Source organism: Diabrotica undecimpunctata, chromosome 11 (assembly GCF_040954645.1).
Source record: "Diabrotica undecimpunctata isolate CICGRU chromosome 11, icDiaUnde3, whole genome shotgun sequence".
In the NCBI taxonomy this organism is placed as follows: domain Eukaryota; kingdom Metazoa; phylum Arthropoda; class Insecta; order Coleoptera; family Chrysomelidae; genus Diabrotica; species Diabrotica undecimpunctata.
The window spans coordinates 13614974-13687062 of NC_092813.1; the positions used below are offsets into that span (position 1 = coordinate 13614974).

The window sequence follows — 72089 nt, forward strand, 5'->3', positions numbered from 1 at the left end:
AAGATAAACTCAAAATTCAAAAAAATTTAAACAATTTGAGAAGGTATATGTGATGACTAGAAGTATTTGGACAACTTTTAAGCAAACTGAAGCGATGGTAGTATCATTGTTTAAATAGGACTAGTTAGCCAACGCAATGTATAAATTTGTTTGATTCTAATTGAGACAGTCACTAGATGTCACCACTCTTTCTGTCTCAATAGATTTTAATATACCATTGTTTGTTTGATATACATTATACTAGATGGTGCTATGTGAAAAAGTTAAGGACTAAACTAAACGTCCATTTTTGATCCACTGAATTAAATTCACCAGCGTTGCAATATTTCACTGACATAGTAACAGGTTTACTTACAAATAAAAATGTTAGGTACAAAAAACAGACCTTGAATCACTTAAGATATTCATTTAAAATAGAGTTATTACTATCAACTAGTAAATATCGTGTCAAATAAAATTGTACATAAACGTACTGTGGCTTCTAAATCTTCCTATATCTAAATAAGTTTAAAGAATTTAAATATTTTATTTTATTTGGAAGTATATTACAAAAATTTGGTCCGAGGTAAGTAAAACATTTTAATTATATGTGTTTAAAACATAAAAAAACATTGTATGAGAAATGAACAAATTAGGTATTTAGAAATAAATTTTACCGGATAATACATACATTCGATAATATTTGAAAAAAGTGATTTTAAATTAAAATAATGTTACTTCCATAATAAATAAATGGTTTTTTACAGATGGCCGGAAATATTTGTTGTTATTACAAATGTGGTTTATCACCATACAATATTCATGGATTAAGAATGTTCAGATTTCCGACATAAATCCTTCGGCTTGCCAAAGATGGATATTACACTCTGGTAAGTAAATAGAAACTTTTTTTATATTCTTTTATTTTACACCGTTTCCGTTATGCAATTAACTTGAAAAAAATGTTTATTTTTTTTTCATTCATCATTTTTTATTATCGCCAGGGTGCACGCGTCATATTCGAGATGCATTAATTTGAATTTTACGTTTTCGTTGGTATTATAATTATGATATAATAAACTTCGAAAAAACAAATTAGTGAATAAATATCAAGTTAATAAACATAAACAAAGTATTAGATATTTAAATATGTATGTATTTCTTTAGCTATTTTTAGTTATTGTATTGAAAAGTAGAAATAAGTTCATCTTTATCGGAGAACCAATTTATACAAAGGTCCATCTGGGAAAAAATTATGGGTTTCACGTAAAAATTTTATACAGATATTTGAAGGTTCTAAAAGATATATGAGGGTTGGTTAATAATAAATCTGTGAAGACGTACAGGTGATTTTGGCTATAAACGTTTTTTATCCAGTTAGAGAAAAATAGTTAAGATAAAAATTGTAGATTCAAAAAGTTCTTCCATTTGTGAGTTTCTAAATTAAAATATATAAAGAATTCACCAAAATAGTTGCAAAAAACCCTTGATTTTGTAGAAATTTATAAATTTTAATAACTTTGTTTTTGCATAATGGTATGTAATGTAACTAATAAAAATAGTGAGGATTTGTTTATCGTAGAAAGCGATTATGTAAACAACTTTTTGTTGACCTATCCCAGTTTAAAAAAAAAATATGTTTTACGTGCCACAGAAGCCAAGATATTGCAAATTTTGCAATCGCGCTTCATTTTAAAAAAGTTCAAATCTAAAAAAAAAAAGAGCTCAAATGGTTCTCCATTCTACTTTTCCGAAGCGGTATTTTACGAATACCATCATTTTAACGGGTTATAAATTTTTACTTCTTTACCGCATATGCCATATGTAAGTTGGAACGCACAATTCAGATCTTCATTTAGGGTCCCTTCAATTTTCAGCTCTTACTGTTAATAGACAATGGAAGTATGATTTTAAGAATAAAATGCTTTGGTTTTAAATATAAAATGCTCTCTTGCCTAGTAATGGTCATAGAAGATTCTGTTTTTTTTAGAAAGTGTATTTTTCACCAGTTTTTCATAAGCCTCTAAGTTTGTGGCATAAACGATATCAACGTTATTAAAAATGTTTATAAACAGATTAAATAACCTATAAACTATTTGCTATGATTGATATTTAGCGCACTTTAATAACTTATTAATTTCCATAATTTCAAGGAGCTATGTTACATGTCTTTGCGCAAAAAAGAGTTATTATAATTTATAAATAACTGCAAAAATAAGGTTTTTTTTTGCAACTATTTCTGTTAATAGTTTCATGTATTTTAATTTGGATACTCTCAAAAATTACATAACTTTTTATAATCTACAACTCTAAAAAAGCTGAAAAAATCTTAAACAGGTATTTAAAGTCTCTAAAAGGTATATGAGGGGTAGCTGATGACAATTATGTGAAGACTTCAGCTAATTTTGCTTTGCTTCTTTTTTATTAAACAATCTTAAAAAGTGAAAAAAGTTTATGCGCATAAAACGTTTCTTATTTATGTTAGAGATATATGGTTAAAATAAAAGTTATAGATCATAAAATGTTCTCTAATATTGAGATTTTTATAATTAAAATACATAAAGAATTGACCGAGATAATTTAAAAACCCTTATTTTTAAAGTAAAATTTATAAATGTTAATATAAATATAAATAATATAAATATAAATAACTTTCTTTTTTGCATAACGATATGTAATAACTATTTAAAATTATGGCAGTTAATGAGTTTTTAAAGTGTGCTAAATATCATACAGAACGACCATACAGTTTATGAGTTATTCAATTTGTTTATCCAGGAGACCGATTATTTAAACAACTGTACTTGTCCAAACAGTCACTCTAGGGTTATTTTGTAAATAGATATCGATTTTTATGGGTTTGTTTTAAATTATTAAAAAAAACATCAAGATTATATTAAATTTGTTTTTAAAAATCAGTTTGAAGAATAACAAATTTTTAGCATATAAAAATTTCTAATAACTTTGACTTTTTTATGTCATACACTTGTATGTAGGCTCAATATAAAGCTAATAAAAAAAACATTTAAAACAAAAACCAAAACCTTCTACGGCCCAGAGGAAATCAAATAGCATTTTTTTTTATTTAAGAAATTGCCAATATTTTCATTGTTTATTAACATTAAGAGCTGAAAATTGAACACATTGTAAAAGAATATCTAAATTTTATAATTCGATTTATAAATGGCATACACAGTAAAGAAGTAAATTAGTTTTGAAACATTAAAATAATGGTACTCGTAAAATATCGCCACAGAAAAATGCAAGGGAGATCTGTCCGCTGCAATATCTCAGCTTGTTTCTTGTTATTGGTTATGGAAATTTCTGTTTTTTTTTAATTGTGCTTTTACACCAGCTTTTCATTGAGCCTACGTACAGCCGTATGACATGAAAAATATCAAAAGTAGTATAAATGTTTAGAAGCTAAAAAGCACTTTTTTAAACTGTTTTTTTAATAAAATGTAAAATTTCAAGTTTATAAATAAAGTTTCAAATAATCGATTCAAAAAACGTCAAATAACTGTCAAAGGTTAAACACCCTTTTTAAAGTTCCTCACGGATTTTAAAGATTTAAACAGTGTTAAACAGATAAAGTAATTCATCGACGAGTTAACAATACGAAGCGAAGTTCTTTAATCACAATGTGATAAGAAAAGGAGTATCAAATTTGGTTTTATATTTCAATAGTCGAATTTAATTGCAGCTATATAGGTGTAATTAAAGAAAACCAGTGAAAATCCCAAGAAATAGGTGAGATCCTTTTTTTCTTTCTTTCCAGTTCTGGACCATCTTCCAATTAGGTACTCACATTTAGGTATTGTGTTACGGTCTGGGTAACCAGGACTACACATCATGAACAGCAATTAAATATTTACATTTACACAAAACAACTTCAATTCCAACCCAAAATCATATGTCGTTGACGCAGTCTCTAGACCTCCTTCCCGTTCGTTTTCTAAAAGGGAACAAGTTATTGTCATGCACTCTATTTTGAATACTGTTTTATTTAAATATATTAAAGAAATTGGTGAAATAGTTTATCCAAAAGTATTACTTTTACATCTCGCATTTCGAATAATCGAATCTGCATTTTCCTCACTTCTACCAACATCGTTGATCAACTAATACACCAAACGTCATAATTAATTCCACCGTCATCTTCATCTGCAAGCTTCTTTCTGCGACCAAAAGAATCCTTATTTCAAATGTATCTCCTTCCATCCCGCATTCACTAATCGAGCAGTCCCTAAAAAATACGGAACATCAGATAATCAATAGGCATATATCATGAGTTTTCCTAGGGTAACATTTGTAATAGCTCACAAGGTGAACTTTGAAGTGCAATCTGCTCTGTTAGTTAACCATGAAAATACATCCTTTAAAATATTTTTATTCTCTGACAGAATATAGTGTTTTCTTTGTAAGCTTACGGGTCGTACCGTAAAGTCTGATTGCAACGTCTCCAGTTGACCAGATCACACACTCATTGCAGCTAATGCTCCTCCCTCTTCTTCATTTTCAGCTGACTCTAAGGAGTCCTTAATCCTGAATCCTTAACTTCATCAAAAGAATTTCTATCTTCGGAAATTGAGTCCATCTCCGTTAACTGAATACCCATCCTGGCTGCCATTATGGATTTATCCATCTCTCGTCGTACTAATTCAAAGCCCATGTTGGCAGTAGGACAAAAACGGGGACACTTCAATGACAGTCCTCCTGATACTCCTACCATTCTATCTTCATCCGGTATTCTTGCTCTATTAAGTTCTTTTCCTCCTTCGAAATTTTCAATGCCACCCAAACCAGCGAAAAAATGTCCAAATCTAATCTTTGATTGGATTACTCGATGAAACCTTATTATATTTCCGCTATAGAAATGATTTACAAAGATAATCCGACTAATTTTACACTCAATTCCACGCAACTTATTACATTTCTTGAGAACTCTTTTGTATGTATCACCCCACTACAAGAAGCTTAAAAATCCTCCAACATAGATGGTATTCAAAAGGACTTATTGCAGCTCTACATAGGTACAAGAAAAAGATCACTAAAAGACCGTATCACTAGAATCTTAAAAAAGTTAAAAGAACAGCCTATCTCCGACTTACAAGAGTATATATAAGTGCATCCTCTGATAAATCTTCTGATGTCAAATCTAATCACAGCATACATGATGAATAGAATTTCTCTCTTTCTCTCCATTTATTAATTTTTTCTGCTCTCTGTATATTTTTACTTCATCTTTTGCCAAATTTAGACACGATATTTAATTAAGTAAGAAAACTTTATGTACATCAAATACTAGCCCAAGTCCAGTGTGGAAAAAAAATTGTTAATAAAAAATAACCTTAAAATATCCAATCTCTTTTTTAATCAAAAGGTTATCCTTCACAATTAAGAGACAGCTAAGATTCTGGCAGAAAATTAAAAATAAAAGTTTTGCAACAAATCTGAACCTAACCATATATACTCTTTTCTTCCTTCGCCCTTTCATTACTCATCCTCAGTTTCACAACAAGATACCAATTATCCGAACTCTCGTATAAACTATTTCGAACTAAAAGCTGCACTCAAATCCTATAAAAACACAAAAATTAGGGTTTTCTAAAATTATCTTGAAAAATTTCTCGAAAATTCCTTAGGCACCAACGACCCTCTAAATGAAGCCAGTAAATTTACCACTGACATACCGCTGACAATCGTTAATGAAAGATCTTGCCCTAATCTATACTAAGATAAAAGAAAGATCATTACAAAAAAAAATTTGTTAAAATAAAAGGTACATAAATTAAAAAAACCCAAACGGGCTATGTCATGAAGACAAATTGTTTTCGGAATCCATATTCCATCATGAGTGTCTAGGTGTACATTTTTTGAGCCACTAAATATTTGGGTAAAAACCCGATAAAAGTTATATGTTACAATTTAGTTTACAATATTTAGTCTAATGTCAAAAAACTGTCAAAGTGTTTAGACGCATTTCAAAGTTTCTCTTAAAAATTTAAATATTTAAACTATTATTTCTTTAGTTCTGAACGTGTAATTAGTGAATAATATTAAAATCAAAATCCTGTTCAAAGTTAAATGTGACAGTGTACTGAAAATCGTAGAATTCTGTGAGTACAAAACTGCATTATTAATAACCTTAAAATCAGAAGTTTAAAAAGCAAAATATTTTATCGATTTCAATTCAACTTATCGATTATTGACAACAACTTTTTGCTGGTTCTTGCTACTAACAAGTAATTAGGCTAGGCTGCTGTTTAATTTTATTAAGTGGCCAAGTCCGGCTTTAGATCCTCTGTGCCAATGTACGTAAATTCTCAGCGGGAAGATGGATGAACCGGAATCAGCTACTACCTCACGAAATATACCCACTACGTCACATATATCTTACTCCAATGCATTAAATAGTTTCAAATATCCTTCAAAAGACCAAGGTATTATACTTTCAACCATACAAGGAATAAAAGTTTTCGAATATATAAAAGCTGTTGGATCAATAGTACAGCCCAAAAATGTTGTTTGGGCATCCAAAATATCAAACAACCGCATCTGCATCTACCTCTCCTCTAAATATGTAGTTGATCAATTTCTTAGCTCCCACAAATATATAAATATTGATGGTAACCAGATTGAAGTAAGAAGACTTATAACCCCCGCCCAGAGACTCATCATATCTAATGTATGTCCTACTATACCTAATAGCTTAATTGAAGAGCACTTAAAAACTATGGGTATAAAATCCGCCTCCAACATGACGTTTCTACGAGTAGGCATGCAAGACTCAGAATACAGCCACGTACTCAGCTTTAGGAGGCAAATGTTCATAAGTCCTTTAGAAAATGCATCAATTCCTGACTCATTTCTAATCTCATTCGACAATACATCATATCGACTATACATTTCCATAGATGGTTTAAACTGCTCCAGATGCAAGATTGTCGGACATCAAGACTCTGACTGTCCTTCTTTATCATCATCAAGCAACTCAATTAATCAAATGGAAACTGACCACCACGTGAATATACATAACTCCACCAATGAAAAATATAATCAGCTACAAGATCAACCACGAAACCAATACCAAGAAGATACCGAAACATTAATGGAACCAGAACCCAATACCATACAAAATCACGCATCAGCTACAAAAGACCAAACCACTTCCTCACAAACAAACAATGAATTACAAATCTTGAATCAACCAAAAATATTCCAAGATAATTCCTTAGTAATTGAAAGCGATAGAAAAAGCACTAAAATTACTCCTGCAACTAAAAGACAAATATCCTCTCCTGAAATTCTTGAAAATGACCTACCTCCTCCCGATACTCAAAAACCTAAGAAAAAGCCTAAAACCCAAGAAGATATATCAATTATTCTAAATCAAATTAAAGAAAAAATTGAAAATAGAAACCCTTCCTTTACACTTACTTTTCATGAAATATGTGATTTTCTGGCAAATTCCCTTCACTCAAAACATCCTGAAGTCATTGTTAAAAATTATTCAAATGAAAGCCAAGAAATAAAAGAAATTTTAAACTTTATATATTCCCAAATACAAAATAAAACTTTAAAAAACAATATCACCAGATTGAAGAAGAAACTGCTTTTCAACAGTCCTTCTTCTACTGACGAAACTGACCAAGAATCAAGTTCTCAACAATAAATAGTTAACACATAAAGAGTTAATGGCCAACACATTCATATTACAGTGGAACCCCAACGGTTATTTTACACATATAGAATCCATTAAGCTTCTTATACACGAATATCTTCCTTTAGTCATATGCCTAGAAGAGACCCATTTCAAGCACCAAAGTGTGACATTAAAAAATTATGTTCCTTTTCTAAGAAACCGAGTTGCAGATCACTCAAGCGGCGGAACAGCAATTTTTGTAAGGGATGACATAGAGTCAACTGAAATACAACTACAAACAAATCTCGAAATAGTTGCAGTGTCAGTCACCCACAAAATGAAAATCAATATTTGCAATGTATACTTACCTCATCCTACTGATTTAGACATAACTGAACTAAGCAATGTTTTAAACCAAATTCCACACCCAAAAATAATATTAGGCGATTTTAACTGTCACAACAGTACTTGGGGAAGTAACAAAACCGACAAATGTGGCAATCTCCTAAATAATCTCATTGATAATTTAAATTTAGTCTTACTAAACACTGGCAAATCTACTAGGTTCAATTCATACAATGGTACATTTTCTGCCATAGATCTCTCTTTATGCAGTCCGTCGCTAGCTCCTTTATTATATTGGGACACATTGGGGTATTTATATGATAGTGATCACTTCCCTATCACGATAACCATAAACACTAATGATAAATCAACTTTTCCAATTCACCAGACATGGAAAATAAAGTCAACTGACTGGAATTTATATCGAACACTGATAGAAGAACAAACAAACAAATATAATTTAACCAATAACGCAAACCAAAACCTGGAAATATTTAATAACATTATTATTTCTGCAGCAACAATCGCAGTGGGAAAAACAAAATCGAGTCAAAGGCAGCCAGTTCCTTGGTGGAATAACGAAATTGCACAAGCAGTCACTTTGTCTAAACACGCTTTTAACGTTTACAAGAAACATAAAACTATCGAAAACCTTTTAAGGTTTAAAAATCTCAGAGCTCAAAGCAGACAATTAATCAAAAAAGCAAAACGAGAAAGTTGGAAAAAGTACGTTTCTTCAATAAATCCTTCCACTCCCTTAGGCAGCATATGGAACAAAGTCCGTAGAATAAAAGGTACAAAATACTTTCGAGGTATAGATACTCTATCATATCATAACCAAATGCATTCAAACAAAGAAGATATTCCAGAAATACTAGCAGATATATACGAACGTAATTCTAGTGATTCTAATTACAGCCTATCCTTTCTAGAGCACAAAAAACTAACGGAGTCTTCAAATATACAAATCACAGAGAGTGGCAATCCAATAAACAAACCAGTAAGTCTTCAAGAATTAGAATTTTGTTTAAGTGCTAAAAATTCGAGTCCAGGACCTGATGATATCCACCCTCTTTTCTTACGAAATCTTCCTCTGAATGCAAAGCTAATATTAGTTGATATTTTTAATAATATTTTTATTCATCATGACTTTCCTGATCTATGGTCGCAAGCAACTATAATTCCAATCCTAAAATATAATAAACCAAAAGACGATCCAAATTCCTATCGTCCAATATCACTTACGTGTTGTACCTGCAAACTTTTAGAAAAAATCCTTAATTATCGTCTTAAATGGTACCTCGAAAACAATAACCTAATAAGTATCAGACAAAGTGGATTTCGTACGGGTAGATCCACAACAGACAATCTAATAACACTTGAATCAAGTATACATGAATCCTTTCTGCACAACCAAAAACTTATTGCCGTGTTTTTTGACATAAGAAAAGCGTTTGACACAACATGGAGACATCTTATACTAAAAACACTTCAAGAATGGGATGTTCAAGGGCACATGTTGTCCTTTATTAAGAATTTTCTAGAAACACGAACTTTTCGAGTCAGAACCAATGGATTTACATCCTCCAGACGAGTACTTCAAAACGGCACTCCACAAGGATCTACTCTAAGTCCTACTCTTTTTCTAGTTGCAATAAATAGTATTATACATCAAATAAAACTACCTGTATTTACTAGCCTATATGCAGATGACTTAGTCATTTATCTAAGAACAAACAATGTAACTCTGGGAACACATATACTGCAAACTACCTTACACACAATTGAAAGCTGGTCGCAAAACACGGGTTTTATATTCTCTAGTGAAAAGACACGTTATTTAATTTTTAGCAAAAGAAAAAATTATCCTAATGTTCAATTAACACTAAATGGAGTTGTTTTGAAACAAGCAGAAGAAATAAATTTCTTAGGACTTTCTTTTGAACGTAAATTAAACTGGGAAACCCACATCACCAATCTGCAACGTTCTTGCCAATCCAGAATTAATCTACTAAAGATGCTGTCAAATACCTCTTGGGGGGCAGATACAACAACCTTACTTACTCTATATAGATCACTAATACGAAGTAAACTAGACTACGGCTGTTTATGCTACGATACTGCTAACAAAACATCTTTAAAAAAACTTGACTACATTCAAAATATGTGCTTGAGATTAGTTTTAGGTGCCACAAGAACTAGTCCAGTAAGTAGCTTACAAGTTTTGGCTAATGAACTGTCCTTAAGCCAACGAAGGCAACTCCTATCACTAAATTACGTTGCCAGAATTTCAGCAAACAACAGCAACGTAACCTACTCAACAATACTTTGCAGAACAAATATAACGTCCGATCTTTACAGAAACATTGCAATAAAAAAACTACCATTTCCCGAACGAATAAAACGTATTGGTCTTAATTTAGAACAGTTCAGTCTTACTATGCCTATTCATGTAAATGTTCCTCCTTGGATGATTAAACATCCAAAAATAGACACGTCTTTAAAAGAACTCCCGAAACATTCCACACATCCTTTCCTTATACAGCAAGCTTATAAAAATGTAATATCCAAATACCCAACAACCCATCAAATCTTCACTGATGCTTCCAAATGTCATGAAGGACATGCTGCAGCCTACATCTACGAAAACGTCAAGTCTACCATACGAATCCCAACAAATTGTTGTATATATACCGGAGAACTTACGGCAATTCATCAGGCCGTGAAAAAATGTTGTTCTATCAATGAAAGCAAATTTGTTATCATCACCGATTCAATGAGCGCATTACTTGGAATAAAACAGCTATATACAACTCACGCCATACTTCTCAAGATCAAAGAAGAGTTATCTTATCTACAGACTCAACAAAAAGATATTTCCTTTATCTGGGTACCTTCCCATATGGGAATAAGTGGTAATGAGGAAGTGGACTCTCTGGCAAGCAATGCAACCACCGACCAAAGTATTGCTATCATAAATCAAATGCCTTGGACTGATCACAAAGTAAATATCAAAGCCCACGTATACAGAGCGTGGCAAACTACTTGGGATCACACTGCTAATAAACTCAAAGAATGTCTAAGTCAAGTAGGAACCAAACTCATCTTACCAAATAATAGAAAAGACCAAGTCATCATTAACCGACTCCGAATAGGACATACTTTCCTTACACACAAGCATATCTTCAACCAGGAGGCTGCTCCGTTGTGTACCAAGTGCAATACTCAGTTGTCAGTGAAACATATAATTGTTGAGTGTCCAGTGTACCAGAACGAAAGAATCGCGTGTGCCCTTAGTGATAATTTAAAAAGTATACTAACGTCAAATTTACAGTCTTTATTAAGTTATCTTAAAATGACTAAACTATATACCAGATTGTAAAAAATATTTTTTTTTATGCAACAATATGTATCTTACTGTTTGTGTATGTCCCCCCGCTAATAACCCTTAGTGGTTGATGCGGGTATATTTGTTTAAATAAAAAAAAAAAAATATTTAGTCTTATATATTAGGATGTTAAAGTTACCAGTGGATATGATAACTCCACTCTCATTTATAAAAAAACTGTTTCACAAATCCAAGGCAATAAAACTAACCTTCATCCTATGAATTTAGTTATCCTTTATTCCTATATCCTAACTATTTCTCCTATCATCTTCAACAACACAGTTATCTTTGACAGTCAATTCATTTCCGACACACTCGCTAATGGGGTTGAAGACAGATTCAATAAAAGTAATATGGCTTTTACTCCCAGTTCTTTACGCGCTCAATCTTTCTCCACCATCTCGTCAACTCCACACGATGTCAAGTTTTTAAACGCCTTGTTGGCCCTAAATCTGCTAAAATCTGCTGATGATCCCGATGATATCCCTTATATATTTTTAAAAAATCTCTCTAATACATCTCTCTCCAAACTTCTCGAAATTTATAACCTTATCTAGAACACACAAAAATTGATCAGCCCTCTATAACTCCAATATCTTTCGTCTGATTTCTCTTACTTGTATTACCTGCAAACTTCTTGAAACAATGATCAATGAAATACTCACGTGGTTCGTTAAACAGTATAATATTATTCCCGACGCTCAATCCGGCTTCCGACGTAATCGGTCTACTATTGATAACTTTTTTATTTTTCAAACACACATTTCTTAAGCAATCTATAATGAACAAGATGTAGCAACTATATTTAACGTTGAAGGGGCATTTTATTCAATCTCCAGAAAAGCAATCATTGACAAAATCTCCCACTATAATTTAAATGGTAATATTTTCTCATTTGTAAAAAAATATCTAATTGAAAGGATCTTTAAAGTCCTTGCCAAGGGTAAACTTTTTCGATCTCTTTCTCAAAATTAAGGTGTTACTTTAGAATCTGCATTAAGTTTAACTTTATTCATTCTTGCCATCAACGAAATTTGCCTCCCATCTAATATGTTCAATATGCTGATGACCTAATCATTTACTGCCCTCTTAAATCTGTTCCATACTGATATAAACTTATACAAAGTGTAGTAAATCTACTTCAAGATAGATTTAACGAACTAGGATTATCACTCTCTGAGAGCAAAACCAAATTAATAAAATTTTCCATAGGGATTTCCACTCCCTTACCCCAAATTTTATTTAACAATTCTCTACTTTCTGGTGTTAATTATTGTAAAATTCTCGGTTTTATGTTTGACTCCAGATTAAATTGAAAAAATCAAATCTCTGAACTTAAAATCAATTGTTTTAAAAGGTTGAACATTTTAAAACCCTCAGTCATCTTCAATGGGGTGCCAATAAAACTACTTCTAGGTCTGAGCGCTTTTCGCTTTAGTCCTATTGAGAGTGTATACCGTGAATCTAATGAACTTTCTCCTACCCTAAGACAATAATCACTTCTACTTTCGTATGCTGCATCAACATCTGCAAATCCATTTAATCCCGTTCATTCCCTAATTGCCACAATGCCGTCTTCTTCCACTAACAATAATCAACACCTTATCTAAAACCTATACCTCAATTAATTTGTCCACTACTTAAAAATATTGACCTTTTTCTGACTAGTTCATTTCCTCTACCTTTACTTCCCCTCTGGGCTAAAGATCTCCCTTCAATATATACCTCACTCACTATTTTTAACAAACTTGAATCTTCTAACCTTCTTATAAAAAAAGCATTTTTAGAATTTAATTCTCTATACAGATGCTTCTAAAACTACCACTGGTATTGGTTGTGCAGTAACCACTAAACATGAACTTGTAAGATCATCTCGGTTACCCTTAATATGCAACGTTTGCACAAGTGAACTATATAGTATTGTGTTGGCTTTTAAATGCATCTCACATCAAAACAGACATATTGCCATTTGTTCAGATATCTTTCATATATCCATTTAGTCAATACAATTTTCACTGAGCACCTATTAGTTCAAAACATTCATGACTTATACCAAAATCTCTCTGCTTACGATGTAACAGTCTCTCTCATATGGCTGCCTTCTCACACCGGAATTACTGGTAATAAAACAGCAGATAATTTTGCCAAAGAAGCTGGCGACCATGGAATGACTGAAGTCACTCCAATTCAACTAGCTAACAAATCTCGAAATTCGTTTTTAAAAAGTCGGTAGAGGATACTTGACAAAACTTAAAGCAAAAGAGCAAAACAACTTTTCATAAACTTCAATCTTTTATTGGTCATCTCTCCCTAGACTTCATAACTAGAAGAGAAGCATCGACTATTACAAGACTACGAATCAACCATACCAAACTAACCAACTGCAAACAATTCACCAACCTGTATAAAGCACTGGACTTGAAACCTACTCTAAGAAACTAGAGAATTGTCTACCTCTTCCTCAACTGTAAATTGTATATGTTGATTAGGATACTTGAAAATGTTGACTATTTCAATAATTTTGTGTTTAGGAAGTGCCAAAATTAAATCATCTACATATCTTTAAAAAAAAGGATTGAAAAAAGTGCAATTGTTGATACAATCACTGATAACATCATTCATGATATAGCTACTTAGAATGGGTGAAAGACTAGATCCCATAGGACTACCAAAAACGACTAAAGACTACTAAAAAATTTCTTTTTTCTTACTCTTATACATATATATATATATATATATATATATATATATATATATATATATATATATATATATATATATATATAAATATATATGTATATATATATATATATATATATATATATATATATATAAATATATATGTATATATATATATATATATATATATATATATATATATATATATATATAATGAACCAAAAGTATTTGCTGACAACGTAAGGAAGTAAACGTTAAATAGTGGGTTTGCAGCAATAAAAAATGAAACGTGTACTCTTTTAAATTTTTATTCCAAGCTTTCGGACATTGGTTATGTCCTTTATCAAGGAGCTACAAATGTGATTAATAAATTGTTGGTGTTGGTATAATTAATTAAAAATTGTTTCTACTTACAAACTTAACGAGGTTGTATCAACGAAGATGTGTTAATGTTGATAAAATTTATCATAGTCTCTCATCTTTTTTAATATATAAAAACTATTTTTATGTTTAAAAATTTTTAAAAAAATTACTGTAAATACAAAAACACTTAATTATTCTAAATAAATACGTGACATTATTTTGACAAAATTCTTTTAAATGTCAATTGATAAATTATTGTTTGTGTTATTATTGCATTTATCTAGTAGTAACAAATAGAACATTTCATTTAGATTATTCATTTATTTATTATTTAGATCATTATAATAACATCAAAGTAGTAGAGCAGGAAAGTAACATCACCAAAAGACTTTTTCTTGAAATGGCCTACATTTGCAAAAATAATAATACAATGAATCATAGAACGGATATTGGCCATCTAAATGAAATGTTCTCCTATTTGTTACTACTAGATAAATGCAATAATAACACAAACAATAATTTATCAATTGACATTTAAAAGAATTTTGTCAAAATAATGTCACGTATTTATTTAGAATAATTAAGTGTTTTTGTATTTACAGTAATTTTTTTAAAAACTTTTAAACATAAAAATAGTTTTTATATATTAAAAAAGATGAGAGACTATGATGAATTTTATCAACATTAACACATCTTCGTTGATACAACGTCGTTAAGTTTGTAAGTAGAAACAATTTTTAATTAATTATACCAACACCAACAATTTATTAATCACATTTGTAGCTCCCTGATGAAGGACATAACCAATGTCCGAAAGCTTGGAATAAAAATTTAAAAGAGTACACGTTTCATTTTTTATTGCTGCAAACCCACTATTTAACGTTTACTTATATATATATATATATATATATATATATATATATATATATATATATATATATATATATATATATATATATATATATATATATACATCTAGCGGTTAATGTAAGCTCCGTTCTAAAACGGTATTATACTAACTCCAGTAGAATATACACCGTGTATATTATTATCTGCGTAGCGCTTTATGTAGACTCCGAGCAACACGTAGGATTAAGTGAACTCTGTAATAGGTTAAAACACTTTTGGGATCCGTATGTATACCTTCGCGTACACAACTAAACTCTTGCGATGTTGCCAATAATTTGATTAGTCGTAGACTTTCAAATTTTACAGCAGGTACATTTTGGAACTTCTAATTTATTTAAATATCAATCAATTTAGTCATCGAGAAATTTCACAAATACTTGGTTAATGCAGTTAAATATTTTAGAGTGGTAATTTATATTACTTGCTTTAATTATTTTTAAACTTAAGTAGTGCCTATTATAAACTTGGAAAAGGCAAGAGTTCATTTTTATTTATTAGTATTTTTTTTAAATGCGTTGGCACTGAAATATTTATTGCTGATGTTTCGATTGCTACAGTTTATGACGTATAAAATATTTGTTTCATGGAGTAGTAAAATTTAAATTATAACAATTTATAAATCATTCTTAAAATTCCAACTTTTTACCGTCTAATTTCAATATTTCGATTTTTAAATGTAGGGAATTCAATATCCTATATACTATATTTTAGATACACATAAACACATGGATACACTTATGGCAGATAATAAAAGAAGAAATATTTGGGTTCCTTAGGGTATCTTGATTCTCGGCAACATATCTATTGCAATTACATATAATATGTTCGGTCTTGTTGTTTTAAATGCTTTGTTGCTTGTACACGCTATTATTATTTTCAACTTTATATAATTGTGTTTTTGTATCTTTCGTTGTCAGGCATATCAAAATTTAATTTTTAATTTAGAAGTAAATGTATATATAATATTCTTTTTTCTGTCACTTAGTTTAAATATAGATCACTTATATTCTTTTTGCCTATTTATTTTTATAAATAAGCAAAAAGAATAATAATACTTATTAACGTACGTAATAACGTACCCGTTTTTGCAAAAAGCAACAACGAGTACGAAAGATATCGGGTATCAGGGGTGGTATTTGTCAATCTAAATGCCACTTACGACATATTAATTAAGAGAACATTTCTCCAAAGCTGCATGACATCACCTTGGATAAAAACATTACTTGTTTTATCCGCGTATATCTACAGAATAGAAGATTTTTCGTATCATTCAATGGTAAGATGAAGAACGCAGATGAATGGTCTCGCTTGGGGTAGCGTAATGGCACCTACACTGTAGTACATTTACACAAATGATTAACCGATAACAGTAGATACTAGGACTTTCATGTAGACGATACATTACACAACCAAAACTTTTGTTGCTGAAGTGAAAAAAAATCTAAATGATTGCCTTAAATATAATAAAATAAACTACGAATTAATTTTAAGCCAAACCCCGAAAAATCTTAGGAGCGCTCCTTCAATTTATCTAAGACAGGCGCTTTCACAAAATTGAAAATCTAATCTAATATAAATCTAATATAATCTATAGTCTAATATAAATACCTTTTTTTTAAACGCATCTACCACGCAGAGGCATTAGCGTATTTAGATTAATGTTACAGTTAATACAAATAGTGTATATACATTAGTTCACAATTAATAATCATAATATGTATGTGTATTACAATGTATGTTTTAAATCTTATGAAGAAGTTGACAGTCTTTAAGATAAGAAATTATTCTTTTTGTATCTGTATTTTCTTCTAGGGCAGTTGGGTATGCTATATTTCGTTCACTGTTATATTTAGGACACTGTATTAAAAAATGTTTTAACGTTAGAACACAGTTGCACACTTCACAAACTGGTTTATTTTTGCGCTGTAGTAAATAGCCATGAGTAAGTCGTGTATGGCCGATACGGAGACGGGTAAATATCACATGCTCTCTTCTGTCTTTTATTTTTGGTTTCCAAAAATGTGGATGTTTGTTGACTTCATATAGCCTTGATGGAGTGTTGTTCCAAGTTTGTTGCCATTTTTGAATTATTTTTTGTAGTATAAGTTTATAGTTTAAATCGTTTTGTACCAATATGTTACTTTCTTCGGACATTAGGTTAGTTGGTGCGTTTTTAGCTAGTTTATCTACAACTTCGTTACCTTCAATTCTGACATGAGAAGGTACCCATAAAAAATGAACTTGGATTTTCTTATTTGAAATGTTTTTATGTTCTTTTTTACTAAGAAGTAGAAGGGGGTTGTCACAGTATAATTGAGTCAGTGAGGAAAATGAATTTAGAGAATCTGTGATTATTATACATATTTCTTGGTTTTTGTTTTGTATTAACGATAGTGCTTTTAGAATTGCAAATAATTCAGCCGAAAAGATGGTTGTAATTGATGACAATTGGAAACTAACTGAGAGGTCTTCCGAATAAATTGCTGCTCCAACTCTGTCTTCATTTTTTGATGCATCGGTGTATACGCTGTAGGTATTGCCATATCTGTTTAATAGTGTACGAAACTTTTGTTTAATGACGGTTGACGATATCTCTGATTTCTTAGGTTTGTTTGATGTCGATAGCCTGAACAGATATTGTCCATGGCGCAGGGTTGTGGATTGAGGAGGTATCATAAGTTTTTGAAAATTGAAAATTAATTTGGATAAGTATGATCGTATACGAAAGTAAAAAGGATGATCAATTTGATGTGTTTGTTAAAATTTATTTGTAAATCGATCAGCAAAAACGTTATGCACAACTAGATTATTTCGGTTTGATGACACTGCTGCTGCTTATGTTAGGCTTAGTGAAAAATATGAATTTTACTATAACGAAATTTAAACAAACCATGAAAATTTGATGATTTGAAGAAAGAAAATGTCAAATTAGGCTAGAGCAATAACTGAAATAAAAGAATCAATTGGGAATAATGTCAGTCATCATATATTTACTCTAAAAATAACTAACAAAAGATAGACATTAAATGAGAAGTAAAAATTAAAAGAATAATATGTCACTAAAAGACTTGATTTGTAACGATTATCAAAATTTAATAAAAGTCACAAATGTCATCCAATGAATAACAACATTAAATCGTCTGTCAATAAAAAGTGTGAAGAACAATTGGACAACACATAGTTTGGATTTAGAAGTGGATTGGGAACAAAAGAGGAATTGTGCGCAATGGAGGTACTATTACAAAAATGCAGAGATTATAATGAAAACGTATTCATATCTAATATAGATTTTCAAAAGTATTTGACATAGTTCAACGTGGTAAGCCCATACATGCATCAAATTACTTACACCTAGATACCAAGATATTAATTTACTAAACAATCTACTAAACTCAAACAGCGGTCATGCGAGTGAAAGATAGAGAGACAAATCAAGCAGAAATTCAAAAAGGAGTCAGCCAGAGATGTGTGTTGTCAACTAATATTTTAGGAGACACTATGGGAAAGAAGTACGGAATGGAGTGAGCATCATTAATAACATAAAATTTGCAGACTAAACCTCAATTATGACAGAAAATATAGAGGATTTACAAATTCTTATAGAAATCATTAACAGATAAAGCAAAAAGATAGGACTAAACTAAACAGATAAAGCAAGAAGATAGGACTAAACTAAACAGATAAAAGTCAATGTTTACAAATAAGAAATTGAGTGTGGTTATTAGATTGAGATCGTCGAATGTTATGTATGGTCGCAACTGCTATATGGGGTAGAAGCTTGGACCCTGACAGCCAAATCTGTAAAAAAATTAAAGGCATTCGAAATGTGGCTATATAGGCGTATTCTTAAAATTCCTTGAACTGTAAAAGTCTTAAACGAAGAAGCGTTAAGACGAATTGTCTATCTGGACATCGTATCTGGGCTACAGTTCGAAACGATAAATACTCTCTTCTACGCGTCATCATGCAAGGAAGAGTAGAGGGAAGAAAAGTCTTGGGAAGAAAGACAAAATCTTGCAGAGAAATATCAGAGATTGGACTAACTTCAGTGTTGAAGAAATAATATATCTAAAAAATCTAAAAGAATATCTAATATATCTATACCGGATCCTGTAAAATTTTTAATACATTAAATTAAATCTCTCGTAAATTATAAAGCCTATTCTTAGATTAAAATAACAAATTTCTTAGTATTATGATATGTAGTATTGTGATAATGTGTAGGTGTCAGTATTCTTTTAAAAGAGATTTATAGGTTGGTATATAAATTTCACGGTTATGTGTCATACGGTTTCATCTTTCATACAAACATTAAAAACCTTAAAAAGTTTCATTTTACATACAATTAGCACGTTGGCTCTGGAAATGAGCTATAAATATGCATTGTTAAAAATGGTATACATTTATATAGATTATTATATAGATTTTCCTTTGTCGTCTTCTGATTATGTATCTCAATTCGTTCCTAATTAAGCACATGTTGTCCACAAGGTACCTCTCTCATGTTTTAATCACTACTTTTTTTTACCTTTTGCCATAGTTTTCCTCATTTTCTTTATTCATATCGATTTCACTCATAACGAATATTGGGTAGTTTATTGTTTCATGAAACTTGCTCCTTATATGTCCGTATCATACAAGTTGTCTAGTTATTATAGCGTATATAATGTAGTATGTTAATTCCATTTTATTTAACAACAAAATACTAAAAACTTTGTTTTCAAAACTTACACCAAATTAATTGTATCTTATCACTACAGCTGTTTCGGCAGAGTGTCTTTCTCAAGTCTCAAGTTTCTCGAATCCGTCAATCATCTATTGTATTTCTTATCATGATTTTGAAGCAGCTGTGCTCCATTAGTCCATTTTTGTTGCTTTTTGTCACTGTTTCCCTTTTTTCTTTATTGTCGTTATTACGTAGCGCTACAACACTGGGTGAGTCTTCGCTAACTACAACTTTTTTCCAAGTTGATAGATTTTCCACGAATCTTCAATGAAATGTTAATTTTCTAAGATATGATTGGATGTTTTCTCTCTATTGTATACTGAGACACCCAAGTGGAATTCTTCTGTGCTAAGTTTCTTCCATACCAGTTTTACAAGTTTGACATCTTGGCGGCTATGCATGTGTCCGATCTACCTTAAGCGATTTATTTTCCTGAATAAGATCGTTATAAGAGCTTTCTTTATTCAGTATATGTTCTTATTCTATACGGATTTGTAGTGATATAATAATAAGGTTAAAAAATTTTAGAAGAATTATGCTCTGTATTTCTTTAGTGACATTATTATTAACCGTGATTATTGATCTAAGATATTTAAAGTATTCCATACTTTCAAAATTGTAGTTGTTGACTTTATTATTTTATCTAGATGTATTGAATTGCTCTCTTCTCTTGATTCGCTTGTATTTGGTTTTCATTTTGTTGATTTTAAGTGAAACAGTTTTTGTACTCTCTTCACTTTGTTAAAGATGTCGTTTGCGGATGGGAGAGAGTTTCTTATGAGATCAATGCCATTAGCATATGCTAGGAGTGTTTTGTACCTTGGTCCATTAATGGATTGCATTTTAAATATGCGTTATTTCTATTTTAGTAAGCTGTTCATTAATTTTTTGAATATTTAAATCGAGAATCTGTATTTATTCGACTGTTTTATAATACAGTTTCTTGGCGCCTATTTTAATCTCTGTTTTTTTGACATAGGGAGTTCGGTGGTATGTCCTTAACGTTTCCATAACCAACGTTCGAAAATTTGTCTTACTGTAAAGTGATGTGACGATTTTACTAGAAAATATAGTGCTATTTAATAATAATAAAGTTCAAGCTACAATTCCTATATGCATTAACTTGGTACTGATATCTCTGCTCCCCGATCCCAGGTAGCAGTCAAAAAAACATTAAAACTGCTACACTCATGCTTCCTATTATCCAACGATTAGCCGGTCCAGGACTATACGCCTTATTATAGTACTGATATTGCTTCTGCCCCTCATAAGTGAATTTAATAGAGGGCCAAACCTAGGATATTTGGTATTAATATGATTCCTGAAAAACACATAATAAATGTAAAAGTGCTATCTCTGGCAAATAAGTAAAGAAAAACTTAAATGAGAGAGGACAAAACCAGTCAGCTGAGGAAACCTTTCAACTATGTTGAGCTTGGATCCACTATCTACCTATATAATGAACAATATTACGGTTACTGACTGAAGATCTGAGCACAAAGCTTATAAAATTTGTACCAAAAACACAACAATTACTGATATCCAAAGTCTGCAGACAAGCAAAGCAAAGACAAAGTTGTTACCTTGCTTAAACCTGCAAAAAATCCAACGACCACAAAAGCTATCGGTCAATATATTTATTTTGTCAGCTATATAAAATACTTCTGCACATAATCCTTAATATAATTTTACCGATAAGTTTTTTGTGATTAACGTTTTAGACTTACTTCGTCAATTTTGGGCTATCCAACAATAATTGCAGAATGTCATAAGCGAAGAATATCAATTTGCTATCCGGATTTAATCCATAAATTAAATAATGGGATGCTATAAAATAATGATATTAGCGAAAAAAAAAACGGTCTAATAGTCAGCAATAAAGCATATAAATGTTCTTTAACATTCAAAAGAGATGACGTAGAGAAGGGCATAACGTAACAATAAACCCATATAATTTTAAAGGATTGAAACGTTTTAGATATCGTAGATAACTTTGTAACATAAGAAATAAAAGAGAATATTCAGGTAGCTAACTGATGTATACAAAACTCTTATAATACTTTTAAATTCAGAAGTCTAATACGACTCTCTTAAATCAGGATATATAAAACAGTGATTAAACCAGTGCTAATGTGTGGATATGTGACGAGAACGCTGACAAAACAATGTACATGAAACTCAGGTATTAATTAGATCAGGATTGCTAGAAAAGCCATCAGAAGTATTTTCCGACTTACAAAGGTCCGCGTACTAACCATTAACGAATGGAAATAATGCCAAGGTCAAACACGTATATAAAGACAGCAACGTCGTACAAGAAGCTAAATCTCAATGCTAAAGTTGCGCTGGCTATATCCAAAGGCTTTATAATAACTGCATTGCCAAGTTAAATTGGGAGGATGCCCCAAGAGAAAAAATGTCCTTAGGACTTCCACAAATGAAGGGGGAAGGTAACATGAGGTCAGATTTAGGAATCATGAGACTATCTACCGACCCATCATATTTATCAACACATGTCTGTTCAACTACCTGCTATCCTACCTATAGTCAATACTCATCTGTTGGGGACTATCAAATCAAACAAACCAGAATAAAAAAAGTTATCCCAGGAAAGGCACTTCAGAAATATTGACATACATTTTTAAAACGTTATTTACGTGGCTTAGTAAAATTTAAATTTTTAATGAAAAGTAAAAGATTAGCCATTTGTTATGGGGTTCAAAGAAGAACCTTCACGATGTTAATTTTTTGAGATATGATTGGATGTTTTCTCTTCATTGCATACTGAGACGCCCAAGTGGCATTCTTCTGTGCTAACTTCCTTCAATACCAGTTTTACAAGTTTGACATCTTGGCGTCTATGCATGTGTCCGATCTACCTTAAGCAATTTATTTTCCTAAACAATATCGTTATAAGAGCTTCCTTTATTCAGTATGTGTTCTTCTTCTATACGGTTTTGTAGCGATATGATAATGAGGTTAAAACAATTTTCCTATTACTTTCCTTTCAAATATTCGTAGTTCTTCTTTATCTGTTTTAATCATTGTCCATGATTCGCATCTATGTATTAAAATAGGTAAAAAGTTTAAATTATGATCTGTATTTCTTTAGTGGCATTATTATTAACCGTGATTATTTATCTAAAATATTTAAAGTGTTCCATATTAATGAAATTGTAGTTGTTAACTTTAATATTTTATCAAGATTTATTAAATTGGTCTCTTCTGTTGATTCTGATGCTCTCTTCACTTTATTGAAGATTTTTGCGGACGGGAGAGTTTCTTATGAGATCTATATCATTAGCACATGCTAGGAGTGCTTTGTACGTTGGCCCGTTAATAGATTACATCTTAAATAGGCCTCATTTCTATTTTAGTAAGATGTTCATTAATTTTTTGACTATTTGAATCGAGAATTTATATTTTATTCGACTGTTTTATAACTCAGTGTTTCTTGGTGCATATTTTCATCTTTGGTTTTTTGTTTCCTGTATCATGAGTATAAGGATTTTGCTGGATATCCATATAGGGAACCCGGTGGTATGTACATGATATTTCCATAACCAACAATCGAAAATTTGTCTTATTGTAAAGTCATGATGATTTTACTAGGAAATATAGTGTTATTTAATAATGTGTTTAATTAAACACATATACCAAAACGCAATAGCCAGTGTTAGAGTGGGTGATCGTCAAACCCAGAAATTCCCGATACAACGTGGAGTACGCCAGAGGGACACCATATCACCGAAACTGTTCACTACGCTTTTGGAATATATATGTAAAAGGGCAAAACTGACCGACAAGGGCATAAATATAAACGGAGAAAAACTTAGCCATCTAAGGTTTGCAGATGATATTGTACTAATAGCTGATAGGATAGATGAGGCCAAAGAACTTTTAAATCAGCTCTACCTTTCCTCGCTAGAAGGGGGATTGAAAATAAATATATCTAAAACCCAGATGATGACAAATCTTGTAGTCAGCGAAGATATATGCGTAGGAACAAGATCCATAGACCAGGTAATGGCCTATAAATACCTAGGTCATGAGATTCGCATAGGAAAAGATAACCAAACCGTTGAGCTTCTCCGTCATATAAGACTGACTTGGGCAGCCTTCGGCAAGCTGAACCATATTTTTAAATCGTCTGATATACCAATATGCCTTAAAAGAAAAACGTTTAATCAGTGTGTTTTGCCGGTGTTAACTTACGGTGCGGAAACGTTGACCATGACAAGGAGAACAGTTCAAAAGATCCGTGTGTGTCAAAGGGCGATGGAGCGTGCTATGTTGGGCATTTCACTACGAGACAAGATCCCAAGTCGCCAGCTACGACAAAGAACCGGAGTGGCTGATGCAGTAGAGAGAGTAGCAACACTGAAATGGAACTGGGCAGGTCACGTGGCTCGAATGACAGATAATAGATGGACAAGCGGATACTGGAATGGAGACCAAGAGATGATGCCTACCGAAGCAGAGGTCGTCCACCAACACGTTGGACTGACGATCTAAAACGTTGTCATAGGAATTGGATGCAAGAGGCACAAGATCGAAATAGATGGAAAATTATGAGGGAGATCTATGTCCAGCAGTAGATAAGCGAAGATTAAATGATGTTAATAATAATAAAATTCAAGCAACAATTCCTATATGCATTAACTTGGTAATGATATTTCTGCTCCCCGATACCTGGTGCAGTCCCGAAAGCAATAAAATTGCTAGACTTATGCTTCCTATTATCCAACAATTAGCCAGTCCAGGACTATACGCCTTATTTTGGTACTGATATTGCTGCCCCTCATAAGTGAACAGAATATGCAAGAAAGGTTTTGGCAATTTATTAATTTTGTGTGTTAGAATAATATTTCTTCGAGAAAGTGAAGAATATCTACTTGCTATCTGGATTTAATCCGTAAATTAAATATTAGAATGCTATAAAATAATGCTATTAGCAGCAAAAAAACGGTCTAATAGTCACTAATAAAAAAATCAAATAAATGTTCTTTAACATACAAAAGAGAGGATGTAGAGTGGGGCATAACGTAACGCCATACGATAAAGCCATATCATTTTAAAAGATTGCAGCGTTTTAGATATCGTAGATAACGTTGTCACATAAGAAATAAAAGGGAATATTCAGGTAGCTAATTGATGTATATATAACCCTTATAACACTTTTAAATCCAGAAGTCTAATACGAATCTCTAAAAGCAGGATATATAAAACAGTGATTAAACCAGTGCTAATGTGTGGATATGTGACAAGAACGTATTAATTAGATCAGGAATCAGGATTGCTAGAAAAGCCATCAGAGGTATTTTCCGACTTACAAAGGTCCGAGTACTAACCAATACGAACGGAACTAATGCCAATGTCAAACACATAATATATAAAGATAGCAATGTCGTACAAGAAACTCAATCTTAACTCCAACGTTCAGCTAGCTATATCCAAAGGCTCTCTCAATAACTGCATTACCAAGTTAAATTGGGAGAATGCCACGAGACGATGTCTACAAATGAAGGGTGGAGGTAACATATGATCAGATTTAGGAATAATGAGACTACCTCCCGACCCATCATATTTATCAACACTTGCTATTCTACCTACAATCAATACTTCTCTGTTGGAAGCTATCAAATCAATTACTTGTAATCAAACGAACTAGGCTTAAAAAAATTATCCCAGGAAAGGCACTTCAGAAATATTGACATAAATTTTTAAAACGTCATTTACGGGCTGAGTTTACAATAGAAATGAGGAGACAAAAAGAAGAAAAGCCAATAGAATCTTGCTTTGTTTTGACTATGCGATGACGATGATCTTTATATAACATAGAGGGAGATAGAGAGAAGAATGTCTATGTTTAATCTAGAAACCGCTGGTTTTCTCCCTTTCGAATTGGGTATGTACATGTATTACCATAGATAATAAAAGCAAGAGGACTATAATTATGAAACTTTATCTAAAAAGTAAAATCAATAAACAAATTATATATACAAAAAGATTATATAAGTAAATCCCTAATATTTACACAGACTGCTTTACAAAAAGTGAACAGATGAGCATAAAAACACAACTGTTTTAAAAACATAATATTATTAGACGAATTGTGGATTCATTTCACGCAAACTAAACCGGTTTAGTTAACATACTACAAAATAAATCAGAAGACTATGCTAAAATATGATACGGCAAAAAAAAGGCAATGACTTTTACAGCTGATTGTCGTATACATATCAATATAACGCAATTATGACGATTTGTATACAGCATATGAATATTGTCTCGTAATTTTATATGGACGGCGTAATTCATCACTTGACCAAGCGCCAAAATATGATTTTGAGAGATTTGACTTTAAAGTTTTCACTCTATTAAAATTCACTATATGTTACAATTGTCGTAATTTTTTGGTTTCGAATACAGTTTTTTATGTTTCTTATAAGTGCGAAATAGTAACTTGTCCAATAATTAAAGAAAAACAAAAAAAACTCTTTTGGTCGACTTACGATTTTCGCCACATTGTGTAATTGTGTTATACATCAGTAGACCAAGCGACATGGAGGTCGTTTGGTCTAGTGATGAGTAACTAAAATATCACTTTTAGTGAATTATTGGTAGGCCACAAGCTATTATTTCTTTTTGGGTATGACAAAAATAGTCGTTGTTTTTGAATATTTTATATTACTTAAGAAATTAATCAAAAATATAAAATCTTTTAATGTCGTCTTCTATTGTATTGTTTCTGAAAAGAGAGCAATATAAAGGTTTTGCATCATTTGGTATTAGGTGCGTTAAAGATTGTCGTTAAGCTTAGGCACAAAAAGTGGCTTGCCTGTGGGCCAAAGAGGAATCAAGTGGTTACTTACGGATTGCATTGCAACAGGCCGTCTTTTTTAAAAATCCTTGTAAAGATTTACTTCAACTTCACTAGTGTTAAGTTTTCATAAAAATAATGAGTGGTATATCCTTTCTTATTTAAATTTCTCTTGTTTTAAACCAGCCTTACTGTTTTCTATGTCTGACTTACAGTTTGTAATCATAGTTTCTAACTTCTTTGTTCCAACGAATTCTTCTTTTTTCATTCTGTGAACTACTAGTGGTTTCTTTTTACGGGATTTTTTCATCACGTTTATTTAATCATCAACGATATATAAACGTTGTTGAAATTTTAGGGCATTTTCAAAATCTCCAAAATCACTACCATTGGGTAAAAGCTATGACTAGGAAGTAAATAGCTTAATGTAATTTTTTCAATGGTAGGATGAGTTTCCAAAATCGTTTTCAGAATCAAAACTATTTTGATGTTGCGGTTTTGGCCGCCACAAGAGTCTGACCGAAAAATTACATGTCTTGCAGAAGTAACATTTTCTTCAATATGTTTCTTAAGACAAATGCCTACGTCCTGGGCTCCCCGACCAGCTTCACCTTCTATCCAAATATAACAGTGACCTTAGTTATCCTTGGCGCTATGGATACCAAGATTGTAAATACATAATTGACGCTTATAATATACAATATTTATTAGAATTCTCGGAAGGGGAAGAGTTTTTCTTTAAATCAAAACAAAAGGTTTCCACTTCTGGTTGATAGTTGCTTATCTTCATGTCTAGCTTTCTTCTAGATTATGTAGTTTCAGCTTTTTCTAAGTGCACATTTTTTCTTTTTTTAACTTGCTTAATTGTTCGTTATCTGCGCAACTTTTAATTTCTAATTCGAAACAATCACATCTACTACAAGTAACTTTTTTCAACTTTTTTCTTTGAAGATTAAATCGTGTTAAAAACATTTTTTTGTAAAACGAAAATTTAACAAGGTCATTGTCTGCTTCTTTAAAATACAATTCATACATTTTACTTAGTGTTATGTCTTTTGTTAGGTATTCTCATTCTGTGTTAGCTCTTCTGTAATGTGACTATTATAGAAAAATTTAAGCAATATCTGCCACTACTTCTTAATCTAAACGCCTCAACAAGTTTCCAACGTCACCATTGTTAACAACGTTTATGTACATATGTTTGCCAAATATTCGATTTACAATCATTAAAACGCTCGCAAGCTCTAGTTATGCAAAATTCAAAATCCAAAATAAAAAGAAAGGCACTTAATCTTTTTAAATATATCTGGTTATCCATTACTAACGGGTTAATGGGATTTATTACGTAGATAGTTTATGCTTTTTTCCACCTTCTTCTTTAAGTTCCATCTTCTAATGAAGGTTGGAAATCACCATGGCTATACGGACTCTGTTGACTTCCGCTCTAAAAAGTTCTGCTCTACTGCTTTCAAACCATTCCCTTAGGTTTTTAAGCCAGGATATTTTTCGTCTATAACTCTTCTAATTATGTGTATAAATATTAAGAGTATATCTAGAGATAAAGACACTCCACTTTACATATGCGCTTAACAAAATGCAGGAAGCACATAGATGGCCAATCCTATGGTATTTGGTATTAAGCTGATCGCTGAAAATTACATATTAAATGCAGGCAAAGAAGCAAAGAAAAACTTATAATGAAAGAAAACAAAACCAGTCAGCTGAGAGAACCTTTCAACGATGTTGAGCTTGGATCCGCTATCCACGTATATAATGAACAATATTACGGCTCCTGGCTGAGGATCTGAGCACAAAACTAACTCTAAAATTTGAACCAAAAATACAACAATGGCTAATATCCAAAGTCTTTAGACAAGCAAAGCAAAGACAAAGTTGTTGCCTTGCTTAAACCTGGCAAACACTCCAACGACTACAAAAGCTATCGGCCAATATATTTATTTATTTTGTCAGCTATACAAAATACTTTTGCACATGATCCTTAATATAAATCGATAATAGAAGAAAAACTCAAATTAAAAAAAAGTGGCTATATATGGCAGGTTAAATCATATACGTCACAAATACTAAATCTTGCCCAACACAGCAAAGAGAAGTACGAAAAATATTAGGTATGAGGAGTGGTATTTGTTAATCTTAATGCCACTTAAGACACCTTAAATTATAGGGTATTTCTCCAAAATCTATGTAATATCCCCTGAGGTAATAAACTCACTTGTATTATCCGCGTATGCCTACACAACGGAAAATTTTTCGTATCACTCAATGGTAAGAATAGCAGATGGAGAACGTAGAATAACTGTCTCTTTGGGGTCCTGTTATGGCACCTACTCTGTATAACATTTACACAACTCATACCACTAAATTATAACTCAGTTATAATTTAACTCAGTTAAATTATAACTAGCAGATTATAACTCAATTTTAAGCCAAACCCCGAAAAAAGTCAGGTGTGCTCCTTCAATGTCCCTAACAGAGACACTTTCACAAATCTGAATATATACCTGAACCAATAGTGTCATGAAATCCTTAAACTCTGGACTCGCTATAAATAGCTTGAAGATAGTTTCTATCACACTTTGTCATTCACAGTACTTTTTTTAAAATCAAATGCCAAACTAGAACAAGAAAATAATATTCTCTGCAAACTTGTCAGCTAAAAATGTGAAGCACATCCTTCCACCCTTAAAACGTAGACGCTTGAATTCTATGCTTCTGCTGCCTAATATACCTTGATAGTATAAGTGACACTAACACATACTTAACACGTAGATTTAGTTATAAATTAGTCAGCCAAATTCAGCAAATATTTGGACTCACATCTATACATAAGCTCTACAATATCGTAGCTATCAATCCACCTAATATCCGAAGATAAGTAGCTAGAGAGCAAAAGAAACAAAGTCCAGATTCGTAACATCCACTCCACGAATATCAGCCCATTTTATGACTAAAATCAAGGAAAAAATGGCTATATCAACAAATCTGCAAGATATACAAACAAAAATAAGCTGCTCCTCGCCATCTGATCCCTCGAAAGGAACTTCCTTATGGTAGTTATCTTTCTTAAATCTGCCAGGAGGACTCTGGCCTGCAAACACCGGTTAACTTGTGTGCATGTGGGGTGGTACAAGACTTATTACACTTTCTTAGTAAACTTTACCATTCGAATCGTTCTTTTCTGAAGGGACAAGGTTTATTTATGTGAACTGAACATTACTTATAAAGATCATTGCAAATTTGACACTAACTCCACTTATATTGATTACATATTATCCCTAAATAGGAGATAAAACATTCAGAAATATGTAATATTGGTGAAGTTGTATAATTCGTGTTAGATAAATTAATCAGTCTTCCCTTTTTTGTGCACTACTACCCATTTTAACAAAAAATATCTATTTTAGCACTTAAATATTTATTTTGAGATAACCTTCTATCCAGAATTATATGTAGTACACAGATAAAAAAATAAAATAATAAAATAGAAGAAATAAAATAATAAAAAGCTGTATATAAGATATCATGAAACAATGGATGAAATAAAAGAAGTTCTTATTAACCGGATTCTTAAATAAAACGTATAAAGACATACTCACGTTAACAAAATATATTAGATAATTTTCGCATATGAAAAAACATATATATATATATATATATATATATATATATATATATATATATATATATATATATATATATATATATATATATATATATATATATATATATATATATATATATATATATATATATATATATATATATATATATATATATATATATATATATATATATATATATATATATATATATATATATATATATATATAATGTTGCCAACTCACTAGAAGAGATAAAGTAAAGAATACTGAAATCAGAGAGCGTATGGGCATAGACATTGACGTCCTGGAAACTATAGAATGAAAAAGGCTGAAATGGTATGGCCATGTAGAAAGAATGAATGATCAACGATGGCCAAAGAGAATGTTACAGTGGATCCCCACCAACCGCAGGAAAAAGGGAAGACCAAGAAGATCGTGGAGACAAGAAGTAAAAGATGCAATGGAAGATAGGGGTCTACAAGTAGATGACTGGAACGATCGCAAGCGTTGGAAGCTAGGTTGCGAGAAACGGCGGCAGCTGTAATAAACTCGTTATATATATATATATATATATATATATATATATATATATATATATATATATATATATATATATATATATAATATATATATATATATATATATAATATATATATATATATATATATATATAATATATATATATATATATATAATATATATATATATATATAATATATATATATATATATATATATATATATATATATATATATATATATAACGAGTTTATTACAGCTGCCGCCGTTGATATAATAGCGTTGATGAATTTCTAACGCACATTACGGATTGCCTTATTTGTGCTGCTGACCAATTCATAGGTAATTATGTGATAAATTCCTCAAGGATAACTGAATTGAAGAGATCATCATTTTTTAAAAAGTGAGTGCAAAATCAAAACGAATTCTAAAAGTGAACAGAAAAGTATCTTGAGCAAACTTTGTGAGGTCTATTTCTACAGATTTTCGGACAAAAATTACGCAGATGAAGGCTGTAAATACAACTTCTTCAAAACCTGTAATAATTTATGAATACAGACGATCAACATAAATAACTTACATACTTGAACAACACTTTCATGACAAAACCAAAACCAACTTTTTTATTCCGTACGCGAATAATAATACTGTAACGTATATTTTGCCTACCCCATAGGGTATTACTATAGGGGGTTGAAAATTGGGTAATGAAATAAAGGGGTACTTACATAAGTCTCCTGGAACAAACAAAACACAAGAACGTTCTCTAGCTATTTAGAATGCGACGCTGCTTTGAGGAAACTTCCTGCTGGATGAAAGAAAAAGGCTCTTCCCTCCTAAAAAAAACACAAGAAAAAAGGTTAGAATCTTTTTTAAAATAAATAGACAGAATGGCTTAGGGAAAAAATTAAACATTTATTGTTGTCTTAGCACAAACAGTTACCAATATAGATGGCAATACAAAAAAATACTATATAATTAATTAAAAAGATAAATATCAAAAATAACAAAGAAAAAACACTTACTATGTCCTATCAGCTTACAATCTCTTGAAGTTGGAGATACTACAATACTTACAATTGTTATTGGGCGATAATTTGTAGCAGAAATAAATTGATTATAAACAAAAAAATATCGTTTTAAATTAAACTATGCGTAGAGGTCAACCTTTTTCTAAAAACAAAACAAAATCTCAAATATGATTAGATATTTACCAAATGTCAAAAATAGTGCTAGCTGTCATAATATGTCAATACTAAATCTTAAAACAAAACAAATAATATGACAGCTATGGCCACACCCTACATTTATAATTTTAATTATTACAATTATGAAAGCAATTATTATAAGAAAATGTTTATCTTCAAAAATCAACACAAAAAAGTTACCTGGGTTTCACTAAGATTTCTTTACTTTAAATTTCTGGACTTCACTGGGTTTTAGAATTTCTGGGGTTAGAACTGGAGTTAGATTCACCGTCACATGAACAAATTCATCTCAAAACTGCGATAGGACAAAACAAAATTGAGTTTGAAATTGGCACACTGGACACAAACCTTGGACTCGGCTTGTTAAAAAACTAGAACCATGTTGGTATTTTTTAAAATTTGTTGGAAACGCCGTTTTACAAGTATCTCAGATGAGAGACGGCTTACAAATAAAAAACAGTGATTACTCTTATCGGAACTGACACATTACTTTGAGTATAAATCACGTTTTCTAACAAATTTTGACGGCTTCTTCAAACTACATACCGACGTCTGTTCTCAATGACCAACCATGCAAACCTCTATAACTACACATACGGCACAATTAACTACCACAAATCTACTTATTTTCTATAAAAAAAGGACAAGAAACGAAAAAACTACGGATTTGAAGCTAAATTCGGACTCCAATAAAACTAAACACGCCTTTAACAGCGGCCGGCATTATCGAGAGTGAATGTCACTTTTAAAAATCATTTGCTTCCTCGCATAACCTTCTCAGCGATCTAAATGGATGTTTTTTTGAAACGCAGTATATTAAGTGGATTCGATCAAAAGAAAATATCAAAGAAATACGAGTCCGTGATACATCAACAAACTTAAAATGTTTTTATATTAACTCGGCAACGCAAAGAGGATTGAAATAATACTTCGGTGCTTTAGCAAATACGAGGGGATTTTAATATATACCAAGGAATTTAAAAATGCTACAATACACCCCTTGCTTTAAATCAGTCGAATTCAATTAATCACCATTTTCCCGAACAAGAACTAAATCTCGCCATCTCTTCTACAAAAAATTTAGCGGCAGGTTTTGATAATACTCCTTCAATTTTTCTTAAAAATCTTCACCAAGAAACGCTATTCAAACTGATCGTACTTCATAATATGATATGGTGTAATCAAGATTTCTCCGCCCTCTGGCCACAATCAATCATTATACCTATTAACAAAACTAATGGCTTATTAAGCTCTTCTGTATCAATATAAATGTTTTTTAAATTATTAGAGAAGATGATAAAAACAAACTTCTGCTTTACCACCTGGAGCATCATAATTTTTTAGTTGCTGCTTAATCAGGTTTTAGCGCTAATAGCCAGATTGGTTCTTCTTCAATCAGAAATTTCTAAAGTCATAACTAATAAGAGCGATGTCGCTGTGGCCATGGATATACAGAGCGCCGTTGAGACTGTATCTAAGATTTTTCATCGTCGAAAAACTTGAAGAATTTAATCTTTCCGTAAATATTTTATCATTTATATGTACTTTTTTGACTAATAGATTTTTTAAAGTTTCTACGAATCGAAAAACATATGCATCACTCACTCTTCAAACCGGTGTATCGCAACTCTCAGTTTTGAACACTACTTTTTTCTTCTCAATATAAATTACATGGGTTCCTTCGTGCGTCTTTCAGTAAAATATGTGATATATGCGGAGGACCTTATCATATTTTGTCAAGAAAAAGTCACAAAAACTACATGTTCTTTACTTCAGAACGTATTAGATAGGATTTATAAGTGGTCGGCAGAAATTGGTTTCAAATTTTCGCCCTCTATATTCAGAGTTATCCAATTTAGTGGAAAATATAGTTACCATTCTCCTGTAATTTTCCAAATAGAGTCCTTTTCAAAGTTGTTGATCAACACAAATTTTTAGGAGCTACTTTTCACATACAATTTACATAGACATATCGCATTGAAAACACTTAAAGCAACTGTTTAAATAGAATAAAAATTTTACAAAATCTAGCTCACGACCAATGGAGAACTAAAGAAAAAATTCTCTTGAGAATCTATAGAGCTCTTAGTCACTCCAGATTAGATTATGGAAGCATGCTCTTCATGGCAGCCTATAATACTTCTCTCAAATCTTTAAATTCAATACAAACGACATCCTTACTATATGTCTAGATGCATTTAGATCTAGCTCAGTTGTAATTATGTGCATTGAATCCTTTGAACTTCCCCTTCTTATATGACGTTAACTTGTACTATCTTTTTATTTCACCAGAGAAAGCGCCAATCCAAAAAATCCAGTAATCAAACTCATCAATTTTTTCCATCAAGTTCCTAAAAAATACATACAGATCTGTGCATAATTAGTAAAGCCTTTGTTAGAAGATACAAACCTGACAATAACCACCTTTATCAGTACAACATACTTTTATGGACTCAGGTTACAATATAAATTCGCAATAAATTGTATATACCAGTAAACGCTACCCGATTTGGGCCAGTAGAGTGGCCCAAAAGTCTGGGGAAACGACCAATTATCTCGTAAATTACAAGTCATAATTTTACTAAATTTGAGGTACACCTATTTTGAGATACGGAGAATCCATATTTCATATTTGCAATATTGCCAGATTGACCGTTTCATACCGTAATGTCTTAAATATATAAAACAGTGCAAAATATGTAGATTTTATTAAATTTAAATATTTAAATGTAGAATGCTGTGATTTTGACATTGTTCACTATTTACATTATTAACTAAAAGTGACAGTAGTTGTGTTTCTAAAAGTTCTGCAAGACAAATTGCTTCTATAAAATGACTTCCAACCAAAAAAAAATATAATGAAGCAACCTTTACACTGTATGGAAGTTTAAATCGACACAATTTAAGGTACTGGAGTGACGTAAATCCACACTGGATGCGTGAAAACCATACTCAAAGACCACAAAAATTAAATTTATGGTCAAGTATAGTAGGTACTCAGTTAATTGGGCTCATTTTTTATCGAAAGAAATTTAACGTCAGATAGTTACGAAATGTTACTTAGAAATGAAATTGTATCTAAACTGAGAAACTTTTTTGGGGGTAATTGGATGGAGTAAGTTTTTTATTCATTTGTTGTAATATCTCAAGGCGAGTGTAATACCCTCGTAGGTTCCACTGGATAATTGAGAAAGCTATTATGATATATCTTTTACAATTTCATTATATTGGATTCGGTGTTAGTTTCTGATTGTATGGATTTAAGTATTTTGATTCGAAGTCTAGTGCATTTATTTTTCGATTTCCTATTTGATAAATTTTCATGTAGTTGATTTAAAAGTTTCAATAGGTTTTCTAGACATGTGTATAAGTTTTTATTAAGCTTACTGGATCAAGGGTGCCATGAGCATTTTCCAGTATGTCTACTAATGTTTCATAAGATATTGAATGGTTTACTGAAATATCTTCATATATTCGTCTAGCTGAATTTTTTATATTGTCAGATACTTTAGTGGTTCCCATGTATGTGACTAAAGACTTTGGCTTTTTGAATTTAGGGTCTGGGAAGGGGTTATTTACTGGAGTATCATTTGTTGGAGGGGTTATAATTCCAGAGCGATTTCGTTTGTTTGAGGGAGGATCGTGGGACATTTATTGAAAATCAGTGCTTTCTGTAACATGAGTAGATGGTAAAATATGGATATCCGGCTTAGTAAATATTGTAAGAGGTCTATCTTTTTTTCTACCAAAGTTGTCTATCAACTTTAAACCTCTAAATAGACAGGTTTTTAAGTTATGAGCAATATAATGAGTTTGACGTTTTGATTGTATATTTAAATATATTTCCACTAAAAAATTGATGAATCCCTAAATCAGAGTCTTTTTGTATTATCTCATACTACGCATTTCAACTGTCAAACCAGTTTATACAGTTATGACTAACTTGATTGGTCTATAAATCGATATCAATAAAAACAGAATATTATTAAATTTTAAGTATATCTAGCATAAATATAAATAACTATACATTAGAGATTCAAGTAAAATATTTTATCCATATAAAACATGATTTGTTGTTTCCAATTTAGTAGAATTCATTCGTGCATCTAGACACATAAAGAGGCATGCAACCTGCGTATACCTCAAAACAGAGTAAAAGCGAGAGGAAACGTGCTGCTAAATGGAGTATTCAGATATGTATAATGTTACCATTGTTACTATGTTGCAGAAAGAAATAAGACAAAGGGCAAAGGAAGGAAAAATCAAAGGGACTTTAGTGAGAATTGGATTCAACAAAGTGACTTTAGGAAAATGGAGAACAGGAACGAAGAAAAAATAGAAATAACAAAAAACTATCCCTTAACTGGTATCGTCATTTTTGTACTCGTAACTGGTATTGTCAGGTTAATTCTGATCCGACATTTGATTCAAGTATAAAAAAAATAACTAAATTAAATTAAAGTTTTTATGTATTTATTATTATATCATTATAAAAGAATATTTTGTATATAAAGAGTTGGCTCCAAAAGTTTAACAAAAACATGTAGTATGCAAAAATAAAAAAGCAGTATATTTTGTACCTAAAAATGTACAGGTTCAGAAGAATACCCTAAAACTAAAAAAATTATTATTTAAAAAATTGTTCTTTTGCAAAATCTGCAAGGGCATTTTGAGACATACTATTTTTTAAACAATTTGAACATTGCAGTAATTGTATACTGTGATTTTTAGAAACATAATCTCCACATGTGTTACAAACAGTTTGGTGTTTATTATCTTTGCTTGATGGACAAATGTAACATTTGCGCCGTTTTCTAGAAGGTTTGTGTTACTGCTTTGTGGTCAATTTTGACTCTTCTGTCGGTGTAACTAATTCATCAAGTTTAAGAACTTTACGAATTATCATCGGAATTTTTCTGGAAAGCCTCGTTAGAGTTAGGTGGCGTTCCATATGTGCATTAATCATTGATATTTCCAAAGAAATTACAAATTGTCTTCGTGTCATGTCACTGTCAGTATTAGTTTAAAAAAAAAAAAAAAAACGAATTTACAGAGGCAATATTCATAATAGCTTCGCCACATCGCACATGGACCTTGTTCTTCTTGTTTTTCTACCAGTATTATATGTAGAGCATTTCTGATCCAGACTATCTAAGACTGATTTAGTGGAATTGTAAAAAAGCATGATATCAGGTATTTTTATAATGTCTTCTATATATTGTCATTATGATGCATTGAGGACAGAAGAAGTACATACTTATTTTGATTTGTTACAGAAGAAACCGTTGTTTTTAATGAAGTAAAAACAAATTTAGACGAATAAAATGCATCTTTTTTTTTTCGTTATTATATACGATAAAACATTTCTTTTGTTTTTACGTACCGGTCCAACATAGGTTAGTTTTTGTGCAAGCAATTAATCTATCAGTTCAATTGAGGTAAACCAGTTATCTCCAGTTATGCTTCTTTCAGTTTGATTTAGCAGAACAATAAGAGATAATACTGATAATTTCGGGAGAGAAAGCTTCTGGGAATTGGGTATTTTTCTTTTACCTGTATAAATAAAGGCATTTAACAAATAAAGACTCTTGGCATCACAGAGACACATCACTTTTAGACTATATTTGTTAGGTTTACTTTTTATATAAACGCGTAAGAAACAATGACCTCTGAAACCAACAGGAATCTCATAGTTAAACAGTCTCCTGGTATATACCACCTTTTACAGTTTTATATGTGTACCCCGGAGGTAAAGGACACTGTCCATTTTTATCGAAATTTAGATTATTGCACTTTTGAATATAGATTTTCTGGCTCTACACATAGGTAAACCATACTATGTTCAAAGACAATTTTACGGCAAGTTACCGACTTTTTAATAAACACCAAGTCTACTTCCAGTCAGAAGTAAACAACACCATGTGGGCTTGGTGTTGTTTACCTCTACTATATGTGTGCACCGTCATTTACCATCCGGACATAGTGTTATGTACGCTTGTACACTTCCCGTCATATAAAAATGGTACACTTTTTTTTCCCAATGTAAACCAGTGTTCTGACCAGAGATATATAAGAGAGCCTCTGTTACATATCTCTGGTTCAGACTGAAACAATTAATTGTTGCCATCACAGATAACGAAATTGCACTAAATCTAAATAAAAAAATATCGTTCAAAAATGTGTTTAGATAAATATTATTTTTATTATTAACAACAAAAAACGGTATCTAATAAATTTAATAACCAGAGAGACGGTTGAGTTAATGTCCAAAATGTTTGAAGAAATTTTTAATAATGGAGATATAACAAAATACTATTATTTCAGCAATTTCGAATTATAATACATATATTTAAATTCCACACTTCTTCACTGTAAAAGTTATTCATTTTGTATTAATTTCAAATTAAATTTTTAATTTTTCCAGTGTGTTTTATTTATTCTAGTATGCCACAACTCAATACAGTTTTGTGCTACCCTTTACGAGAAACGAATGACAGCTCTCGATTTGAAATTAAACATAATAATTTAAAGTCATGTCTAAATCTTTCATTTTTTAACATTATTTTTGAATTAAAATATTTTCATAAATTATAGTAAAACACGATTCAAGTCCTTCTTTTAGATGGTTTGATATAATATATTCGTTATAAGAAAGAAGTGGAAGAAAATGATAATTTGTTTGGAGATAAAAATTCGGATATTGATAAAATCTATGAGCCTCTAAGTGGTGAAAGCTCAGAATCGGACGACAATGATATGAGACGTATAAGTAAACCAGCGAAAACAAAGGTTAAAGAAAAAGCTATTATTACTCCTACGATTAGTGGGGCAATAAAAAAAAATCTTCTTCTTCAGGATGATTTATCCCTAAATTTTTAATATCAGATGTAATCCGTCAAAAATGAAAATTGAGAAGTAAATTTGTGTGCCGCTTACTATCAACTATTTGCGAACTACAAAATTCCTGCCCTGATAATCCTATTGAATTTAGATTATGGGTGATGCGACAGGGAAAAATTTTACCTTTTTTTCTGGGTTAGAGTATTCATATTTTCCCATAAACATTGGCACATTCTCTTCTTAAACACTATACTTGAGAGTGATTTTACATAATATCTTTCAAAATTTAATCAGTTTTGGCTTAATTAATATAAAAATTAAGCTCATTGAAAACAACTAATATTATCAACATAACTATACTACCCCTCTCGAAATGTAAATAGTTTTGCCCGAACTTATAAAATAAGTCTTTCATCGAAATGGCTTCATATACAGATTTATTATACAGTTTTGTGGTGAAACCTGCATTTTATGCGGTAAGATTACTAATTTGAATGTTAATTTATTCAATAAAAAAAAGTATTTATCTTATCTCAGAATTACAAGTATGAGGCTTATAAAAGGCTTTGAAATGTGTGTTCTTCAAAGGATGCTGATGATTTCGTGGACAGAGCATGTGACCAACAATGAGGCGATAAAAAGAATAAGGACTGAGAGAGAACTCCTAAATATTTTAAACAACAGAAAAACGAGTTATCTAGAACATATTTACAGAGTGGAAAAATATAACTTTCTACGACTCATAATGGAAGGGAAAGTAGAAGGAAAAAGAGGTCCAGGACGAAGAAAATGCTCCTGACTGAAGAATGTAGGGAACTGGACAGGCATGGACACACATTTGATACTAAGAACAGCTCAAGATAAAGAGCAATTTGCTTTAGTTATAGCCACCCTTCCATAATGAAGAAGGAACCTTAAGAAGAACTAGAAGAACAGAATTTTAGTTAAATTTATTTATTCAATAAAAAACATAATATAATATTATGTTAATATTATTAAGAATAGTTATTTCTATAATAAGGCATATTATGCTACAAGTGAGTGAAATATTTTTTTACCCGGTATTGAAATTTTTCTCACGAATTGTCAGCAACAGCCGGCAACGAGTGGTAAATAAGAGTTCAGTGATTAAAAATATTATAAGAATAAGATAAGTAAATAATATATTATTTTATAAAATGTATTCTTTGCGCCTATCCAATTTAGCAAATCGTTCTACGATTGCATCAACATTTAGAGAAATTTCAGAATGCACATTGATGAGTACTAAATCAGTTTACCTTTCCTCCGAAGTTCTATTTGTAAGCCAAGTCTTTAGACGCTTAAGCGTAGAAACACTACGCTCTACTGTTGCTGCAGTGACAAGCAGTGTAATTAATATTTGCAGAAATATTCTGATCTTTGGATACATATGAATATCGCAGTTTTCTAATACTTCTAAAATAGAATCAGATAGTGGGAAAGAGTATCTCAGTAAAAGAAGCAAAGACATGCCTGCAAAAATGTTAGAGCCTCCTTGCATGTGTCGCATGAAATGCTCTGAAAGATTGCCAGAATTGCCAGATTGCCAGAAACAAAAAATTTTCAACTCATACTGGACTGCGACAAACGTTTCAGATCTTAAAAAGCAATTTATCTTCTCATGTATCGACATCCAACCCTCTCTTCGATCAAGAAAATAGTCTAAATTCTACCAAATCTAAAAATAATACACTACACTACCATTTTACAGTGAACAATCAGCTATTGAAGGTGTGCAAGGTTATGTTTTTAAACACACTTTGTATATCTAATTTAGTAGTAGTAAATATGTTGAAAAAAATTGAACCAGGAGGTTCAATAAAAGCTGATCAAAGAGGTAGACACACGCCAACCAATAAAACTCCTACCGAAACCATAAATAGTATACATTAACATATTAAATCATTGCCAAAATACGAGAGTCATTATTCCAGAGAAAGAAGTGAGAGAGATTATCTGGCCACAGAGCTTACAATAGAAAAGATGTATCAACTGTACATTGATGAATGCAATGAAAGACATGTAGATCCAAAGCTCAGAGCAAAAAAGTGGTTGTACGCAGATATTTTTAATAAAGACTGCAAGTTGTCATTTAAACCTCCCGAAAGAGACATTTGCGATACATGCAGTACATTCACCGCTCAATTAAAAAATAATCTTACTGCAGATGAACTAACCAGTGTACAGGCTGATCATGATGCTCACCTAATTGAATCTAAAACTCGGTATAACTTAAAACAATTGGACTTTATAATAGCTAAAGAGTCACCAAAATACAAAGTACTATCTGGTGATTTGCAAAAATGTTTGCCTTCACCACTAACAAACAATTGTATTAGTTTCTACAAAAGGAAGCTTTGGACATTATATTTTACATAACATGATGCCAGTGACTCTTCTGTACAATGTATAATGTGGGACAAATCAAAAGGGGCCCGAGGTGCAAATGAAACTCGTCAATTTTGAAATGGGCTGACAATACAATTCCAGGTAGTCAAGTAGAGGACATCACCCTTTGGACCGATAACTGCTATGGACAAAATAAAAATATAAGTATTATAATGTGCTTTTTTTGGATACTGCAAATAAAGACGATCACTCAAAAGTTTTTACTGAAAGGGCACACACATATGGAAGTACACAATTTTCATCCTTTAATCGAAAGAAAAAGAAAGAAACTCTCCAATTTGGCCATTTTAACACCATGGGCCTGGCAACAACTAGTTAGGCAAACATCAGGTAAATACACAGTGCACAATATGGAACTTGCAGATTTCAAAAACTTTAAAACGCTGTTCGATAAGAAATTGTCAGCTAATCCTCCTTTTGTAAGTAGAAAAAAAAAATGTTAATAAAAACCCTGTTCTACTGTCAACATGAGTTTTTTTACAAGTCCAACAAGAACACATTGGAAAGTTCTTCTATAAGACCGATTTCAATATTCAAAATATGTATAAAGTGGACTTCATGAGGTATCGAAGACAGCAAGTAACGTTTCCAGCCCAATTAAATCAAGTCTCAGTAAATCACAAAACAAAAGTACAATGAACTATAGCAATCCGTACGGACTCTCTGTCCTTCATGCAGTCCATAAGAAACGTACATTCTATGCACCCAATAGTTCAAGAAATCCAGAGTCTATGTAATCGCCTTCAAACTAATCTAATTACAGTAACAATATTGTGGGTTCCATCACACGTTGGTATTCCAGGTAACGAAAAAGCCGATCAAGCAGCAAAACAAGCATGTTCTCTTAACGTTACAACAGACATTCAAACATCATCAGATTTAAAAAGAATAATCAAACATAAAATAATGGACCTTTGGAATGATCATTGGAAAAGAAGCAATACCAAGTTAAGCGTTCTACAACCAAACATTTTCTACCACTAGCTCCCACCAATGAAAAGAAAGGATAAATCTATCATTCGAAGATTGAAGATAGAAGGGCACACCCGCCTTACACATTGACACCTAATGCATTCCAGTAATCAGATTTTGTGCCAGTACTGCAACAGCACGACTTCCGTAACACATGTACTTCTTGACTGTCAACACTACCTAGCGGCCAGAAGAAAATACAATCTTGGTAACAACCTAAAAGACATACTTATCTCAAACAGCAGCAACTATGAAAATGTATTAAACTTTTTAAAAACACAAAGTTATACAATTTAATATAAAACAAAATGTATTACAAAAAATGTATTGTAACTAATTTGTACCCAATGTAAAGTATTAACCATGTAAACATGAATGTAAATTGTAGCTGTGTCAATGACCATTAGCTGTCGAGACACATATTTTTTCGAAATAAAAAAAAAGTACAATGACTTAATTGCACTATTGCCTTTTGTTACGTCAGGTTGTTATGCGTTTTATCAAAATTTAACACATAGCGATGTAGCCACAAACGATTACCCACAAGAAGATGAAGATGACATGGAGCATCTTTAACAATTTTGAAACTTGTCTATAATTTTACTTAATTATTATAACATTATAATATTTACCTCTAATAGAATAATAGTATAGGCTTTTTAATGTGTTTGTATTGTTTATTTCGTAAAGACCTTAACATGCAATGCCACATTATTTAAAAAAGTTGTTAGAGGTAAACAACACTATGTCCAACTACACATTTTTTAAAAAAAATTAAATAATGAACGGTAAACCTCAGGTATATAACACTTCATGGAATGAAAAACGATTATACACACCACAATAATAATATATTAATCTTGGTTAAATATAAAAAACATTTGAGTATTTACTGATTCCAAATTTAAAAAATTTTAAAACTGCTCTCCTAAAAAAGTAAGAAAATGGACATAGTGTCCTTTACCTCTGAGGTACCGATATAAACTTATGAAACATTTAGTCATTAAGTCTCTCATTCCTCGTAGTTGCGCTGTCAAACCGTAAGGCAGCTAACAGAAATAAAAATCCTTACAGTGACATCGTAACACAAAATACGTCGCGTCACATGCCTTCACTTGCAAATAGTCCTTCAGCATCCTTATGATTCAGATTAAAGACGGATGTAACATATAAAAGTCCAAAGAGTGCATTTATTACTAAAAAGTTTGTATGCTCAAAAGAAGACCCAGTGATCCATACTATTATCTGAACATGACAAATCGCTAATTTTTTCTTTGTGCATACCACAATTATTAGGTTTATAATAGCATCATTGATTAAAACACAAATTTTTACAAATTATACAGCGTTTTTTCGGCACAGTCTTTTGCAGCAGACTTTAAACCAGGAATATGTATTACAATGTTATGACTTCATGTTTTGCCAGTAGTTGGTGGATTTTTGACCATTTGTAGCTATTTTTGCCATAAACGTACCTGAATAATTATTGAAAACTCACTATCTTCATCATCACTACTTACTGAAAGTACAGGACTCTGATAGCTGATTTCTCGAATAATCACTGTTGAAGGTCCTGAATCATCAATCTTCGTGTTCCGTGGAATATTGCCTTCACACACAATATCATATTTTGGGTCACTGTCATGATCACTGTCTATAGTTGAGGAGTCACTAATATCACCATAATCATCGTTTAAAAAAATTGCTTGTGCCTGTTCACTTGTAATGCGTTTTCCATCAATAACAATTAAATTTATGGTCGTAAAAATATATGAGTATCTGGTATCGTCGGGTCAGAGAATGGACCCTAGACCTACCTAGGGGTCTAGGGTCCATTTATCGACTGGTATTTCACACCTTGATGCGTGTGTATGATTTTGGAGAACTCCTAAAAGATGCCGTTATCTGACGCTTGTGCGAACAAAATACGAAGATAAATTTATCCGGTTGGGTCCAAAAAGACCCGTTAGTACCAGTTAAGGAAAGAGTAAATGATGAACAAAAATAGCAATGGATAAGGAAACAAGTACAATAAATAATAATGGACAGGAAAGTAAAATGCAAAAAAAAACAAGGAGAATAGAAAAGAAATATGGAAGCTGGGAACCTAGAATATCAGAAGTATACAAGGCAGAGAAAAAGAACTGAAGATAAAGTTTGAAGAAACAGGGCTAGATATACTAATAATAGAAAAACAACCGAAACTAAGAAAAAAGGACAAAGAATGATAACAACAGAAAATGATCATATATTTATATATAGTAGAATAAAAGAAAATTAGAGAGCAGCGGCAAGGGTAGGATGCATAGTGCACTCCAGATCCGTTAGCCAATTAGCTAATTAGAGGAGCCTAATCAGAGAGAATACTGAGTTGATATGAAAGAAAAAAGCAAGAATTTAGAAACAATAATATTTGTATATGGCCCAAACGATGACGAATCGGATTATAATAAGGAAATTCTGGGAAGAATTTGCATTGGTCACAGAACAAGCAAAACGGAATATATATTTACCTAGTAAGTGACTTCAATAGCAGAATGGGCGCAAATAACCAGGAATATAAAAAGGTATTAGGAAAATATGGAGAAACAGAAACATAAGAATGCTAGAGTGATCAGTAGAGTATTTGGATATGTTTTTCTTAGTCAAGATGATAAACTAGGGATGCATTTTGAACATGAACATGTTTCTAGATGGGTAAAAACTAAATATATGCTTATATTGGTTGATTAATTTAGAGCCTCATTCCAATTAGCCTTTAATCATTGGCACTCTTTGGTATTTTGAACAAATATAGATGTTCGAAATATAGCTGGCAGTGGCAGTATTGGCACATTACTGGAATGCATTTAGGTATCTATGTGTTAACCTAGTGTGTTCTAGTCAGTCTTCTAGGTACTATTGTTTTTTCTTTCTGCACATCCACTAATATTCAATGTGGTTGTATTTTTCAAATTTAAATTGCAGTATAGTTCAGTTAGTTTGCCAAAAGTTGAGTGTGAAACGTTTAAATGTGGTTAAGATAATTGGCAGTTTGAGTACTGTCACTATCATTCGTTAATTATAAGGTTAATTTTGCTGCAAGATCAGCTATTTCATTGCTTAAATTTCCTATATGGAAGAGTACCAAGATAATTGTAAAAAAACTTATTGGAAGGTCAATAAATGGATTGCTTTATGGGTAGCTTAATAAATTGCAATAATAATATTACTTTCGAAAAAGATAACACTGTCAGCCTGTCCCTCTCTTGACATTCACGTATACCTCAAATAATAAATTTCGCAACAAGGCGAGTCTACTTTATCCAGTTCGGACTTATATCAGATGTAATCCGTCAAAAATAAAAATTGAGAAGTAAATTTGTGTGCCGCTTACTATCAACTATTTGCGAACTACAAAATTCCTGCCCTGTTAATCCTATTGAATTTAGATTATGGGTGATGCGACAGGGAAAAATTTTACCTTTTGTCTGGGTTAGAGTTTTCATATTTTCCCATAAACATTGGCACATTTTCTTCTTAAACACTATACTTGAGAGTGATTTTACATAATATCTTTCAAAATTTAATCAGTTTTGGCTTAATTAATATAAAAATTAAGCTCATTGAAAACAACTAATATTATCAACATAACTATACTACCCCTCTCGAAATGTAAATAGTTTTGCCCGAACTTATAAAACAAGTCTTTCACCGAAATGGCTTCATATACAGATTTATTATACAGTTTTGTGGTGAAACCTGCATTTTATGCGGTAAGATTACTAATTTAATTGTTAATTTATTCAATAAAAAAAAATTTATCTTATCTTAGAATTACAAGTATGAGGCTTATAGAAGGCTTTGAAATGTGTGTTCTTCGAAGGATGCTGAAGATTTTGTGGACAGAGCATGTGACCAATAATGAGGCGATGAAAAGAATAAGGACTGAGAGAGAACTCCTAAACATTTTAAACAACAGAAAAACGAGTTATCTAGAACATATTTACAGAGTGGAAAAATATAAGTTTCTACGACTCATAATGGAAAGGAAAGTAGAAGGAAAAAGAGGTCCAGGACGAAGAAAATGCTCCTGACTGAAGAATGTAGGGGACTGGACAGGCATGGACACACATTTGATACTAAGAACAGCTCAAGATAAAGAGCAATTTGCTTTAGTTATAGCCACCCTTCCATAATGAAGAAGGAACCTTAAGAAGAACTAGAAGAACAGAATTTTAGTTAAATTTATTTATTCAATAAAAAACATAATATAATAATATGTTAATATTATTAAGAATAGTTATTTCTATAATAAGGCATATTATGCTACAAGTGAGTGAAATATTTTTTTACCCGGTATTGAAATTTTTCTCACGAATTGTCAGCAACAGCCGGCAACGAGTGGTAAATAAGAGTTCAGTGATTAAAAATATTATAAGAATAAGATAAGTAAATAATATATTATTTTATAAAATGTATTCTTTGCGCCTATCCAATTTAGCAAATCGTTCTACGATTGCATCAACATTTAGAGAAATTTCAGAATGCACATTGATGAGTACTAAATCAGTTAACCTTTCCTCCGAAGTTCTATTTGTAAGCCAAGTCACAGTATATTGCTTAAAAAGAATCAGTACGTTCACTCTGCCGCCAGTCCTTTGTTCTTCATGTTCCATTTTTTCACGCGCATGAGTTCCACGCGCAGATAAATTCCAGTTTTTGTTACACTGTTCAATATAATTTTTAATACACTGCTCGAAAATAAATAGGAAAAGTGTGACTTGTGGCGACCTAAAATTTAATGAGATTTTCGGAATAATGAATACTTCCCTTTATTTAACGTTTTCGACAATTATCGATAGTTTCCCAAATAATGATTACTGATTGTCCTTCAAAATGTATTATGTTGAATCCATCAGTTTGGATTAATCGAATATTTAATTTTTTGTATTCCATAGACAATCACGCTGTATTCACTGTTACTGGTGAGAAATCTCATAAAACGAAGAGCTAATGAGGAAACTAATTTCTATAGATGAAAAAATAATAATACATTCGAATTATAAATTATATTTTGAGGATTTCAATTTTATGATAGCAGTTATAATAAAAACAAGATTATAAAAAACACAAGTAGCGAACTATGAATACAAGTTAAAATAGAATATATATATATATATATATATATATATATATATATATATATATATATATATATATTTCCACAATCACAACTTATTAATAACAAAATAATGAAATGAAAAAATGTCATATAGCCTAAATATCCCACTGTAGGATCACTACGTTCAAAACGTAGTTAGTTAAACTCAAATTTTTACAAACATTTACAATTGAAAGAATCTATCTATATAAAAAGCTAGGATGTCACACTGTTTGTCCAGTAAGGTAACTACGCCACCTAGGAAAGAAATCTGAACTACCAACATCTACCAAAATTAAATATAATTAAGTAAAAGCTGTAAAAATGCTGTTGAGACAGAAAAATGCGTTAAATAAAAGGGCACTACACAGTATTTTCAATATTAATTAACGTATAGCGACATACGAGATAGGATAGGGCAGTATGGATAAAAATGGATTTACCATAACACAAATTTTGATTTTTTTACTTAAAAAATGCCTCAGGTTGAGTACAAAATAAACAACTGATTGAATCCTAACATGCGACATAGCAAATGAAAGGGGAGGATATAACGAATATATTCAGATAGAAAAAATAAACAAGGCGACCACTGAAAGGGTAGATAGGGAGGATAAACAATGTTTTCAATATTAATGAACGTATAGCGACATACAAGATATGATAGGGCACTATGGATAAAAATAGATTTTCCTTAAGACAAATTTTGATTTATTGACTTAAAAAAGGCTTCAGGCTGAGTACAAAATTAATTGATCGAATCCTGACATGCGATATATCTCCTCAGCTATTTAATATTCTTTTTTAAAAGGTTCAAGAAAATTATGTTTTTTACATAGCTTAAGTTTTTTTTGAGACTAAAGCATGACAAATCAAACCAAAGCTGGGTTTTGGGAGGCCTGTTAAATAGTTTCTGAAGGTAATACTCAAATTCTTGCAGAATATAAAATAATAGAATATATGTTACACCCAGCTAAGATACTCACAGACAGGAACAGTAACAGTCAAATCATAATTTTGAAAGATAAAATCAGATTCCACTTCCAGACAACGATGGAAAAGTGATAGCATATATCGCTGTTCCGGAAGTATAATGACATAACTGTAAAATTTTTGAAAAATGACTTTATTGTGTCGGAGGGATCAAAACTGCAGTTTCAACATATATTTGTAAATCGTCGTAATTTTACTTACGAATTTTGCCATGACCGGTGATTCCGTAAATACAGTTATGATGATTTAAAAATATATAGAAAATGCAGTTTTAACCCCTCCAACATAATAAAGTCATTTTTCAAAATTTTACAATTATGTGTTGATACTTCTGGAACAATGATATACTGATCTCCAAGGACGTAGAAATTCTTTACAAGTACTACTTAGTACAAATCTATTTCACTTTGACAAACACGATAGATACTTATGGTTAATTATTTAAATAGATTAAGTCAATTAGGCAATATGATTTTTCAAACTTTAGAAGTGTGTAAGTGTGAAGTACTTCTATAATAATAATTATTTTATTATAATTTTGGAATATTCTTTGAAACTAATGAAATATTTTAAATCTTGCAACAGCAGCATTTTTCGCCAAATCTATTGCGCACGGACCGGCACGGACCTAGGAGTGGATTCAAAATTGGAACCGTGAAAATGCGAGAGTGAACCTACTAATTCTTTTTAAGCAATATACTGTGGCCAAGTCTTTAGACGCTTAAGCGTAGAAACACTACGCTCTGCTCTTGCTGCAGTGACAAGCAGTGTAATTAATATTTGCAGAAATGTTCTGATATTTGGATATATATGAATATCGCAGTTTTCTAATGCCTCTAAAATAGAATCAGGAAGTTTTCCATTATTTTGTACATCCTTTTCCACTATTGAATACACAGTGAAAACTCTTGTTCTACTGTGGAATATGCAGTAGATAATAATCCAATAATATCCTGAAAGAAATCAACAATTTTTTTTAATGCAACTTTATCTTCTGGTGTGTTATCAGTTTTAGGTAAAAGAACTCGAAGATTAAATAGCTTCATAACTTTCGGTGAAAGTCATTCTTCTAAATCAGTTAAGATATTGTCTAAAAGGAGTAAATAAATAGATCTTCGGAAATATTCTTCGCAAAAGTTAGCAGGTTGGTTTTGACAATAGGTTTGATGAGCAACTATACGAGGCATCTTCGATTCAATGTCTAGTTGTTCAGCTATTTCCTTTACTTCATAGTAAAGTTTGCTAAAAACAGACTCAGGATTTGATCTTTTATTTTGAAGAATGCATTTAGTGTCCTCTATGGCCTCTATCCATAGATTCAAATCTAATTTTGGTGACTGAAGAAGACGACTAAGTGATCACTAACGTATCAGACAGAGCTAATGCAACAACAATATTCACTTTATTTATTTATTATAGATCACTTTAATATAGATTCACGATATTTATTATAGATAAATATAACATGTACAAATGTTCAAATTACAAACAACCAATTTGTAGACAAAACTGAAGATAAGAAATACCTAATACAAAATAAAAATGTAGCGATAAGAGTAAGCAATAATGTGTGCGCGGTAATTCTATCTCATCGATAATAATCGAACGCTCTGGCACCCAAATGACGAATTGACAAAATTTGAAAATCGCGTATCTCTGAATTCGCAGAAGTCTGGGTAGCGGTAGTCGAGGAATTACTGTATTCAGAATTGTTGATTTTTTTAAAGAGCAATGTAAAAATTCTTTTGTATAATTCTACACTTACACCTAGAATAAAAATGAGTTTAAATCATTTCAACTCTTGACTTCCTGCTTATAGGGTTGATGGGTTTTAAATTATTTTTTGATGATTATCTGATTGATATTTAATTTTGTTTGGGAGGGGTCATGACCTCCGTGACCCTCCCCTTGGATCCGCCACTGGCGTTCGGTGATTTAGTCAGGGGCACGTAATTTTTTTATTTTTTACAAGAATATTACTAGGTGTAACGTTTAACGATAAAAATTATAAATATTCTTATTTTTTTTTTGTAACCTAATTGTAGTATGAATGAAATCTTTTTTTGTGTCGAGAAATTTAAACTTTTAAATTAATTAATTTGCGTACTAAGTTTTATTTCAATTCGTTTAAAGACGGCAACCTGTTTAGCTGTACGTTCAGTATTTACGTCATTTTGAGTATTTAATAAACACAATTTTTTGAAAACTCTATTTTATTTAAATAATATTATTTTTTTGAAAGTATAATTACTCGTAGTATTGTAACTTTTTTTGCATTATTTCATTAAAGATATAAATTCTTTTTGCAGATTACAGATAAATCTGTCTATTTTATTAGTTTTGTATTAATAATTCTTTAATAAAGCCCTTGTGAAGTATCAGCTTTTACCACAAGTCTTCTTAGCTATTTCATTACAAAACAGTTTTAGTAGGTTTCGGAAAGAGCTTGAACCTATATAACATCTAGATGCTGGTTGTATATGGAGAAACGGACAAAAAGGCGAATGAAATCAATCAATATCCAATAAAACGAAGTTCTGAAGTATCCTTTGGATATGTCGAATAATATGTAAGAAATCGTGAGGTATGGAACCCGAACAGATGTACCTACTATATACAGTGGAACTTGGACATTACGGCATCGGTAGTTACGTCATCTCGGTTGTATTGTCCGACCTTTGCAAAACGAACGAACTAACATTGTAAATCATAAACCTTTACAGTTCCATAATTTCTTATTTATCAGTGTCATCCTAACAGTCAAATTTTCGGTTTCAGAACAGTCAGTTTAAGAAATTGTCGCTATCGTGAAATTGTGTTCGCCTCGTTTTGTTTTTAGGTTTTAATTTTAATTTAGTAATTAACTTTTTATTTTATAATATGGCAAGTTGTAGTACTAAAAGGAAGATTTTGTATATTAAAGATAAAGTGCATGTTATAAGAGCATTTGAAAATGGTCGAAAAATTGCTGATGTATGTCGGCAATTTGGACTTGTTAATTCGACTGTCGGCTCAATCCTAAAAAACAAGGACAAAATTTTTAAAAGCCTTTAATGAGAAGGGAAAAAATGTCAAAAAGATTAGGAAGTGCATTCGTGGTGATGTAGATTCAACTCTAGTCAAATGGTTCAAGCAGTGTCGCAGTTCTGATATTCCTGTGTCTAGGCCACTTTTAAAGGAGAAGGCTACAAAGTTCGGAAAACTGTTTGGTGAAGATTTCACATGCTCTATCGGCTGGCTAGATCGGTTTAAAGTTCGGCACTCAGTTCCCTTCACGAAAATGTGTCGACGATAAAGTAACAGGTAATTGGTTACAAAACACATGGCCGCAACTAAGGCAACCATACAAGGATGAAGATATCTCAATGGCGATAAAACTGGTGTCTTTTACAAACTAACGCCAGACAAAACTTTAAATTTCAGAAAGGAAATTTAAAGCGAAAAGTGGAAAACTTTCAAAACAAGAGTCACAGCTTTCGTTTGTGCAAACATAACAGGTACAGAGAAAAGAAAGCTTTTAGTTATTGGGAAAAGTTTACATCCTAGATGTTTCAAAAACAGTAAACTACACAGCCAACAAACAAGTATGGAGGACTTTTGCTATTTTTAAAGAAGAATTGAGAAAGTGAGACAAGGAACCAATATCAACCTAGTTTTCTTACCAGCCAACTGCAAAAATATCTTGCGGATTATGGACCAAGGAATCCTAAGAAGTTTAAAAGGCCGTTTTTGGAAACAGCTTTTTAAAATAATGATTTTTTGTATGGACAATGGGGAACCAGTGAACATTACCATTCTTAACGCAGTTCAGTTTTTAGACAATATGTGGAGTGCGGTTACGTCAGTGACAATTGGTAAGTGTTTTCGTCAAGCTAAATTGACTGTAGTTTCTCCTGACATTCAAGATGTTAACGAGGATGACGAAATGCCTTTGTCAGAGTGGATACAAAAATTTAATGCAAACTAGAGAGAAGTTTTAAGTGATATAGAAATTATGGAACAAGTGTAAAATGTGGAAATGAATGTTGATGAAGATAATGAAGAAGAAGAAGACGGCGTTGATTGTCCTACAGTCCAAGAAGCAATGAGAGCTGCTGAGACCATAATATCCAGATTTTATCAGTTCAGGGAGGCATCCAAAATTACCAAAGAAGCAGCTCAGATTAAGGATATTACAGAAAATATCCTTAATAATATCTTTATAATAGCTTTATTTTTCGGAAATGTTGTGTAGAAGAAAATAACTGACTCTTTTTAGCATTAGAGAACTCTTTTATAAAAAATGTAAGTTTCATATACATTATATGTTTTATTTCTTATTTTTTTGTACCCTAAATGCAGCTTTAATAATAAATAGGATAGGATATAATAGATAGGATAGATGGCGCTGAACGAGTAAGAGTGTGTGTTTAAGTCTAGCTCCGAGAAAACCTAAGTTATTTACGGTAAATTGCATTCATTTTAATAGTTTTTCAGTACTAATTAGTGTAGTGATACGTATAAGTTATATAGTTTAAAGAATGCCATCAACAAGAAATACTCCTAAAACAATCAATAAAAATGTTGTAGCACGTGTTGAGAAACTTGAAGAAGCTTTACAACAAGGTATGAAGGATCTAAGATCTCAAGTAACCAGTAATATCTCAGGTACCCAAATAGATTTTATAAATAAATTTGAGCAAAATATGTTAGAATTAAGTAATTCCGTCAAAGAAGAATTAAATAAAGTGCAAAAACTTGTAATTCAAAACCAAAATAGCATTGAATATCTAAAACAAGACAAACGGCTTAAATCCCTTATTATCAATGGTGTCGATGAGAAAGAAAAAGACGACCTACCTGATGTTATTACAAATATAATCAACAATAAACCTATCTTGTCAACCAATTTAGTTGATTGCTATCGACTAGGTAAAAAACGAAATTTGGATAAGAGGCCAAGACCGGTAGCCGTTGTGTTTGTAAACAGATGGTTGAAAACAAAAGTGTTTAATCAGAAGAAAAATCTTAAAGGTTGCAGTGTCGTGATTAGTGAAATGCTTTCTCCTGATTGTCAGGAATTATTAAAAAAAAGTGAGGACATCTGTGGGTACCAAAAACTGCTGGACATATCAAGGTAAAATATATGTATCACAAAATGGGTCAAAGAAGCTTATATTATCTGAAAACGACCTTGCTTTATTATAATTTAAATTTATTTTCATATATGTTGGTTTGCAATTAGAGTTAATATTATTATTAGTTATAATGGTATATCTTGGGGATAGATTTTGGCATATAGGTACTTACTTTATTTTCATTTTTCTTTGAACATTTTATTTTTGTTTCTTTTTTAATTATTGCTTTAATTATCTGAACTTAGGCGAATTAAATTTATTTACTGTTAGGTTATTTTCTTTAAGCTTCAATTCAAATTTAACTGTACATCTTGAGTTATTTAGTAAAAAATCCTTAGTTTATACTGTGTTTTGAATTAAAGAGTAATATCTATATATTTTTTTACACTGTTAATACATCACCATGTGAATTACTGTTTATGCAAATAATAATCATCTACAAATTTTGCTTAAATTATTTACATAATCGTTTGTACCAATTTAGTAAGGATCTAATCTAAGCTTAACATGAGTAGTTTAAAGTTTGCTCATATAAACTCTAGATCGCTAGTTGCGCATTTTATTGATGTAAAAGAACTTATTTTGAAAAATGATTTAGATATTTTGGGTATACGTGAAACATGGTTAAAGGAATCAATATCCAGTAAAAACATTAATATACCTGGCTATAACTTTGAGCGAGTCGACAGGAATAAAAATGACACAGGTGGAGGTGTAGGTATTTACATAAAATGTAATATAAATTATGTGCTGATTAAGTCATCAAATGAAATTGAAAAGATATGGTTAAAACTCTCTCTTCGTTATGAAACACTAGCTATTGGTGTTTTATATAATCCTTATGGAGCATTTTATAAAACTTTCTTTGGAGTTTTGGAAACAACTTTATCATCAGTACTGCCAAGTGTAGATCATTTACTCTGTTTGGGCGATTTTAATGTTCATCTGTTAAATACCAATAATTATTCCACACAGTTCATTACAGATGTATTAGATGGTCTTGGACTAAGGCAGATGGTAAATCAAGCAACTAGAATCACCCAGTTCACATCGACTCTGCTTGATTATGTAATCACATCTACTGAGGATAAAATCTTGTCTATTGAAGTAAAACATATCCCAGAAATAAGCGATCATGAATTGGTTGTTTTAAAATTTGGTTGTGATGTCAAATCTAATACAAATAAATTTATTACTACTCGGAATTTCAAAAATTTAAATTACAGTTAATTTAAATCGTATCTGGAATCTACACCGCGGAGAATAATTTATGAATTGCCAGATATGGACAGTAAAGTCGATTTTCTCTCTAATAATATCACTACTTTACTTCACATACATGTTTCATATCAGACTTTTAGAATCTCAAAGAAATATGCTCCATGGATAACTAATGCCATCAAGCAATTAATATTAGATAGGGTAAAGCACTTACTACTTACGAGGTTACTAAAAATATAAATCAATTGAATGACTACAAAGTATTGCGTAACTTAGTAATAGCCATGACTACGAGGGAGAAAAAATCATATTTTAAAAACATACATGATCAATCTTCTAAAGATATGTGGAATAATTTAAAATAGTTGGTAAATAATTGCAAAACCAAAAATAACTTTAAAATAAAAAACGTGTGGAATGCAAACGAGATAAATAAACACTTTATTAAAGTCATACCAAACATAAAAGCTTACATTGATACACAAATATTCTATGAAAACAACTTTAAGTATTCTCTCAGTTCTTGTCTTAACTTTAAACCAGTATCTGAAATTAATATTTTGCATATTATTATTAATATTAAACGTAAAACTATTGGTGATGATGGTATTAAAATATTAACGCTGCAACTGTTTATTCCCTTTCTTCTACCGTAGATCACACATATCATTAACTGTTGCTTAACAAATTCAATTTTTCCCAGTAAATGGAAATGGGCACATATTATTCCTTTACCGAAGACTAAAATTACAGAAAGCATTAAAGAGTTAAGACCAGTAACTGTACTGCCTACATTATCTAAAATTTTGGAAAAGGTAATCGATATTCAGTTACAAACGCATTTGAAAAATAATAACATAATCTCTACGATGCAGTCCGGTTTTAGGTCCAGATATAGCTGTCTTTCTGCTTTATTAAATATTACAGATGATATTTTTAGAGCCTATGACCAAAACAAAATATCAATTCGAATTCTTCTAGACTACTCAAAAGCTTTTGATACAATTAACCATAATTTGTTATTCTCTATTTTAAAATATATTGGTCTAGAAGCGAGAGCAGTTAATCTAATGAAATCCTATCTTTCTAATAGATGTCAAGCAGTAAAACTTAATCAAAATATTTCTCCATTTCTAGATCTTAATACTGATGTGCCTCAAGGATCTATATTAGGTCCAATTTTATTCTCTATACACACATTTAATTTTCCTTCTGTGTTTTTGTCCTGTTCACAACATTATTATGCAGACGATACCCAACTCTATATGTCATTTTATCCAAATGAGTGTAATCAAGCGGTAAATGCAATAAATCATGACCTTCTTCAGCTGCAGATTTTTTCTCAAAATCATTGTTTAAAATTTAATACAATTAAAACTCAGGGTATCATTTTTGGGAGGAATCTCTATAGGAAAATATTTTTATAGAATTATGCCAATCAAATTATCTTAGGAAATGACAATTTAATTTTTAGCAAAAAGATTAAAAGCCTTGGGGTTTGGTTCGACGAAGATTTAAGGTTTACATATCATGTAAGTATTTGTTTACAACGAGCTTACGCCGTTTTAAAATTACTGTAACAAAGCCGCAATTTATTAAGTAGGGCCACAAAGTCATTATTATGTAATGCTCTGGTATTAAAAAAATTAAAGTATTGTGACGTGCTTTACAATGCGTGTCTCACTGAATTTGATTAATGGAGAATACAGAAATTGCAAAATTCTTGTTTGCGTTTGATTTTTGGCATCAGGAAATTTTAAAGGATAAGTCATGTTTTCACTGTAGTCAAGTGGCTAAATATGAAAAATCGTCGGAAACTCCATGCTTTATGTTTTTACCACGAAATAATTCAAGAGAGAGTTCCACCATACCTGTACAATCGAATAACTTATAGGACGGAGGTTCATAATCTTAATCTTAGACACAAGAATACCCTCACTTTACCTAAACATACAACATCCTTTTTTAAACGTTCATTTTCATATTCAATTGCTTGCAATATTAACAGTTTGTCCTAAAATATTAAAAATCTGTCTAGACTTAAGTTCAAGAGATTAATTTATGAGCAGTTGTTCGCTGAACAGTAATTTAAAAATTTAAGAATTAAAAAAAATAAATACTTTATAATTAATAAATTTAATATGTACTTAATATTTTTATGTTTTATTGTAAATACAATTTCATTCTTTAGATATAGTCTATCTATCCTATTTTCGGGGGGTTAGGTGGAAGAGCAGTTGTGTGCCACAGAATCTGGTCCTACTGATATTATATTTCATTGTAAAGAAAATTTAATCTGTTGTTAATAAAGACATTTATTATTATTATTATTATTATTATTATTATTAAATAATGCTGTAATAAAATTTTACCTCGTTAAAATTTTATTTTTTTCTACCTTTTTTATAACGTCACTCTGATAAAGTGCCATTTTTTTACTGGACCCTTTAATCTGGCCTCTCTCGCCCAGAGTAGTCTGGGCATCAGAAACGCCAAAGACTAGATCCTTATGGGTCTAGCCCGTATGATAGAGGTAATTAAATGAATCCATTTTAGGAGGCCTAAGTATCTGAAGAGCTCACAAATGGGCCCTGCCCCTATCTACCATAACCATAACAATAACAGACCTACGATTACGTATGCAGCAAATGTGCTGAATGCTGAATCACAACAGAATTTATGTCGACTGCCCCAACCGACTCTATGTAGGGTATACTAGACCTTCCTCTATTACAAATATAAATGGAAAAAAAAAGACAAAGGAAGGAGCATACAGAAAGCGAATAAGACCCCAGAAGCAGGGCGAAAGGGTACTGGGATTAAATCTGGAGAGGCTCTCTAAATAATAATCATTTAAAGTTTAAAACGGTACCAGATGCAATGCAACCTAAATTTAATTTCGACAAACTGGTTATCCTCGTTTTTTTAGGACATAACCTATGGGAGTCGATTCACAGGTATAACCAAAATTAAGATAGAGGTAATGGATTTTAACAAGAGCTATGAGTCATGCCAATACAGTACACAAGTTTACCTGTTATTTACAAGGTCATAGCTCTTGTCAAAATCCATTACCTTTAGTCTTATCTATAATATCCAATCTCGAGATAGGAATGAAACATGAACAAGAAGAACAACCTTATAGGATAATTTTGTGATATTTTCTCCAGATATTCTAATAGATTTTAACCAAAATGTGTGTTTAAATATATTTTTGTAATCTCGCCTTTACTTTGTACTAATTTTAATAACTATTTTTAATATATTCCATATACAAAATGTTGAATAAATTCCTTATACAACAAATATCGCAGTTGTTAATTTATTGGTTACATTTTTAAAGTTAGCAGTTGCATTTATGTTGGAATAAATTGGCGAAGATAGAAAACTAAATGGCAATTTGTAATTTAAGAAGTATAGTTTAACGTGCCTAAGATTTATTTATTTATTCTCTTTGTAAATTGGGGAGATATATCAAACATTAGGTACATATAGTAAACGAAAATAACTGAAATCTTTTTATGTGGATAAAATTTGTTTATTATAAATTTTATACGTTTAATAAATCGTAATATAGGGTCATAACTTTAAAATAGCTTTAATTCAACATCAGATAAATAGATTAATATATAATAATATTAGCTAATATTTCTTCCATTTAATTGAATTCGGAAACTTCAGTTGTTTAACACCGTCTACCAATTTACAAAATCACTAGCTACAGATGACTAATAATGTAAATGCTAATCAGACTTTTCATGAATTTTTTCGAAGTGCACTTTCCATTTGTCTTTGACACTGGTTAGTGACCACTACGAAGTCTTTTGCTTCTTCTTCGGTTCTCGGCGTCTATCGGCTGGTTCGTTGTTCATGAGGAGCTTGAGGTCCTTGTAGTCCAGCTGCAAGTACCATCGAATAACTGTCAATCGGCCCAAATGCGTCGAGAGGCCGGAGCCCAGTAATTTAATGTAGGTCTGAAGGTGTCATTTTTGAATTTAGATCGATAATAAAATGTGTATTTTAGATTAAAATGAGTTTAAGCTTTTAAACTACGTGAATAAATTATGTTTACATACCAAATCAATAGCAATAAATTCCAAATATACAATGAATCTAAATGCATGTTGCAAGTAAAAGATAAGCATAAAGTACATACAAAAAAAGGAAAAAAGTCGGAAATATTCCCAATATCATTTGTGAAGAAATTCTTCGCATAGGTCGGATTTTATTTTTAATTTGAATTTTTCTTATGATACAAGACATATACAGCATCGATCACCTTTAAATACTGACGTCAAAAATACTTTTTTTTTAAATGGAATGTCCCGTATATTTTTATATTTATAAAAAGAGAACTTGTATTCAAATAAACTGATACATCAGTTTCAATAAGTTTTTATAAAGTAGTAAAGTAAATGTTTAAAAAAAGTACTTTCGCTAGTCACAGTCCGGCTGGATAACAGTGTCCAGATGCAACACTACTTTGAGGTGAAAATTTAAAGAGTTTTATGAACTTTTGCTATGAGACAGAATTTATAGGTAACAACGAGAAATAATAATAATAGCTCGTGAACTGAAAAAAAATTATATCGATATTGCTGCGCTAAGTGAAACCATAAAAGTAGAAGAAGGTCACCTTAAAGAACATGGCGGTGACTATGCTTTCTTTTGGAAGGAAAAAGCAAAAAATAAAACCCAAATACACGGCTTAAGCTTTGTTATAAAAAACGAGCTCATCGACTATCTTTAAATTCCTTCTGGAATAAATTAAAGGCTTATGACACTCCGCCTTAAGGTGGTAAATAAACAATGAGCAACCGTAGTTAGTACATACGCATGCACTTTGTATTTAGACGTACGACGAGAAGAAAGAGTGCCTTTAATCTCAACTGGACAGACTTCTTCCCAAGCAGACAAACTCATTATATTGGGAGATTTCAATGCTCATGTCTACTAACAAGTGCTTTAACCAGTACGGATCAGTGTTGGACTGACTACCGACTAGTGCGGTATATCATGGCTCTTCACATCTTCATGATAAGACGTAATCGTCTTTTTAATTGGTAAGAAAATAAGTAAGAAGTAAACTAACACTGCTGGACTTACGCACAACGAAAAGTTGACAAAATTGAAGGAAATACTGACTGCCAAGCTCATTGATATATATTTTGACGACATTGAGGAGCATTGGTCAAAGTTTAAATCAGCAATACTCTCATCTGCTAAAGAAACTGTTGAATATATTAAAAGAAAACAGGAATAATTAAATGAAAATGATAACAGAATATGTTCAGAATGTTCAGAAACATAGATAACAAACGTAATTTGTACATCGCTTGGCAAAACGACCCCAATTCAGTTGCATAATATCAATACTACATAAGAGCTGAAGCGGATGTACAGAAGCAAACAGCAAAGTAAAAACGAATGCAGTAATGCGAAATCAAATTCAGGAGGGAATACCGGATCTGGGTGAAAGTAACCACACCAGGATATCTAAGACTCCATCTTGGAGTAAGTAACTCTATATTTAAGGCAGAGATTGATTTAATCTTGCAGTGTACAACAGAAATCGATAAGAGCACAAATAGTTAAGCAGCCCTCAGGGCTGCAAAGGTCTAAGATAGTCTTTAGGCTAGTGTGGAAAGTCCGAGAACAGTGTCACACTAATATGGGTACTAAGACATCGAGGAATATATGGCAATACAAGAGCTAATGAACGTGCTAAAACAGGATAAGATAAAATATTTCGGTCCATGGCGGACCTTAAGAGAACCAAAAGCACTATCCGCAATCAGATATATTGGATCCGAACATAACATAACTCCCAGTTGATAAGTATACCTGGTCAAGTATATAGCAAAATATATATTGGCTATACACATGCATATTAGGGGTGAATTTCTGAAGAAAATAAGCAAGGACCAACTCAGGAGCATACCAGGCTTTCTTACTGGAAATGTGCCAGTCAAGGGACCTTGATGCCAAAACTAAATTTAATGATAAAACAATGAGAACTTGATTTCTTTCTCATGTGATGTACTTTTACTATGTGTTTACACTTTATAGCCTTTAACTGAATATGTTGAGGAGAGGAGTGTTTGTCCCAAGTTGGTCATTCAGAAGTATATCTATATTTTTTAGTTTATTAATTTCCATAAATTTTAATAAAGGTAGCTAAAGGCCTTTATTTTGAATGTTGAGAATTTGAAATTGGTCGTTAAAAGAATGATTCAAAAGAATGGAAAGACTAAAGACCATTAGATAAAAAGCCCAGTACCTTTTCTTTGATTACATATATAGGCAAGATATCAACAAAAATAGCCAAACACATAAAAAAACAATAATACCAGCTTTCAAAACAAAATTATTAAGAACAACAAGAGCCAAAAGAAATTGCACTTAAACAGTGAGGTATTCAAATTTACACGTGGTGACCGCCCAAAAACTTACATCGGTCAAACTGATAGAACCTTTAACAAACGTATAACACAACACAAAAGGGCTTTTAATAATCGAAAAACAGAAAAACAGATTCTACGTACGCACTTCACATTATAGATAATAATCATTCTTTTAACGACCAATTTTAATTTCTCCCCATTTAAAATAAAGGCTTTAGGCTATCTTTATTATATTCTGTAGAAATAAATAAATTAAAAAATATAAATATATAAATCTGAACGATCAACTTAAAATAAACAACTCTCCCCTGTTCAACATATTTAATTATCAACTATAAAGTGTACACATAGTAAAAATACATCCCTTGAGTAAGGCACTCTGCCGAAACAGCTGTAGTAAAAATCAGTTGTAACAAATTTTGTGAAAGTGTAGAAAAAAATGTTTTACAATTAACTTTCGTCAAGCAACGATTGAATCCATCACTTATCTAAAACTAAAAATCGACAGTTAACCCGAAGCAGTCAACCATACCTTGCATACTAACATAAGCACTAGATAGCAGATGACAAATACATGTTGAAGATTACCAAGTAACTTCAAAAATTTATGGTACCGATCCAGTGGATCTCTACTATCTGGTCCAGAATTCTGCAATAGGTATCATAAATAGATATCATGAACAGGAAGTCAAAGGCGGCAATACATCATTGGTGAATGATCGCAGAAAGCGCAACGTCATGGTGTATAAGAAAAAGCTTCCGAAATAAATAACACATATTTTGAATTGAGAGGATTATATATGGAAAGTAGACTAATTTATGAAGTTCTTAAAAAAGAGTCCAAAAATAAAGGTCAATGCATTGTATTTTTTGATGCAACTTTTTGAATTTATTTTAAACTTATCATTTATTTTCTAGTTACTTTTCACTCATCGATTGTGGTTTACATCCTCAAAGTATTTGTGATATTCTTATATACTGCTATCGACGGACAATGTTTCAAGTTAAAAGATAACTAAATGGAATTGAATGATGAAGTAAAAACCAGGAAAATATTTTTTGATTAGTGTATTAAAATATTTTATAAAATAATAATAAACAATATTTCTTGCAACAAACATTTACAAAATATTAAGTATGTTTTGGTGCATATGATCATTTAGAAGTAACCATTACCGAATATATAAACCTTTTAAACCATTTTAATAAAAAATTAACAACTTAAAATAAATTTATTTAACAAAATTTTTAAATGTTACAGTAATGAATGTATATTTTATTGGTCATTGTAACTTTTGGAAGCAGGCCGTAGAGTAATATCCCATACTTTTCATAATACAGGACAGCATAGTCCGTCATTCCGCTCATCGATTTATTTTTATGATCGTGTTAAGTGAATGAACCGAAAACTAGGCCCAGGCTCTCGTTTGGTATGCATTAACGTTTCATGCTGAGATTTTTACGAGATAGTTATTAGGACTTGTCTTGGCAGGACTATTTCTATCAGCCTTGAATTTGGCCATTCTGACAGCAGAGTTAGTTTCAAGCTAGTTCTGGAATGCAAAGGGACCCTAGCTATAACTATGTACAAACAAGTTCAACAATTTGGTATGGGTACCGGAATACTTAGGTGTAGACGGTAATGAACAGCTGGGGTCTTTGAAACTCGGGTCTCGTCGTCACTGCCTCCACTGGAAGAGTGCCAGACTGGAACCTATGATTGGAGTAATATTTAGTATTGACCGGGATAGTATTAAGAAGCTTCTCACCCAAAAGTTTTAGAGCTACTAAAGAACTTGTGAAAGTGTGAGATAGACTAGATTTTATGTAGCAGAGTCATTTAAAAGTCTCACAACTTTATTCCTCCTATTTAATCCTTAATCGTAGAATTCTCTTTGGCGGTCACCATATTTACTGTTCACGACGAAAGAATCTACTTCGATTAATAGATAACTTAAAGTGCCATCTATGTGAGAAGGAGGAGAAAATATCCTCAGATGTCCTTTGAAGGTAGCCAGCACAGGTTTACCGAAGGTGACAAAACCTTGCTTTGGCATACATTCAGCCGAGATAAGTGAAAGAGATATTCTTGTGACATTTTATTGGGCCATGAGTATATTAAGGAACTAGATAGCTTGGACAGCAGGTATACATTCAGACATTAGGCTTTTGCTGATCGTAGTGGATAACAAACGGCTAGGAATAACGTTGCTCTCGAACTTGCCGACGACCAGGTCATTGCAGGCTCAGTCCGGGGATATGGCACTACCTTCTTTAAGAGATAAGAATTTGTGAAACAAGAAAGTACTTTATTGTAGCCGTATGATTTCAGATAAATGAACTAAGAACTTGAGAAGACAATAATAGGTACAACAGGTTAATGACAATAACAAGGTAAATAAATAAACTTGTTACAGAATAATACAAATAGGGATATGAACTTGAGAAGACAATAATAGGTACAACAGGTTAATGACAATAACAAGGTAAATAAATAAACTTGTTACAGAATAATACAAATAGGGATATGAATAATAGTCTTATGTCAAAAATGGATATCATGAGCATTAAGGTAATTACATAGATCATCATGTTTGACGAGTAGATTAACTAAAATATACAAGCAGTTCTGCTATCAGCAATATACGCAACTTGATAAAAGCCTTTATTAATTTAAACAGTTAATTTTTGTAAAACGCATTTCTTCACTCTATACAGTCGACTCTCGTTAATACGAAACTCGAGAGACTCTTAAAATATTACGAATTATTGAGTGTTTGAAATATCAAATGATTCGAAATTTGTAAAAAAAAAATAAACTTCGAATTATTAAGTGTTGATCAATGATTATTTATTAACTGCTATTCTATAACAATGACAAAAGTTTAGAAGTACATTCGTGTACATACATGTATGTATTCTTATTGTGCATTAATCAATCTTTTTTTAAGAAAAAAAGTGCCTGACATGCTTTTTCATCTCTTTCATTTTGTATACACAAGGTTTGTAAGGTATCTAATGAGACAATCTGACAACAAAGTCAGAAACACTCACACCGCTAATGTCAACTAATGGTTCTATTGCTGGTTGCATAAGTATTGGAAGATTTTCCTGATCTTCTTGTAGGAAACCGGATTTTTTGAAGCAGTTGAGAATTGTTAGAGGTGTTATACCTCTCCATGTCTTGTCAATCAGTAAAATAGCTGTCAAAACCGTGATATTTTCAGTTAGCTTTGTCAAGAGATTCTAAAACGAGCTTAACAATTTCTTTGCGATAGAATGTCTTAAAATTATGGATGATCCCTTAGTCCAATGGTTGCAATTTTGAAGTTGTATTTGGCGGAAAGAAGTAGAGTTCCACGTTTTAAAATGTAGGAGGACTGTTGTGGACAGTGCAATGCTTAAAATAGTAAAATTTTTTGCTTTTTAATGTCCCCATTAACTGTTAAAAGCCAATTGTTAAAAAGCTCTGTCGTCATCCAAGCTTTTTTGTTAGCACGATAATCCATAAGAAACGATTTCACACCTTTGAAACATCGCAATTTCACTAAAGGTGTAAGTTTTTCTGATCCGTCTATATTTACTGCAAGTAAAACTGTTAACCTCTCTTTACAATGTTTTCCCCCATGACATTTTTCATCTTTAAAAGTAAGCGTCTTACTTTTAAAGTTACGTCCGGTAAACTTACGTCCGGTAAACATTTGATATATAGGCCAGTTTCATCAGTATTAAAAATATCGCGGACATCATAGTTTTCAATCAAGGTCTTCAATTTATCGTGCCAATCTAAGCAAACTGTATCATCAACACTTCCACTTTCCCCACAAACTTTTTTAAACACAGAGATTAGATTTCTCTTTTTGAAATTTGTAAGCCACTCTTCACTTGATGCTTAGAGTAGACGCGAAGTCTTTTGCTTTTTGCTTCAACAAGTTTCCGCTAATAGACACTTTTTGTCCTCTACACTGTCTTAGCCAAATAACCAGACTTTCTTCCAGACGAGGAAATTCACGTTTAGTAGTTCTTTCCGTACTCAAGCAAATTGAGCAGCATTAATTTTCTCCTTGTGCTTTATTACAGTTGAGAGAGTACTCAGAGAAATCTTAAATTCTTTTGCAACATCACTTTTCTTCTCACCTTCCTCTACTTTTTGGATTAACTTCTTCTTTTCAGCAATCGTCAAACATTTATACTTTCTAGGGCTCATGACTAACAAGATTTTAATCTGTATACCAAAGAGTAACAGTAACTAATAACTAAACAAACCAATTCGTGAGAAGTGTGTAGTCAAATTAATCATAACAACAACAAAAGTGCGTTGATACAAGTTTGAACTGTACTTTCCCTCTCTTTCTCTCTGCAACTTTAAAATGCCGATGAGTTCGAAGTAACGCGGCGTTTTGTTATACAGCAATGATTTTTTCGTTCGAATTACCAAGTGCACAAAAATGTGTTAATTTAGTTCGAAATATAACGAGATTTTGTAGGGAACTCGTAATAACTTTGAACTATAGAGAGATTCGAATTATCGCAGGTTTGAATTAGCGCGAGTCGGCTGTATTTAAAAAACTTTATTTGACATTTTTCACTTTACTAGTAAAAGATTTTATTTTGAAGTAAAACACTACATGTAAAAACCGTAACGTTTAAAAATAAAAAAGTATTTGTTTTGAAAGCAAATCTAACTGTAAATTAATAAAGGAATTGCATAAATTACTACAACAATACCTAATTTACCATGCAGTTTTATCATACCTTGTGCTAAAATGAAGTTTAACCATATCCCAATACAGTTAATATTGTTAGACCGTCTTCCATATGACACCAGCAGACCTAAATTAATTGCAACCGAAAAAACACCACAAATATGTTAAGAAACTACTTATTTTAATATTATTTGCACAAAAATTGAGAAATAACATGAATATCCATGTTTTACCTATATTTTAGAAAATTAAACATTTATAAGTACGTTTGCCATAAATAAATAGCAAAAATTTTTTTGTTATTTAACTTTAACAATAATATCAAACTCTAAATTTAATTAAAATATATGCGTAAAATAAAATATCAATTTTGTAACTTTATAAACGTCTCATATTTATTACGTTATTTTTCTTTTAATAATTATTTTATTTTAATTTCTTTTGATTTTATTCATTTATTGACATTGTCTTTCATTTTACTATTTTTATTTCAAAAATAGTTGGCCTCGATTCTTCAATTAACTAAATATTCTATGTAATCCTTATTTTTTCTAAGGTTCTTGAACCCCCAAGTGGAGCATAGAGCTTTAGTGAAAACTCGCCACCGGGTTCTATTTTGCGCTAAGGCCTTCACCTCATTCCAAGACTTTCCTTGACCTCTTATCTTGTCCATGATGAATCTTCTCCAAGTTTGTACTGGGTGATTTCTTTTTCTTCTTTCTTGGGGATTCCACCTTAGGGCAATCTTTGCAATACTTTAATTATTTTTGAGTGTGTGACCAATCCAACTCCACTTTCAGGACTTTATTTGATGTTCTACCCTTTTTTGTTCGGTCAGGTGTAGTAGATCTTCGTTTCTGATGATGTTAGGCCAGAAAATACTAACAAGTCGTCGTAGACATTTATTAATAAAGACTTGCAGTTTATCTGTAAGGCTTTTTGTCACTTTTCAGATTTCACATCCGTAGAGTAGAACAGACATGACATTCGTCTGGAATATGCGGAACTTTGTCCTTGTAGTATACTCGTCAGATCTCCAAACAGGGTTGAGCATGCTGAATGCTTGTTGAGCTTTTCGTATCCTCATACGAATATCGTCCTCTGTACCTCCACTTTCTGTTATGACACTTCCAAATACGTAAAGTTTTTCACATTTTTAATCTGCTTGTTGTTGATAGTAAATAGCGTGTTGTTCCTTGCATTTATTCTCAAGGATTTGGTTTAACTAATATTTATTTTCAAACCTACTTTTTTGGCTTCAGTGGAAAATGTTTCCAATTGATTAGCCACATCTTGGAACCTTTGTCCTAACAGGCAGATATCGTTGGCGTATTTCAAATCGCTTAGGCGTGTGATTAACGTCCTCTGTATCCCTCTTGTGTCGGAGTCTAGTTTGGAGAGAACATAGTCTACTGCTATGTTAAAAAAACGGAGAAAACACGCATCCCTGTGTGACTTCAGTAAGTATGTCAAATTCGTCGCTGTTAACTCCACTGGGTGTGTCACGCTCCATTTGACCTCAGTGTTCAGTAACTTTATATAATGGAAATGGAAATTATTTTATGCGAGATGTTTCGTAGCTCTAAAATTTTCCATAAAGCAGCACGAGATAAGCTGTCAAAGGCACGCTCGAAGTCAACAAAAACCATGTATAGGGGTGTGTTCTATTTAACCGATTGTTGCATTATTACCCTTACAGTATTAATGTGCTCTATGCAGGAGGATTCTGGTCTAAAGCCTACTTGACCAGCTCGAAATGCAATCTTGTTTGTTAATCTTTTAAGTGTGATGGTCGTGAAGATTTTATTTGTATGTATTTTTTTTTATATGGCTTCGGCAGTTTGCCATACAGGCAGTTATTTGTATGTCACATACATGAAACATATAATTTTTTATGCCTTTATTTAATAGTCAGTAAATCTATCAGTTGGTAACTCTGCTCCGTCATGTCACACTTTTCTGGCATTGCCACAATTCTGTGGTGGCATATTTTTTTAAATATCGTTTATCTATAAAAAGGTATGCTTGGATTAAAAATTTATTTATTATATTAAATCTTCTCTGTGGTAAGTTATATTCAATATTTAACCAATACCCAATGTCTTTTTATGATTTCAAATTTTATTTCATTTTTTATACATTCATAACATGTTTCTTTTAAACTTATAATCCGTCTAAATATAATTGTAATAAATAAACTAATTAATTTATTTAATAATAATTATATCCATTCAATACTTACCAATTTGCTATTTTCTATTTAATATTTTTTATATTAACTTAATAGTTTTAATTTTTTTTAGTTTAATACATTGTATCAATATTTATGACAAGACTAGATCATTTATCGATTGTTCAATCAACTTTCTTTTAATTTCAAGTTTTCGAATTCTCCCTATGTAACTAGTTCATTGTCTACAAATCTCAGCGTATATATAGTATTTTTGTTGAGCGGCAATCACATTATCGTACTACCAGTTAGTCCATTAGTAGGCGTAAAGCTGTTCCAAATGAAATTTTATTACCTTATCTTGGTATTTGAGTCAATATTTAATGTTCTAATTCTATCTATGGTGATCTATCTCTGAGATATATTCCTAGGAAGTGAAAGAGGAATGTGTGGTCTTTATACCAAAACCAGGTAGGATGGACTACACTTTACCAAAGGCTTTCCGACCAATTAGTCTAACATCCTTTGTGTTGAAAACGATGGAAAGGCTATGCAAGAGGTACATAAGGGATGAAGTTCTGGTCCATAATCTACTTCACCCAAATTAGCATGCATATACTTCGGGAAGATCTACTGATTTTGCACTGCATCAAGTAGTGGAAGAATTGAAAGATCACTGAACAATAAAGAATTCACCTAGGTATATTCATAGACACTGAGGGAGCGTTTGATAAAACCACATTCCCAACCATCACCCAACAGCTCAGTGTCAGGAATGTTCCCCTCACCGTAAGTGAATGGATATTTAGTACGCTTTCTAATCGAGCAATAAGCATAAATGTAGAAGACGCATTAGGCTAATGCTAACTTACGGAGTTATTGCTTGGGTAACAAAAGTGCTCCAGGCAACAGCAATTAACAAACTAAACCATATTCAAAGCACGTGGTGTTAGAAAAAGAAATAAAAGAAAAAGAAAGAAAAGGAAATAGAAGATGAATGTAAAGATGTAAGCTGGCTATACTGAAACTGATTGTGATAAGAGATTGATGGATGTAAAATGAGTATTTAAAAGAAAACCTGTGTGATTAGTTAGATGGTAGTTATTGGAGAGGATGGGAAATTGGATATTGGAAAAGGGGGGATGTTGAAGTAAGTAAAACTGGATGTGTAGTTAAAAGAAAGAAAGTTAGATCAGGAGAATAATTGTCGATGAAGTGGGACGAAGTCTCTGTTGATGATGGTGTGACGATTAACACAATTGGGACTATTTTTCTTTTCCTTGACTATTTCCAAATCCTCAAAAAGGTCAAGTTTGAGATAATCTCTACCTGGGATGTTATGAAGAAGGGAAATATCATTTGGTACCTTGATTGTGTGATTGTGATATTTAAGATGATGGGAAAAAGAAGAAGTGTTCTCTAACTTAGAATGTTCAATGGCCCTGGTTACTAGAGATCTACAAGTTCTACCAATATAAGTGGCATCACAGTCAGAACATTGAAGTTTATAAACTCCACTGCGTTTGCTGAAGTCAATAGAGTCCTTACTATTGCATAATGATCTACTCAATTTATTGTTAACTTTAAAGGAAATCTTAATATTTTCAACAGAATTCAGGATAGTGTTTTTGATTGATTCGGAGAGTGTTGGGCAGTGAAATGGTAATGAGAAGTAAGATGGGGAATCTGAAGTAATGTTAGGGTAAGCTGATTTTTGAAGCAATTTACGTTTCTTTTTGTAAATGAGTTTATGGATGATATCAGGGTTATAGCCATTATTGAAAGCAATCTGTTTGATTATGTTTAGTTCTTGGTTGTAGTTAATGTTGGATAATGGGATAGTTTCTAAACGATGAATGAAACGGTTGAATGCAGATAATTTGTGTGAAATGGGATGGGGGTACATTTCAATTCTAACCATAGAAAGCCACTGGTTTATAATATCTCTTTAATTTAACATACAACACAATAATAATTATGACTGTATTTAATTAACAAATATAACTACGTCGATATTGTCTTTCATATTAAATGGAGGGTATTGCATAAATAATTGTAACACAGTAATTATTTAATTTTGATATTTTGGTTTGAGTATAACACTATAAGGAGTATCAAGTGTAAAAAATAGTAACTGAAAATAATTTTCTAATGGTTAATTTTCTTCATATTTATCATCAAAAGAAAACTCTGTACTGGAAGATTCGCTGTTAATATTTATAATATTAGGAACTATTTCCATGGCGTTATCAACCACTATTTTGCTATCCATGTATTCATCTTCCTTCTTAATGACATGGTCACATCATTTTCTCCACTCATTTGCATCAATTTTATTGAACTCTTCCTCAGCCAGTTCTTGTACGTCAGCTAATTTAAATGTAACGTTTTTCTGGCTTACATTATTTTTGACTGTAGCCCATATAAGTTCAATCGGGTTTAGGTCAGGATGGTACGGAGGTAAACGCAAAGGAATATGGCCATGCTCGCGTAAAATTTCGTCGAACTTGTATTTTACATGACAAGGTTTATGATATTTAATGGTTTCATGTAATTCCGGTTTTAAAGCGGTGGGTATAAATGGAATATTTTTCTGTATTAACCATTCTATCATTTAATTTTTTTTGAGTTTGATGTAGGCGCCCGCTCTAACTGAATACTATGATAAGATGCGTTATCAAAAACTAGTACCGAGTTAGGTCAATTCGGTATTAAACGTTTTTGTACCACTTTCCATAATTATGTGCATTCACTATTATTAGTCGTTGACCTTTAGAAATTATAGAAAATAATCCCTTTGTTGATTCGTCAGTCCAGTTCTTCGAAAAAGTATGACCGCTGTGTAGGTAAGTCTCGTCAACATGCACAATTGGCCTATTTTGAGTACGAAAATGTTTGATTTTCCTGAAATATTTTATACTCAAAGCTCGTATTTAACTTTTTTCTATAAGTAATTTTCAGTTGTTTTCGGTTCTCATCCAACGAAATTACATTTTGCGTAGAAGTCGCCTTAGAGATGTCTGTGAAATTGTGATATCCAAATCGTTATGAATTTTTTGTTTTAATTTTTTTACCGTAACCCGACATTTGTCTGTTTTATAAAATTCGTAGATTATTCTGCGAATGTCTCTTGTTTGGTATTCCGTCAAATCTATGATTGATCTCCTTACTCGATTTTTGCCTGGACTGGCAAATTGGACTCTGTCGGTATTTTTCAAAGAACATTTTGCGTCTCTTGTTATCCTTTCGATTTTTCTGATGGAAATTCCTGTAAAAATAACTACAATGATTAATTTTATCAAGTATGTAAGTATAAAAAAGTCTATATTTACTGGCATACCATAAGACAGTACACAATATATTCATGTGCTAATAGGTGTAATAATTTAAGTATGTTAAAAAATGTCTTTCAATTATCGAGACCGATGTACATACAATAATTATAATTTCACAAAATTTTTAAAATATATTTATTTAAAAAGCTATGCCGTTGCAAACTTGAATATTTTGGTCATGTTATGCGATACCCAGAGAGATATAATATACTCCACTTAATAATACAAGGCAAGGTAGACGGAAGAAGAGTGGACAGGTCGAAGAAGAACGTCATGGCTTAGAAACCTAAGAGAATAGGTCCCTTAAGCTAGCGGGGACACATGAGCGGAATTCAATTTAACCTACGTAATATTTTTTCACCAATTTTTCACTAATTTATTACCACCCTAATTATTTTTCACCACCAAACCACCCTTAATGGGAGCGATTCTGCTGACTTAAGGTTTAAGCTAGCAGAATTCAAAAAAAAAAACTTTTTGTTAATGGCATATTTTTTCACCCATTTTTCACTAATTTATTACCACCCTAATATTTTTTCACCACCAAACCAC

The 72089-nt window shown here is 31.6% G+C and overlaps 1 protein-coding gene across 1 annotated transcript; it reads left to right on the forward strand.

Moving 5' to 3' along the window:
• The first annotated feature begins 53104 nt into the window (after nt 1–53104).
• Nucleotides 53105–53704, forward strand: LOC140452694 (uncharacterized). The gene has a single exon (XM_072547014.1). The coding sequence runs from the start codon at nt 53105–53107 to the stop codon at nt 53702–53704; it is 600 nt and encodes a 199-aa protein (XP_072403115.1).
• Nucleotides 53705–72089: the final 18385 nt, after the last annotated feature.

Coding starts and splice junctions, on each gene's coding strand:
- LOC140452694 (XM_072547014.1), top strand. CDS start 53,105: ATGCCATCAACAAGAAATACTCCTAAAACAATCAATAAAAATGTTGTA.